Below are 60,535 nucleotides of genomic sequence, written 5' to 3'. Positions count from 1 at the left end.
TTTAAACCTGAATCAGTGAGATTGGCTATAGAACAGAATATACTACAGCCAAGCATTCCATGGGTCATTGAGAAGTTACTCACTTGGTTTTCACAGACCAAACAGAAGGGTCCTCATTTTTTCTTGGAGCTGAGATTTTTGAAACCTACCTCTTCTACCACCTCTTACACAACGTATTCCATTTATAGTGACCAAACTCAATCCTGTGAAACAAGCCTGTTCGACCCAATCTTGGGTGCAAGGTTCCCCGGAGATGAAGCCACCAGCTCCTTGCCCTGTCTCCAGACTATGTAAAGATGCACATCATCCTCACAAAGATAACGATAACTGGGTTCAATCTAGCAATTGTTTTATATATATATATATATATATATATATATATATATAGTTCCATCCAATACAGCCTCCTGCGTGTGTAAATGTATAACATCTACAGCTTTTAAAACTGAAGTTATCATTGTATATACATTGTAGCTTTCCGGCTACTGAAATAATACCCAAAAAGTTTAATATTAAATGTCAATCATAAATGGAAACTTTTGAGATTTGCTCCCCAAGAAGCTTCTCCTTCCCACTCCATATAAGACAGAGCTGCACAACTCCAACGCTCAGGGCTGCAAACAGGCCAAGAATTGTGTAGCCTTGCCTGAAGACAGGTAGTCTTCATTGGAGCTGTGCCCCTGGTAAAGCTATTCATAGAGGATGGGGCCAGGCCAGAAAAAAAGCTGATTGCACTGAATGAGCATGGCTTTCTATGCATGAGCAATAGGCAGCAGAACTGAACAGGGCATACTGAAGCTAAACACACGCACACCACACCTGGAGATCCAAAGCTACCCCGACACCTGGCAGGTACGGGCATAATAGTTGTATGGCGAATGTATCTGCAAGCATTTGCCCTTTGATGATATGTAAGTATCTGCTGAATGGCTCCTTACAAAATATTTGGTCCCACTGGTGTTCTTAAATATAGGTAACCAATCAATGCCTGCAGCAGATTAAGCACTGAGGATTGGAGGTGATCCAACTACCCTGTCCAGTGGTCCCAGTACCCAGTATGTGGCATCGAGCTTCACTGTCCTAAGTAACCAAAGCAAAGTGGAACTGTCCGAGAAAGCGGGGATCTCAAACATGTTCTCCGATGCCTTCCATATTTGCAAGCAGATATTACGCTGGTGGTTTGAAGGCAAAGGCTTGTTAACAGCATAGTAATGGGTGAACCCCCTATGTGATGTCTATTCCTTCTACAGCCTCCTGCGTGGCCATCTAAATTCTTCCTTGTTGTATAAATTAGAAGTGGGGCAGCCCATGTTTCCCAAGTCAGCTGTGGGTTCCAGTGTTAAGTCAATCATCAAATAATTCCTCTCTCTAAAAGCACTTTGGTGTTTCAAACGTGTAAATAGACTGGGCTTTTTCTTCTCTTCAAACATGTCTTCTATAAATAACTAAGCAGGGACTGATTACCTGACGCACTAATGAGTGTTTGACTGATTCATTAATCAGAAGACCTTTCGCAGCTCGATTCTTTCAGGAAAAATGACATTTGAATTTTAGGAATGAATCATACCATAAAGATAAGGCAGCATTCTGAAATATTTGTTAATTTGAAATGTTCATTCAGCTATTCAACAAATCTCATCTTTTGGGTAGAGAAGGTAAAGTATTTTTCTTTAATACCTTATCAACCAAAGTTCTCGTTGACTCTCTTTTATAATACAACTGATGTAGATTAGCATACCTTCCAATAGCCCTGATTTGTGGGTACAGTCTCGGGTAATGGCCCCATAGTGGGGATCATGGATTGGTTGGGGAGATTATATAAAAGAAGATTTTATCACTGCAGTGTTACAAAGTTTATATGCCTTGTTACTAGTGGTGTATTTAGGTTTTGTGCCACTCCCCCCCCCCCCCGGCCTGACTAAATCCACATGCCCCTAATCATGGCATGGTATAGGAACGTCCTAAAGGGCATCCATTCATCTCTTTTCATGGATGTACCTGTCCATCTATAGGGACATTACAGGGTTAAATTCCCATGGGGGAGGCATTTAGCTATCCTGAATCTAAGCTGAGACCAAGGACTGATTAAAGTCTTAGTCCGTCAAGAAAAACAAAGAGACTATATAGGCCGAATGGTTCTTATCTGCCATTAAATTCTCTTTTTCTAGACATGGAAACGATACTGGAAACAACTCCAGGTGTAAACCTTTTAAGGCATAATCTCCGTATTAATGGAGTTCATTTTGCTAACATTCATTTCTTATGATTTATTACAAACATTTGTCTTTGTAATTCTGAAAAGACAATTCCAAAATAATGCCCCAGCGGGGACAAGGGTAAGTTACAACTAAAAGCAACCAATCCCGTTCCCGGGATCAAAAATACCCTTATTATTACCCCGCCCTAAAGCATCACTTTTATTAACGTGTTTGTTAAAAGGTATAACCAAAAAAGATGTTTAAAAACACCAGTGTCACCAGTCCTACCGTAAAAGGTATACGTCACTGTGACATGAGGGCATATGCCCACAGTCGTATAACACTGATAGTATCACATCATATATACTGTTGATGGCTGCAGTCCTAACAACAAGAATAATTGACTTATGACCAGTGACACGGGCTTATTAAAAATAATATCCCCCCCTGACATGTTTCACACCTCAGAGGAGGTCTGGGCTAATGGCTTCCAAAATGAAGACTGTTTGGCCTTATATCTCCTTTGTTAATGACATCACGGATTAGGGGAGGGAACAATCATATCCAATGGTTACCGATATATTAGATGTGTTGCCAAACCCAGCCAATTGCTTTAAAGGTAACTAAGCATGACATCACCTACATAGTCCAATAGAATTCCATGCTCATGATGGGCAGCGGTTCTCTCCAATTCCCAAAGGTGAACGATCAAAGAAATTGACTGACAGTTATTCTCACCAATCATTGATGTTCCTTGCCGCTCAGAACCACTCCTATTACTGGATCTCCTACCCGTTGTAATTCTTATTACTCACATTACACCCAGTTCACCAATATAAATTGCTGGGCAGCACAGTGGCTTACACTGTTGTCCTGCAGCACTGGGGGTCCAGGGTTCAAATCCCACCAAGATTTATCAAGGCACCATATATAAAAATGCCAGTGCAAATTCACATAATTTTAGCATATTCGCCATACACAGTTATACGCATCACAATTGAATATTTCCCTTCCCAAATATCCCTATCACAATATAAGTCTCCATAATATAGTCATACCTCCCTATAAAGTAAGTAAATCATTATCAAATAATCAATATTACAAATCAAAGCGAGTCCTATTATTTTGAATCTACAAATAGGCTGAGAAGGAAAAACCTTCATTTAAGCCTAAAGGACTAAAGAATACCAGATGCTACAGTCACAAGCTAGAAGTAAACAGGAAGTTACAGAATGTTTTGTATTTTAGCATAGCGCCCTCTGCTGGTGTACAGAGACTGCATTCACCCCAAACAGAGATACCCCTGATCTGCATGCCATCATTACCAAGCCTTGCCTCAGCCTCTCCTCTAACAACACCCCTAAAACAAAAGTGCCCCTCTTTAACCATTTCAAGTGTTACCCCAGACAGAAAGCATCACTCTTGGCCACACAGATCACACTCTACGGCACACCGCGCTCCTAGCCATGAAGATCACTCTGAACCACACAGAAAATACTCTCAAGCATAGACACTCTTTTCAGCTGCACAGATCACATGCAGCCACAAACACCATTCTCAGCCACACGTTACGCTAAAAATATTTAAAAAGCAGTGGTGTAATACAATGTTTATTACATAAATATCATACAATTACATGCATACTGTATATAAACTTTGGTATGCCGAATAATGCATGGTACATATTTACATATTATCCATATCCTTATTGTACATCACTGCAGAACCTAATTGCGATATATATATATATATGTATATATATATAACACGATCAGAAATATGCCTGATAGGCTGAGTTTAAATGTCATGTTTATGACTTTATAAATAGGAATGTAAATAAGATGCATAAAGATCTTCTTCAGTTATAAAAATGTTCTAAAGCCCTGCCAGCTGGCTGCTTTATCTACCGCAGAAAATGTGTTCCGAGAACAGGACAGTTGCCAGTTATGTATCAAACAAGGTGGGGTGGAGCATGAGCCTGTAGTATGTGGAATGTACGCGGGCCTCGTTACTTATTTTATATACGTTTTATTACCGGCTTTGAGTTAATTCACCTTCAATTGAGGTGGCAGCGGCCGTTTTAATACCATAAAATAATTGTGGAACCCGTTTACAGCATCTTCCAAACGTCCGCCCAAAACTAACATGGCGCTTCGTACTCAGCAGCCGTCACTATTTCAGGTCACACCCTCAGTCTGTGATTGGCTGAACATTTGGCCAATAGTTTGCGGTCTGGGTCTGGATTATTTCTACGGCTGCGTAGTGACAGCTCTCCGGGAACCGTCTCCCAGCTGTTCGGACCTGTTACCGGGGGCAGCGGCAGCATGTTCCGTAGGAAACTGCAGGCCTTGGATTACCACAACCCTAGCGGCTTTAACTGCAAAGGTGAGGTGCGAATGGGGCCTCCAGTTCCTGGTGTCTGCCTCACAGTCCGTGCTAACGTGTTACCCCGAGTACCCAGAGTGCTGTGCGCGGCTCCCGTTGTGAATGACTGCATGTGTCATGTGGCCTTCAGTGCGAATCATTGGCGAGCCTGTAACTACATGTTATATACAAATAATGTATCTTTTAATATAGCAATTTTATTGGCTTCATTGTTATTTAAATAGTAACCGGGTATATGCAAACTATTCTCTATATAATCACTGTACAGCACTACAGCATATGTTGGCTTTAATATATTAACACATTCTAAAGCAGTGCTTACTCCCTTCTCACTTGTGGTAAAGAACCTTTAGTCATTATTATAATTGCTTTATATAGTGCCGTCATATTCTGTAGCGCTGTACAGTGGTGCAGTTGCATATAAACACTGAAACATAGGATTGGATACATTAAATAACAATGTTTCATGGTGTAGTAGAATACAATAACATCTGGCCATTCATATAGCACAAAGTGATAAAATCGGGCTGGGTTTAGTGTCCTGATCCATATGTGTATATATATGTTCTACTGACTTCAGAATGTAGCATTGTTTTTGTATTAACTGTTTAAACCCTTTCTTTTGCAGATGAAACAGAGTTTCGAAACTTCATTGTCTGGTTAGAAGATCAAAAAATCAGACATTACAAAATTGAAGACAGAGGAAATTTAAGAAATATACATAGCAGTGAATGGCCTGCCCAGTATGAACAGGTATATTCTGTACTTTATACAGAATAGATTAAAGTGACCGAACAATAAAACAAATGAATCTCTTACATCTGCCCATAACAGTATATAGTGCTGTCCGTACCACGTGTAAACGTGAACAGAACTATATCGAGGTGAATGTGATCGTTCCTGTGTGCGACTTGTAGGTTCCTCGTTTATTGTGAGGGTAGTAGAGTAGTAGAAAAGCCTCCCGGTATAGGAAGAGGCTGTTACAGGAAGGGAATTTAAACGCGCATAGGATAGGCATATGTCTATCCTGAATCTAAGACAAGACCAAGGTTTTAAATTCGGAGAAATGGGCAGACTAGATGGCCGTTAAATTCTGTTTCTATGTTTTCAGTATTTGAAGGACGTCAGTTGTCCTTTCAAAGCAGAGGAACGCCAGGAATCGATCGACTGGCTTTTGGGTCTGGCCGTGCGTCTGGAGTACGGAGACAATGGTATGTTGGGTTTTAGAGACATTTCAGAGCTGTCTGCTACGTAACGATGTTCATAATCTCACTTTTATCAGTCTCAATGATTAATTTTTTTTTCTTTATTAACTATGGCCACATGTTTTAAAACGTATTGCAACCTAAGAAAACTACCGTATTTGCTCGATTTATAAGACAATTTTTTCGGAGCAAATGCCCTGAAAAATACCCCTCGTTTTATAATCAGACCTCAACTAGCAGTCTGACTAAGATCAGACCCTGCCAGCACTTTCCATGGGGGGAGTGCCGGCACGGGAGGTTGTCTAAGCGCATCACGCAGACGTTCACCGACTGCGGCGATGCGCGCTTAAACAACCTCCGCTGCTGGCACGTCTGCACGATGTGCTTTAACAATCTCCCTTGCTGGGAATTCCCACGAGGGGAGTCCCGGCAAGGGAGATCGTTAAAGCACATTGTGCAGATGCGCCGGCAGCGGAGGTTGTTTACGCGCATCACCGCAGCCGGTGAACGTTCACATGATGCATTTTACCTCTGCCCCCAAGACTTACCAGAGCAGACTCCCTGGTGTCTTGCGGGGCCGGCGGGGGACATCTACACAATATGCATATACAACTTCCGGTGCCGGCACTTCCTCTGAGGAGGGGAGGACAGAGTGGCAGCATATCTCGAGGGGGGGGACAGGACAGAGTGGCAGCATATCTCGAGGGGGGGGGGGACAGAGTGGCAGCATATCTATTACAAAACCTTTTCTTTAAAAAAGCACCAAACTTTTAGGGTGCGGCCTATATCCGAGCCAATACGGTAAAAGGAAATAAAAACAAAAAATATTTTCTCAATCATAGTTTTTATTAAATATGAAAAAATAGTTTACATGAATTAACATTTTACTAGTAAAACTTAGTCTTATATTCAGGCTTTTTCTTTTTTTTCCTCAATTATTGTTCAGATTTTGGGGGGTCGTCTTATAACCGAGCAAATACAGTATTATAAATCTAAAGAATTATCGATTTAAATAAAATATTTGGAATTTTGGGTGTAAGACACTTGTGTAAACGGTTTGCTTTATTTCTGTTTATATGCAGCTGCTAAGTATCAGAATGCAAAGCCACTCAACACAGACATTTCAAAGGCGTCTGAACCACTAATAAATTTGGATGGTAAGATCTTCAAATCGATATTTTATCTATTACTCTGCAGAAAGTAATCCATCTTGAGTAGTATCTTGAATCACTTGTAGCTATAAGTATTGCTCAGACCTTTAGTGTAGCCATCTGTCTCACATGCTGTGAATTATTTTCCGTAAGAATCTGGAAGTGTTGTTATCCACACCTGCTGTATATATCTGTCCAATGTTATGCTGTATAGCTACCAGTAGGTGGCATCGTAGTCCATTATGTAGAGCATCCTTTTCCCAAAGCTTACGCTTTTAAAGTTTAATAAAATAAACACGTGTAAAAACCTACCTTCTCGTGAACTGTTTTTTTTTTTTTTGTTTTTTTTTTTCTCTTTTGTATCCCCATTATCTATATACTGTCGTAAATTTGGTTCAGACCTTCGTAAGGTTGGGATGGGTAGCATGAATAGGACTTTTAGGACTGTAGTTTGAGATAATGCTAGTTGTGACACCTTTACCGATAAACCAAAATGTTACAAAGCACAAGCATTAGGTTTTACTACTAAATTGTTATGCTAAAATCTGTGATACAGATGTGACATACTGAATATGTTGCATAATATAAACATTCCTTGTTGCATGCAGTATGGTCCTTTTTGGTGCCATTTGAAACATACAATCAGATTCACATCTGCACCGAAGGGACCATAATCACACCTACATTCCTAGAACTTTCCTTTTTATAAGCTTTGACTAAGTATGTGAATCTCTTATCAGTCAGAAACCTTCCTGTGTATATAACTTTCTAAGTTTCTCTCTCTCGTTGTTTTTGCTAGTGACCAATCCAGACTTTAAGGCTGGGGTAATGGCTTTGGCAAATATTCTGCAGATACAGAGACATGATGACTACCTTGTGATGCTAAGAGTAAGCCTTCTCTATTTCATTCACACTGTTCATGGGCAATCATCTGTATGTGTAAAGGAGAGAGGGGGTACCAATGTATTGCTCCCTTTGATCAGTACATCTCAGCATGCATTAAGGTGTTACAAAAAATAATTTGGATTGAAGAAGTTTGTCATAAGATATATAGAATGCAAAATAGAAATAAAGTTTAAAAAAAAAAAAATAATTCTCTTAGTTGGCTGTTTTGATATTAGATAAAAAATATCTAAAAACTGTGTTGAATTAAAATAAAATGTGTGACGAGTTCCTCAATCCCTTCAGTTGTGCATCTTTATCTATAAAAATTATATACAGCAATAATGAAGTAATTGTGCGCTTAAATTGTAGGCTATTCGGATCTTGGTGCAGGAACGTTTGTCTTCGGAAGCTATAGCCAGATCCAACAGCTCTAAAGAGGTACGTTTTGTGTAAACTTGTCCACCTTTAACCCCTCCAATCCCAGGGGATCCCCTGCAGGGGATATCCTGTCCACCAATGAACTTCCGGGTTATGTCAGCAGTGACGCAACCTGGATGGGAATGCCCGATCAGTTTAAAATGTAACCGCTTTCATGCAGCGGCAGGGATGTACGTACAGCAAGAAGGGCAGGACGTACCAGTACGTCCATAGGGGATTCTTGGGATGCGTTTTTTGGACGCACCAGTATGTCCATAGGGGATTGAAGGGGTTAAATGCTCCTGTACTCTTGTTTTCTGCATATTTCAGATTAATTTGAAGAATTTAGGTGCCAGACACGCACATTCTGGGAGCCAAGATATGTCCCTTAACTCTTTAAGGAGCAGGTCTTCTTTACACTACAAGACCAAAGCGGTTTATTTTTTTTTTATTTTTTTTATTTCATGTCTTTCTTTAATCTGTGTGTGTGTGTGTGTATGTATGTATGTATATATATATATATATATATATATATATATATATATATATATATATATAGTTTTTGGGGACAAATAGTGTATTTTTTAAATGTATATAATATTTGTTGTGATTGAAAGAAATTGGATGTAAAAAATACATTGTTTTACAGGTATATAAATTGTACACCATATAAATGGGGGAGGGGATGTCAACAATATATAAATCCTATACAATTCTCATTCATTTTAAGGGTTTTTTGTCTTTTTTTTTTTTCAAAACTTTTTTTTTTGTGTGTTGGATTATAAAACCAGGGTTTAAACAATATTGAGGATTTCCTCTTGTTGTGTAATTCTGTAAAGCCTCACTACAGTATGGCCCCATTGCTAAAAAGAAAAACTTTCAAAAGTTAAATGTTGATGGGGCTAATCCCAACAATTTTTTTGCCGTTGAAACAGAAAGCACCTTAAGGGCCATGTTGATTAGAAAGTGACAAAATATTACTACTTTAGGTTACCGTATTTGCTCGAAAAACACCCTTCGTCTTATAATCGGGGTCGTCTCATAATCAGACCTCAACTAGGTCTGACTATGAGACTAAGATCCAGATCCCTCGCAGCGATGCAGGGGACCTGGATCCTCCTGTCACCCCCCCCCCCCACCACCACCACCACTTACCGGTACTTCTGAGTCCCCGGTGCGTAGTCCGGGCAGCATGTAGAGCTCTACACGATTCGCCTCAGTATAAAGCGAGGTGTTACAGCATAACTGCTATCATTATATACTGAGGCAAACATGACGGTGGTGCAGCATAACTGCTATCATATAGTGAGGCAAACACTGACAGTGGTACAGCATAACTGCTAACATTATATAGTGAGGCACGCACTGACAGTGGTACAGCAGAACATCTATCACTATATACAGAGGCACACGTTTACCGTGGTACAACATAACACCTATCGCTATACATTGAGCCAGACATTGACAAAATTCTGGACCAGAAAACTTAGCATACACTTGACTGAAACCGAAAATGACCCCCCCACACACACACCTTGAAAGAAAAAAAAAAAAAAACGCTTATTAAAAGTAACACACCAAAATTAGACAAAAAAAATCAATAACAATATAATATATATAGTTAGTGTTTATTTATTTTTTTTGTTTTTTTTTTTGTCTAATTTTGGTGTTACTTTTAATAAAGGTGTGGTTAACATGCCAAAATTGAACAAAAAAATATATAACAGCAATCTCACTCCTATCATGCTCAGGCAACCAGTACATGCTGGAACCTGAGCATGATAGGAATATGATTACAGCCTCCCTATGCCATGCTATCCCCCCCACTTACACATCCATGCTATCACACACACTCATTCACAAACATTCAGCATAAACTACAGCATAACAGCCATCACTCTCTCACACATTCACTCTCACAGAATGTTTTCCTACCTTTTCTCTGTCACTGTCACTTTTCCTCCTCTTCGTTCTTCCTCTTCTGTGTCCTCTCCTTCCAGTGCAGTGGAGGCGGTGGGCATGGCTTCAGTGCCGTGCACCGGGATATGACGTCAAATCCCGACGCACAGCATCAGTTGCCGCGCGCATCGCAAGGGAGCAGGATCGGAGGTCTGCATTAACAGACCTCCCGCTCCCTTGATTCTTTTTTAAAGACAGTTAGAGGGAGATCCTTGATCTCCCCAACCGAGCTTGCTCCTCTAGCGGCGGACATTACCGTCCGTCTCTGGAGGGGTGCCGTGCGCACAACCAGTAGCAGACCGCCCCCCCCCCTTCGGTATGCTACTGGTTGTGCGCACAATTTTTGTTTGTGTGCGCTCCCTCTGAAAGCCATCTGCGCACACACAAGCGCACAGCTTTGAGGGAACACTGCTTTTAACCCCCTAAATGCCTGAGTGGCATATAGGGGCATAAGGCAATTCTGGAGGCAGAGTGGCACATAGGGGTCAAAAGGCATATCATGGGGCACAGTGGCATATAGGGGGTATAAGGCATTTCTGGGCCAGAGTGGCAAGCCAGGGGGCAGTTGTGCATTACTGGGGGGCGTCTTATAATCAGGGTCGTCCTTATAATCGTTCAAATACGGTATTTTTTGTTGCAGCAACCGCAACAGTTGGCAATTAAATCCCATAGATTTGGGTATTTTCTTTGAAAGCTGCGCCCGCCACTCTGCAAAGGTCGATTCGAATTGGCCAACGTGCCGGTTTATCTTGACCAATAAACAGAACATTCGGAACCATGTTTCCACTTATGTGATAGACCGTATTACCAATTAAAGCAACATGATTTTAGTTGATGTGTCTTAATGTTTAGTTAATGAAAATGTTCTGCTTTCCTTTCAAGGGTCTGCCTGTGGCACTCGATAAACATATCCTTGGCTTTGACACAGGAGGTAAGATTCTGCTTTGCTATGTTCTGTTCTAGTACCTTAATATGCATTCTTTACCTGTGAAGAATAAAAACCCTTATACACTAGTTCTAGAGTGGCATTCTAATACCCCGTCTATGCTTTAATCCGCCAAATGCAAGAAATGCGTGGGGGGGGGTGCTGGCAGGCAAGGGGCAAACACCGTTCCTGGAAGTTGGTGGGCATGGCAAACCCGTTCAAATGCAAAGAACCGATTTGAAAGCAAACAAATTTATATACATTTGCATATGCTGGCTGGAGTGTCCCATTTTAATTGTTTTATATGGTGTCATCATATTCTACAGCGCTAGAATGGGTTTAGTTTGGTTTTTACGTTTTTTTTATTGTTTTTATCATGCTTTCCAAAAGGCATTGGGTTATAAAATAAGTTAGTAAAAAAAAATAATAGTGACGTTAATGTGTTTAACAGAGGTTACCAATCTCATTATAAATATGGTTGTTTTGTTAATCACTAGACAATTTGTCAAAGAAATCATGTGGCAAAGTTTCTTTTTTTTTTGAGAAAGCAGCTTGTGTTTTATAAGCTGCTTCCTCCTGTATGATTTTCTCTGATTCAGTCACTCGGTTCCTGCTGAGAATAACTCGCGTTTCGGATATATCAGTGGAAATAGACCTTAACTAGTCCTAGTCTTCCAACCTCTGGAGCATGGTGTATCCGAGAACATACACGGGTTTATGTTCAAAGAAAAAATGTTTTTATTACTATTAACCAAATACCAAAAGTATTTTTTTTTGTTTGTTTTTTTATAAAAAAATCTCCTGCAGGCTTGGGATGCTGTAATTCTGTCTATTCTGTCTTATCAGATGCCGTTTTAAATGATGCAGCCAGGATACTGAGATTACTGCACATCGAAGAGCTACGGGCATTGCAGACAAAGATTAATGAAGCCATCGTAGCTGTGCAGGCAATAATTGCTGATCCAAAAACCGACCACAGACTGGGAAAAGTTGGTAGATGAAAGCCCCCAACTGCTTCGAATCTGGTAATGTGAGACAACCTCTGTCGCCTCAGCTGCGGCTGGCTACACATCTCAGTGTCCACATGCCAGCCGGCGGCTCTGCTTTGAGCGAGAAGTTGTCAAAACAATCACTGGGTGAATAGACCTATTTTTTTTTTTTTCTTACGTAGTTTGCGTATTGTAAAATAAAACTACTTAACCTGATTTGCCAGGGCCACCTTCCAAGCCGGTTTCTTTTATTTGGGCGATTTGCGTACGTTTAATTCTTAGACTTGGATATTTTGGAAGTGGAATACAAACTATTCTGTTAAATGTTTGCACTTAAAGGGATGGATAGGTTTGCATACATTGATCACGTTGGAGAAGACTGCCAATGGAGGAATGTGGAGAAACGCTTTTTTTTATTTTATTTATTTCGATATGTGGAAAAATATTGTGGATAACGCTGATTAATGAACATTTCCATAAAGTAGTCTAATTCTGTGTTTCACATAATTGAAATTATATTGCGCAATTCTGCTCTGAGACACAGATTTTTCTGTATCTCTAAAACAATTGCTATTATCGATAAACACGAGCCAGAGCTAGTTTTAATTAACTTGGTTGTGATAACAGCTGTGATGGTGATTCTGTGAGAGCATGCGTTTTTTTTGTGAAAGAACAGCAAATGCGATGCATGTTCTCCGTTCGCTGCGCGGGAGTTAAGGTTCTTAGTGTGTACGTGTGCTGGGAAGTTTGCATACATAGTGTATATACAAAGTGTCATGCTTACCTGCAGTGGACTTTTGTCATCCATGTGTTGCCCATTTTAAACACTTAATAGGTATGTGGTAACAAAGGCTCGTCCAAGGGGCAAGGCAGGTGCCCCAAATGCATGGCACCCAGGTGCCTGTTTCCGTGAGGTAAGAGGGAGGGCGGTATAGTAGTGTGTACTGTGTGGATGATGGGAGAGGGACTGTGGGGTAGTGCGTGAGCGTATGATGTTACTGTATAGTGTTAGTATGGGTTGTTGTGTCGGCATGCGTTAGAATGAGTGTGTGATACTATTACTATATGGTACCATTGGATGGGTTGGAATGTCCGAGGTTAGCCTAGGGTTGGGGATACCTGGAAGAGGAGGAGTAGGAGAAAGTACGTATGTGTAAGTGTTCAATGTAAAAGCTAGTTTGCCAAAGAAATATTGTACCGATGAGACTAGGATTGTCTCCAACAGTCTTGATTTGTTTAATTGTAGGGGATGCTGTTTGTAGGGCAAGGAAGACATATATATATATATATATACACACACACGCTTATTTATTGAATTACTGGAGTAGAGTCATGTCACTGGGGTATTTTACGTGATTTATTTGAAAATCTTGCATTTTTGGTACAAATAAGGGCAGGGCAATATACACTTAACTGTTTAACAGTAGACACGGCTTGATTTTCTATAAACGTGAAAAAAACTACATACTTTGGGTACAAAAAGGGTATAAAATCCTTTAAAATAAAGTTAAAAAAGTAAACTGTTACAAATAAAAATTAACCACTTTAGTGCTGGAGGGTCCCACACGGCATTCTCTGTGACCATTCATTAAACCTCCTATCTTTGATGCCACATTGATAATACTCTATCCTACTTATTCATTTTTACAGGTAAAACACTTTAAAAACAGAAAATACAGTAGTAAAAAATTGAGGTAAAAAAAGCTTTACAAATGATATCGGTTTTGGTTTTTCTCCCTCTGTTTCTCTCCACTTGGTGTCTTATCTTTTGCAGCTTTTTAATAGATCTAGAGGCACTGAGAGATACTGTTTTCTTATAGGACTTTTTGTTCTTTATATTATCTTTTTTCTTGTGTTTATTTTCTCCCTAAAATGCACAAGTTAAAAAGTTAGATAGAAGTCAAGTTTAATAAAGACTGATTACTACAGAGTGTTGCTGGAGAGGGCAGTCTTCCTCATTCTATATTAGCAGATAGTATATGCTGTTGTGAATAGATCTTCCAGCTTTGTGTATCACACACTTAAGCAGGATATCAAGGATCAATAGACAATATAACAAATATTTCTTGGTAGGGGGCATTTTCATTACAGTGAAATGTACGAATATGTATTGCATGAGTTGGGGCTTCTATTTGTTTTACCCACCTGAAGGACAGTAAGGGTACACGGCCGTTATTCCATAAAGATGTGACCTCTGCTCAGGCAGATACTCATCTGTTACCTGTCCGCTCTCTCGGTTTACAGATATCACTCCATCCCTGCCCATAGATAATGGGGTATTGGTTAGAAAGTAATTCAAAAGAAATACGAAGTTAACCTAAACACAATCCTTAACCAAAAAAAATCCTTAATACCCCAAAGTGATGCTCTCACCTTCGCCAGTCTGTATGGTAGAAATGATTTGCATACGCGACGACACTGAATGGGTAATTGAGATTATTCTGTATGACTCGTCTCCCGGTTCCGTTCGATAAGATGCATTCTAACTTCTTGGTTCCTTTTAATCATATGGAAAATAAACAAGTTCACAGATATTCCTAAACTAAGAAAAGGATGACAACCTTAGCTAAAAGCCATTACAGGAGTGTATTATTTATCCTAAGGTTTGTTACAGTAGGAAATATTCACTTCCTATACCAATTTTAATTAGAAGGCCTAACTCAATGCATTTTACAGTCTTACTGGGTCTATATAGAAGATGTCACATAAGCTTTCTAGCCCATAGAAGTCTCTTCCATCTGAGGAATACTGAGGGGTTGGTGTAGTGTTCGTATTACCTCCAGGTCCAGAAAACCAATCCATTAAAATTGGTTTATTGTGTTTTTGCACATGATAAATTAATGTGCCGTGTATTCTGATGTGCTAAATCATTACAGAAATAAAATGTTTGTGGCTCCCTAAGCCAGAAGATAGGGATGAGGGATTCAGTAGCTGGAAGGAGCATCTTAATCATTGGCATAGGAAGTTGCTATATAATTCTGTTGAAAACACAAATACCATTTAAATGAACACTCTCTGGTCACTTTGCAATTCGGAGTTTCGAATGCTTTTAATAAATATCCTGTAACAGAATGACATACCTGCATCTGACCAGCAAATCTGTTTGGTGAATGGATCAAAAGTCAGACCGTTGGGTAGCCCAATGTCGTCATTCACCAGAATCCTTCTGTTTGAACCATCTACAAAAGACGTTTCAATCTTAGGGGCCTCTCTGTTCCAGTCCGTCCAATAAAGATTCCTTTGATGTAAAAAAGTGCAATCGATTTCATGTAACCAAGATTCAGAGGATTTCATGACACTCATTATCAGTTCAAATGATCTCTTTCGAGGTGAGTTACAAGCATTTAAACAATAGTAGAAATAATTAAACAATCAGCTGTTCCCTATTTACATATTTGTAGGAACTGAAACTAATCCATAGCCCCAACATTTTATGGGATATGGTTAGAGACGAGGGACCATCCACCTCACTACGTATTGAAGAAGAATCCCAGGATATGATGTCATGATTTTAAGTTTGCCACATGGGAGCTGCAAATGAGGTCAATGCTGCAAAAGCACAATCTCATTCAGCTTCACAAGAGGCTGCTGGGCTGACCAGCGCCCAAGAATCACCAGTGTCCTGCACAAAACGGGACACTTGAGCTTGACCCGATAACACTTATTCATTACACTGCAGCCAATAAAAAGAAAAGCTAGAGTACGATGGGTAAGGTGTTTAATAACAAAAGTTATGGTGGGTAAGGGTAATGGAAAACCCTTCCACTTTAAGTTATGGGGGTAGTAGAAGTATTATTAAACACTCATCTACAGACACCAAACTAGAAGGCTTGTTTTTCCATCAGAAATCTCATGTTGCTGCCACAACCACAAGGGATTTTGGGTAGAGGCTTCTCTGGTGTCTGTAGATGGGTGTTTAATTATGCTTCTACTGCCCCCTTAATTTTTAAGGTATTTAATGCAGGGAAGTCCAACTTTGACTTGCTTTCCTAGTAATAACCTCTAGGTGGCGCACTCTACAGCTCAGCTCTACAGGAGTCACCCAGCCTGCATATAAGGTAGGACCGGTCCTGATTCTACGCTGTACAATGACAATGATGCTATTCCGTCGCTCCACTGGTCTTCTTACAGAAGAGAACTTTAGTTCTGTCTCATGTCACAATGATTTAGATTTATGTCCTATCCATATGGTAACGGATTAGTAAAAACTAACGTTTTAGAATTTTGTTTGTTAGAGCTGCAAATGAGAATGATGAGTTTCACTGACCCTCTTATGGGATCCACGGTGATAGCGCGAGGATTAACCAGCTGTGTGTCAAACAGGACCTTCCTCTCAGACCCGTCCAGCCGAGAACTCTCAATTTTATCAAGGCCACTGTCTGTCCAAAACATCATTCTTCTAAGGTAGTCAATAGCAAGACCCTCGGTGCTCATCAAACCTTAAGGGAAAAGAGAGAGAGAACATCATTATAGCATTATGTGTAATGATCACCAACAAAATATATATTACAATGTGGCAAAAAAAAAACACAAAGGTTTGGAAATATTGTTTTTATACAAAAAGGGTAACTATTTGTGCAATTATTTTTTTAAGATGCTGTTCAACCATGGATTGCACTGTCTTAGCAGATCTGGCATCTCATTATTTTCTATGCGTGCTCAATTGCATGAAAGAAAAAACGTTTTTAGCATTTCACACGTTCTATGGCAATAACCCATTAGTGCCTCCTTTTGTGTCACATGGCAATTGTATGAATGAAGCTAAGTTTGATACGAATAAGCAATTATTTCTGGGAAAGGTTTGGGCATTGAGGAACAAAAGTGTTAAATTCAGCAGAGTGGATGAAACAATACTTTTTAATCACAAATACATATGTTATAGCATGCCTTGCAATCAGATTTAATGATCATTAAATAAACTCCTTTTCGCAGATTCCTGGTCACTCTCTGTTTAATTTGGCAAAACTTTTAGGCAACAAGGTTCTAACGACTTAATATGACTAAAGCAATAAAAGGAAGGACTTTGGAATTCAGCCGTCCTGAGATAACAGGGCTCTGCGAATTAGTATAGTATGGTCTGTGTCTCCTCTTTCATTTCTCAGGAAAGAACAGTAATTTACCTGTGCTAATGATAGTCTCTGGTTCGGCTCCTGGCTCCAAACTTGCACGGTTGATTGTGCGCCCGGCCACATCTGTCCAATACACCATCTTCTCCTGACAGTCATAATCAATTCCCACGACTATGGAACCCTGCAGCAAAGAGAAAGAGAGAGAGAGAAGGTTGTGACTCTGTCATGATGTTATGCTAAGCATTTTTTCAATAGGGCACAGCTGACAAAGATTTTTCCATGATTACATTTATTTACCAAAAATGACCTATCTAGAGGTTAAGACGACTGCTTCCACTGCATAGGCATAAGGTGGGTTTCTAGTACATATATTGTTTACTGTAAATGCCCCTATATTGGTTTATTTGGGAAGCAAAGTGTGATATCTGGGAACAGTGACATCTGCTTTAAGTAAATGGATATTCTATCTGGATGAAAGAGTCCGGCCTGAAAAAGAATCTATACCGTCAATCCTACAACTAAGAGGATACGGACGTCTTTATGGGAACGTAATTAGCATCAGACATAAAAATGTAATTTCCTTTGAGTTTGACTTAATACACGTTCACTTATAGAGCTTATGGGCCTTTAAAAAAAAAAAAAAAAATCTTGTTCTTGAGAATCCTGCTTTGCTATAATCTAAACATTGTGGTCGTTTATCATTGCAAATATTTAGCGAAAATTATATACTTAAAAAAAAAAAAAATGACCCGAATCCAAAAGCCTTGGCTCGTGCTTTAGCCCATAGACCCAAAGGATGGTTATGCATGATGGGAGCTACAGTTCGCAGATGCCAAGCTAAATTAGCAACAGATTTCAAATGATTTGGTGGGAATGGATACTTTTTCAAAGTCATGACTTGGAAAATGATGAGAGCTTTAGTTAAAAACAGCTGTCCAGCCACGGGTTATTTTCTTCCATGTGTATAAAACTTTAATTGACTTCCTGCAGGAATGGACGGACTTCTGAGAGCATTAACACCTCAGTGCTGTTTCTGTAATTATCCCTAATATGTGATGCCCTGAGCTAATGATTTTCAGCAAAACAGACAATACAGTTAAAAGAAAACATTCAAAATGTACTACAGCACAATGCAGCACACAAGACCTCAGATGTTTGTTACACATTAGTATTGGCCATAAAATACACAATAAATCCTGCTCCAGAACCAGCTGTATGTCCAGTCCCCCCCCTAGAGATGCAGATACATTACATGAAGTGACAGCAGAGTCCTGGCTTTCTGTTTGTTCATTCTTGTGCCATTAAGAGGTAAGTATCCGATCTGTTGGCCCTGTGCATACAGGAGGTAAGTGCCGGTCGCAGGAACAGTTACATCAGGGCGAGGTGTTGGCCGCACAGTCGGCGGGGCAACAGTGGGAATACCTGTTTAAACATACAAGACACGAAAGCAAAGACATTTTTAGTTATATACTATAAACATGAGCTCAGAGCTCTGTTATGATGAAACCGAGCTGTAGGTGATCCAGTTGTCATGCCTTTATATTAACCTATTAAGGACAATAGTTCACTTTCTAGTATGTATTGTGGGTTAGTTATGTGATAAATTATCGTTTAGGGTCAGGGCGAGGTCTATAATTCTGTCACTAATGGTTTCTGATGTGCCCAACCTGTAAAGTCATGAAGCCCGACGTTATTTCTGCAGAACGTCAGGATATCGCATGCCCCTTGGTAGTCCTATGGTGACGTACTACAATGATTTTTTGCCTGCAGGCACAGGATCTGACCTAATGACGTCCAGGGGATAATAATTATACTTACATGCAGGGGTCATTCCAGGCTCCGTTCTAGATCCAGGAATTTCTCTACCATCTTTATCCACACACCAGCAGTAGCCGCTGGTGCCATGACACTGCAGAGGGCTGAAGTCACCATACGGGTCGCACTGAGGAACATACTGCTGCTCGGTGGGGTTCCCTCCATAGTGGTCCAAAAGGCTCTGCTTCCAACGTTCGCATACGGTCTGCGGTCTCTGGGTGGGCTCTGTATAAAATAAATCAATATTCAATAGTCGTACGAGGTGCCCCACTCTCCTATCATGGGTGGTAACAAGGTCTGCAATAATCCAACAGACTATTCTGAGATCGTTAAGGGTTTAATTCTAATGGAAAATACATAGTAGAGGCTAGGTAGAGTTGATTTGTTCATCTTAGGGAACCTTTTTCAAATAGCTTTTGTCAATCTAAAAGTAGAAGGATATACCTGGAATGCCACACTGAGGGGGTGCTCTGCCAGGGGGGGTTCTTGTTCCAGTGATTTCTTCACCATGACTATTAACACACCAACAGTAGCCCGTGCTTCCATGGCACTGCAGCGGGACGTAGTTACCCTCCTCATCACACTCGGGTGCAAAACTGCCCACCAGTGGACGGGCGCCTCTGGGTCTCAGCTCTTCAAGCAGACGCCGACGATCTGCTAAGCAAGGTGTGTTCTTTATCTCGGCTACAAGAAAAATAGGACATTAACTAACCTTAAAATGCAGGCGTGGGATTATTTTCTACCCAGATTTACTCAAAAATATAGCAACATTTCCTGTTTCATAGTTTGGGGTTATAATGCAGGTTAAAGTTTTTGCAATATTATTTCTAATCTTTCTTGTAAGTGTATGGTGTTAGTGTGTTAGTGTGTATGGTGTTAGCATGTGTGTGTGAGTGTGTGAGTGTATGCTGTTTATGTGTGTGTGTTTTTAGTGTTAGTGACACCTGGTAGTGAAGAGGGAGAGAAAACATGACAAAATTTCAGCAAACCTGGTTCTGAGTCACGTCAAAACTAAAATATAGAATATAGCAAGCGCTCTGTCCCTTCCAGGCTAAGCTTATAGGCTAAACACGGGGCACCAAGCTCAGTATATACAGACTTACCCGGAGTGCTGCATTGTGGGGCTGATCCACCAGGGGGCGATCTCGTGCCTTCGATTTCTTCGCCCTTTTTGTTAACGCACCAGCAGTAACCCGTGCTTCCATGGCACTGCAATGGGCTGTAGTTTCCTTCATCATCACACTGAGGTACAAAACTGCCAACCAAAGGACGTGCGCCATGGAGTCCTTGTTCGTTTAGCAACAGGCGTCGCTTCTCTGAGCAGGAGATGTCAGAATTGGCTAAAACAGCGAAATGGAATGTTAAATTAGTATACTTTCAAACGTGAAACATGCAAATCATTATTTGTTTTTCAATTGAGTTGTTTTGGAGATATTTTGTTTAACAGTAAGGGACTATTTTCCTGCAGGGAAGCCAAGTCCTGTGGCTAAAGGTGGTAAATGCATATTTTTACTCATAAAACAGATATTCTGACAATCTGCCCCTTCTTTCTATTTTTCCACAAGCATCAATTGTCAAAAGCTGAACAAAGTACAATAAAATACAATCTGCACGCCCGAGCGCATGTCACCGATCCCTCTGGAATTGTTTGGCTACCCGTGTCGACACGATACTCGTAGTATCAGCTATAGTTATAGCCCACATTGCCGTTCCCCTGTACTTTGTGTTCAGGCTCCATGTCAGGCATCCAGAGCCGGCCCATACATGGGACTTGGTGGGTCCATGGGACGCAGGTGGCACTTTGACAAGGTGGCACTTTGCCGCCCCAAGGCATTTTCTTTCAGGATAGATTCACGGAGAAAGAGTACCGTTTGGTACCTGCCTTTCTCTGTGAGTCTATATGCAATATTCTGGCCTCTCTATGCACTTCCACAAAAAGTCGGAGCCATGGGAACAGACTTTCTTCCTCCAATCAGGGAAAGGCTGCGCCGAGAAGCTCCGTCCTTTTCTACAGAAGACAGGTTCACAGAGAAGTGGACGAAGAAAGAAGACCAAGAAAAGAATGCAGAAGGAGACAGGGACATGGAAGCGGTCGGCAAGACATTGCAAGAGCATGTGAGTGAGCATAAGAGAGTGAATTTGTTAACCATAACATAATGGATGTGGGCATGATTTTAGTTGGTGGCGAAGGCAGCATTTCACCCTTGGACTTAAGGCAGCACAGTGTGTTGGGCCAGCCCCACAGGCATCCCTTTCATATAATTATTACAGGAGATACATTAGTATAAAAATAACTCATCTGGACCACATCTGCTCATCCTACAGTCGCCAACATCTGTTCAAGGAAGATACAAAGCGGGATTTACAACTAGCTGCATGCTGGTATCATTAGTATTTGACTTTAAAGTGAAATCACTCCCTAAAATTAGGTTCAGATCTTTTTTATATGAGAAAAAACTTCAGCTTTTCCTGCTGTCCTGTTTGATGTGTATGTGCTGCCATCTGACAGCACGTATGTCTAAATAGTTATTACAAGCAGCCTTTTTACTCCCTGAGCAGGGGAGGTTAACCCCGCAGTTATAAATGATGTCATTATTTTCTTAGCTATTAAGATGCTTTCCGGTGAAGGTTTAATCACACAAGTTTTGCACAGCTAAATTATTTCTGGGAAAGGTTTGTACATATTCAACACTAGGAATGATGACACTGATTCTGTATTTAGTTACAGATTTGTTACATTTCGGTGAGTAAGTGGAAAAGCACCTTTAATTCCAGCTTATGCGTCACCCAAAATGCAAAGCCAGACTCCAGTTTACTTAGTCCAGGCTTTTCCAGCTTTATATTCTTAGACAAGGTATAACATCGCATACGGCATTACACAAATACCTGCAGATAACACAAAAAGGACACCAAAGCAAATCATTCTAGCAAAACGCTCTTCTTTGTGTCTGTTCAAGCTGCAAATTGAGATCATAGTCGTTACTTTAAAGTGACAATTTTACGCTTACAGACACTTTTTTCCAAGTTATAAAGTGGACTTGTGAAAAACCCTCTTTAATTAGAAGAAACCACAGACTGAAAGCATGGCTCTGTTTGATGTCCAAACTTTGATGATCTGTGAGATTGCATTATCTGATCTGGCATTTTAAAAGGGGTTTTATCTTTTTTTTATTATTATTTTTGGTCATTTTACTCTGCCTCTGAAAAACAAATATTGTATCCTGGGGGAAAATGGTGGACTTTGTTAAAATTAAATTATGATTATTTGTTTTAGAATATTCGGTTTAAAGGCTAGAGATTATTTACCTTTATAAGATGAATTCAGCTGGAACCTCCATAAATAAATACCTTGATGCCCTGAGCTCTATGTCTCATGTTTTTAGACGTAACCCCTAGGCATCGTATTCCACCAAAGGTGATAAAGTACTAGAGGGATGGAATGCCTTAGAAGTGCTGCTCCATGTAGACAAAACATTAATTGCATTCTCCGTTACAATAAACCTTAGCAGATATTTTATTTTATAATCACAAATACAATAAGGTTTTTCTCAAGCAATTGCCCCCGTTACAAAAGTGTAAAATTAAGCAGAATACCCTACTTTTAGTATAGCTAAATGAATTGAGAAACCTTTTTTCTGTGTATTTACCAAATTTATATTTTGGGGACATTGTTTCTTTTTGGTCAAATAGGTTTACATTGCTTTCCTGCTGATCCCCTCCCCCTCTGACCATCCTTAAAAATGTCCTCTCTCTTTTTCCTCTTGTATCTTCCTTGTAAAACCACAAGCGCTCCGCTAGTCACCATATTGACACAAGCACTAGGAACTCAAACCTCACAACACAACAGATTGAGCTTGGAAATGCTTGGTGAGCACAACCTTGGCTGTCTCGAGTCCCCCCTTTTCTGTACTTTTTTGGGGGAGTATGGAATAAATCCCATAATGTGTCCTCATATATGAAGAGAATAAGCACTTGTTGAATGTAGAAGTCCTCTCTTCTATCATCCACAATGTCATGCATGTTAGGGCTTTAACAATGGCATAGGACTAGCGCATATAAACCAAATGGGCATGATTTATGAGTGAGCATCTTAACAGACGGGCAAATCAACACAAGAAAGTCACAAACATCAAAGAGCCTTTGACGTCTTCAGGTCAGTGAGTTATGTAATGGGCTTGTAAAGTGATCATACATAGCATCACACCTTGACAGACATATACAACATGTACAAGCATATGTGCCGGTCATTAACACAAAAACGTTTCCTACCATTCCCTGGTATGTCTCTCTTTTCAAATACACATGGCTCCCCTCTTATGCGCCCTGTCTCGCCTATGCTTCAATACACATGGTAGCCTTCCCACATGCCCAATGGACACCAAAGACTGCTCTTCACGCTGCTCCCTCAACTTCATTTCTCCTACTAACAAAGGCATCACACGCCAACCACAGCAACATAAAACAGCTCACTCGAGTGTGTGCTCAGCAGCGGGGGAACAGGAACATGTTTATTTTAAGTCTTACATTTTTAAGTCAGTGACAATTCTCACAATGACAAGATTTTTATATACAAAGATTTAGTCTAGAAGTATCATAATCAAACGTGTCAACTGAAGGGGTTAAGAATTACGCTCGCTAATAGAACAATGAACCGTTTCCATCATGAAGAAAAATCTCGGGATCTTACCGATGCAGTTCTCTCCACTTTTGATAAAGCCAGGGAAACATTCACATGTAAAAACCCCGTCTCCACGAGGAACGCAGCGAGACGAAGCTCTGTTACACGTGTGGCTGCCATCTTCACAAGGGTTGGCTGGCGGTCTCGTCACTAAAACAGAATTTAATGAAAGTGTTAAACATAGCATCTGTTTTAAAGGGAAATTGGCTTAGGTAATTATCTAATTATATCAGAATGCCTTGACTATACAGACGTAGCTTGAGACGTCCAAATATTACTAGTGATTTTAAACAAGCATTAAAGTAACTGAGCTCCAAAAGGCCATTTCAAAGTTCAGGGATAAAGCAGTTCATCATTACTAGAGATGGTGAGCTAACTCACTGTGAAGTTCAGTGGCACTTAAAGTATTAACTCTTTCATTCTCCACCGGGTGTAATTCTCATAGCTGGACAGACGCTCCCTAAAGACACAGTTCTGTACTCTAAAACACCCACTATGTTCTAGAGAGCTCCATGATTGTTCCTTCACCTTATGTTTTCTCTCTCCTTTTGTTAATCTGCTTTGTTTTGTTGATTGGTTCAGGCTACCTTTGCACGGACGAGGTGAAATAAATATGGGTTGCGAAACAGAAAGTTATATGAATTCAGCCATGCCAAAGGTTGTGTTGGTGACAGCTCCCGAATAAGAGCATAGATTGACCACTGATGGTCTGAAATGTGTCACAAACCTTACAGAGGACATTACCTACCGGATGGTCATCTCTTTTGTATATCTAAGAAACATGTTTTATGGAAGGTCTACAATAGAATTGTCTGTATGGTCATACAACAGAAGTGATTGTATGGCCGTAGAGTGCTATGGGAAATCAGTTTGTTAGGAGACCTGTCTGTTGATATCAAGGAAAGAACATATTTAACTGGAATAATTGAGAACATTCAGGAATGTGGGAGGACAAAAGAAGAGATTACTATTTTTCCTCATATTAGAATACAATAATGACACCAGGTAAAGTAGGAGAAGACACCAAAGTCATTCGGTGAGATTAAATACTTTTTTTTGCCAATTTAAATGTTTCATCAATGGTAATCCCTTTGTGAGCTTCTCCTGCCAGGGCTGAGTTGCTCTTGCATAATGCACAGTGAAAAGCCACCAGTTTAACTATACATTATACAGAGCTAACTCAGTTCCTCCCGTAGGAGAAATTCACTCTAATTAAGTCAGAAGTGTCATTTTTTAGTGAATACCCCTCCTATTCTTCGCCTGAGAGGCAGAGAGCCTTGGGGCAGTGCTGGAAGCCAGTGAAGGCACTTACACACACAGTTGTGGCCGTCTTCAGAAAATGAGTACTCATTCAGACATTCGCACTTGTAGCTTCCTGGAAGGTTGATGCACATAGTATTCTGTCCACATCGGGGTATTCCAACTTCACACTCGTCAACATCTGACAAAAATAACACACAACAGAAAGTAGATAAAAAAATAAATTAAAGTAATTAATACACAAAAAATCATTAATTTTAGCTTTGAATTCTAAAGTAACATGGTAATAAACAAAGTTAATTTTCTTTCTTCCATTAGAGTATTATTAGATGTATTGTGGAATTGGACATAGGCTCATTCTATATCACATCACCTGTTCATTCTTGAAATCAAGGAGACCAAAAGATGTGAATGAACAGGACAATAAGAATAGGCAATTAGATTAAAATGTCTAACCAATAAGTATCACAATGGTGTTATGTGTGGTGAGATTTTTTAAGTCAGTAGCCTTCCATTTAAATGCGGTGCTGTATACAGTAAAGTAGTTTAGCACTGAAGAAAATAGTAACATTTCTTCCAATAAACGCTTATTTAGAGACCTAGAGGCTGACATTGTGGTCAAACACCACACTGAGCTGGTGCTTTATGGCAATGCTAATGAAGTCCTTTTCTCCACAGACGATAAGGAGTCAGGGTGTGCTAAGATAGCAGAAAGAAAACACATATATGTGACACACATGGGCTAGTTTAGTATATTATGTGAAAATTAATGTTGTTTTATAACCGAAAGCAGTAACATATTTAAAAAACATTGGTAGTCACTTTTAACTGAGCTATTTCTTTTAATACCAACATCTAACAATCAGACCATTAGAAGGGAAATATTCATGGTACGGATCCGCTTACCGGTGCACTCGCGGCCATCTCCCTGGAACCCGGATGCGCACACACAGGAGTAGTTGAGTCCTGAGGCAGGCTGGCAGCGGGCTTTTGTGTCACATAAATGGGTGCCATCATAGCAAGGGTTAACCTCTGTAGAATCCTGACCACCCATTTCTAAAATAAAAAATAAATACGTTTGTAATAAGTACTGTTAATCCAAATCAAAATGAAAACATATCACTATAGAATAGTTCTCGAATAACCCAAAAATCATCAGTTAACTATACGGGTCAACTGAGGGCAGCCATATTGTAAATTATTTTGCTTTATATTAAAAAAAAAAATTGCTATGTGATAAATTTGAGTAAAATATTTCAGTTAAGTCATACAATAAGTCAGTGTTAATTTGACTTGTTGCTGCAAGTTAGTACATAACAAATGATTGAAAATTATAGTAGATTTTCATTGGACCATTCCCACCCCTTGGCCAAACTGTTACATGCTGAAGGATCGATGGACGTTTCCCCCACCTGGTAAGTTTGGGATGGAGGGTGGACAGAAAGCAAAACAAATATGCATTTTTTATTTCAGAGATGATCCAGCCCTTTCAGGGGATAGTAACCCCAAATAAATTCTTATCTGGGACAGGAGACACTGAATGCACACACACACACACACACGTGTGTAATGCACACGCACACACACACACACACGTGTGTAATGCACACACACACACACGTGTGTATCTGACCGGGAATCAGTCCTCCTCACTGTGGGGTAGAAACAGAGGGGGCAAAACTGTCCAACATTGTAAAAAATTCTTTACATTTTACTGTGCACACTGTGTGGGGGATGGGAATCCCCTGGGAACTGTGATCCTCCATTTTTGGGGGGCTGGATCTGCTTTTTTTTATTATGTCTTCACAGTTTATGAAGGGGAAGGGCTGTTGGGATGAGCAGAACTGTAAGTGTCTGTTATCTCTTTACGGCCCCTGCTCTAAGTACCTATTTGACCTTAGGGGAAAGTGCTGGATCAGGCCCCCCCAGGCCACAAATACCTGCAGGATTCATTGTAGTTTTCTACATGTATATTTACACGAGATATTTACTAATTATATGCTGGTAATTTTTTATTAGTGTTGAATCGGTGGTAAGAAGATGTGAGGGGATGGAGAGAAAAAGTTTAAGAAACTCTGAATTCAGGCAAAAAAAATCTTGCAATATAAAGAAAAAAGCACACATCTTCCCAATGCAATTCTGGATGAAAGGACGGCTCATTAAGTTTTTCACACCCCATTCAGGGGCTCCTGATGAGAGCCCATTCTTTAAGTGCTCGGACAATTTACGGCTCAGCAAGATTCCCCTTTACATCAGTTTGTTAATCCAGACAACTAAAGACACCATTTGCTTTTCACAAGCATGTAATCCGCCCTCACACATCCAGCTCGCTTTGTTCCTCTGACATTCTCATAGGGATCTTTATCTCCTGCTCTTTGTGTCTAGCTAATGAATAGTATTTCCCTTCTTCGGGATATTTTATGGTAGACATTATATTCCTTGACTTCCTGACCCAAAAGGCTGAGCCAAATTACTCAGGCTATTAAAGAACAGAAGAGGGACATTGTTACACGAGAAATCAGACAAGTAGACCCTGCCTGCCCTCAGCCAGCATATGAACACACATAATAAAACCAGCTGAAAGAATAAAAAGAGAAAAGAAATGGGGAAATCCTACTTTATTGTTAAATGATGAAGTAGACACCCTACCGAGTGTACTACAACTCCCAATATGTTCCACAAGACAGAGGTATCCTGTGTCCCGTAATTGGGCTATCATCTACAACAGGAATTATAGGCCACGGCTGCCATCATTTAATATCTTTATCTAGTATCTATGTCATGGCGTTGAGTATGAATTGAACAACCTAGGCAAAGAATGTAAAACAAAGCAGAGGACACTTTATGATTCCATGATGACAGCCCTTACTGCCAGAAGTCTTTGTTTTTTAAATAAGATGTACTATTTAATTTCACTTAGTGAAAGTCTATGGCTTAGGTTGAGGCTTAGATGTAATTTTAGGAATTTTTACATCACTGAGAGGTGCTAGATAAATGGTAGCATTCAAATATGCATACGATAGGCACCCGGCTATCCTGAAAATCACAATCAAGGATCAAAATATGTTTGCATCTTTTACAACAGAAAGAAAATGGGCAGACTAGATGGGTTGAGTCTTATCTGCCATCAAATTCTATGTTTCTAAAATGCTTTGGGTTTCCCCAAGCTGAGCTCCAAATAAATCAGTAAGTCTCTGGACAACTTCTGGAAGCCTGGAGATGCAGGAGATGTTCCAATTGTCCATGTATGAGTTTCCATATATAAAAGACTCTAAAATTAGTGAGTTCCTCCTCACTTTATAGATGATGGGTCTCCTACTTTCCTGACTTGTAATGGGACAGATTATTGTCAACCGGTCGGGGTCAAATCAAAATTAACTAAAGTCTCTGTTCATAAATGAGAAGCTCTGTCATAAAAATTTGTACAACACTGGTCCACAGGCTTATCGCTCCACACATAATAAACAATGTCTCACAGCTTACCATGAACCGATCCAATGTGGTTGGTGATCGCAAAGCGCACAACTTTCTCATCCTTGTTGTAGAGAGCAAACACTCGATCCACACTCAGCTTCTGTGCGTTAGGAGGAAATCTTTGTGAGTGGCTGCAGTCATAGTATGTAATATTTTGGCGAATGCGATAAGAGTATCTTTGAACTTCATTAGATTCCAGAGTCACTGAGTATTCTCTCGTTGCAGTGGAAGTCACCACTAAATATAAAGAGAGATATTTATTAGAAGCAGACACCTCGTGAAATTTTATATAGCAAAATACATAAATATCTTTTTTCCAGGTAAGGCAAGTCTAGAATTCAATGTGGCGGTAATCTTTGTAAGTAGTCTTTAATACTTTAATTTATTCTATAGTGCACTGTTGTATTTTGATTAGTCTCAAAAGAGGAACCATTACAGCACCGTGGAATAAGATGGTGCTGTAAAAATGAATTAATAATAATTATCCTGTTGAGTTAGCCACAGTGCAAACAGTGGTGGACCAAGAGGTTGGTCACTGGGTCTAGAGCTGGAGAGGGACCTGGGCTTTTCTGGACCATAAAGTTCCCAGGTTTGGTCATCAGAAACACTTGGTGATAGTTTTTCGATATACAGCTGTCCCCACAATGTAAAATTAACCAAGTGTGTGGAAGATGGTTTCCTGCCCATGCATAAGTATCCTTCGTGAATCATATACGTTTAGAAATGCATTGCGTATGGAGATGGGAGGCAAGTGAGAGGACCATGGCATGGGGCCCTGGATGGTCTTGGCCCACCTGTGTGTTTGTTTATTGGTTAGGGTGTCTTACAAATTATTTTGAAATTGGCATTTAAAGAGATGAACCTGATCTAACCCAGTTCTAGCAAATAATATCAGTTGTGTACATTAGAAGAGTCCACCGTATTACCCTCCATTGGAAAGCTTTAAACCGCTGCATCACATTCTCAGCATGTCTGCCCACATGGGTTTGCATCACCCTTAAAATCCTCAGCGCTATGGACAAGCCTGGACACTTACCTGACCCCGAGTAATGGTACAGTTCACTGTAAGGGTGGATCTGGATGGTTGAGGTCTGTGAAATATAAGGAATTTTCCCCTGAATTTTAGTTTTCAGATTGATATAATTCTCGGAATCAAAGCCATCAGCAGTCTGTACGACATGAACAACCTCTTCACCGGGGTAAAATGTAACTTCAATATTGTGAACAAATTTAGCACCTTCAAAAACAAACAAAATAGTTTAATACCTAAAACAACTACAGATTGACTCACTCTTTGACACATACCTGGGACATGTCAGTTACATAGATATTGAAGGTATGATCTCTTGTTTCTAAACATTTATAAAATAATTATATTCTCTCTAAAATAAAAAATTATTTAAATATTGCCAGAACCATATGATGCAACTGTCCCTGCAGGATCATTGTGACATTTTGCAATGCTAGATTTCAACATTCTTAAATGGAACTCTGGCCATCATCCTCTACTCTCAGGACCCTCGACACTCATTGCTTAATCATTTCATGAAATCTACCACTGAGATATCCCAATATTGTTATTTTTGGCCATGACAATAATATCACAAACATAAACATCTGCTGTGCGACATCCATTAAAAACGAACAACAGATGGAGAGACCATCCTTGACCATTAGTATCTCCATCTATAGATATATTATTTACTTACCTGTAACACTGAAGCCATTTAGGTGGCCGGGTCTTTCCAGGGCAAAAAGCCAACCAAAGAGGCCTCCGATGGGCGTTAATGGTGCTAAAGACCAAGACGCTGGCTCGGGGACTTGGCTAATGGCTGTATAAGCTCTTCCATCATTTACCACGACATACGCATGCAAGTCTGCACCTTCAAAAGTAACCGGCGTTTGCCCCACGAGGATGCGTCCGCTCACTTTTCCATTAACACGGTGTGGAGCACCTGATAAGGGACACGAGTTGTTTAGATATTAACGGTTTAAATACATCAGAGCAAACACCATGGTTCTATGTGGGATATCCACTTCATAACTTTGGAAGCCTAAGGTTAAAGGTTACAATCTTTTTAGCTTTAAAATTAAGATGTGGCATTAAGAACTTCATTATGAGCTTCATTATGAGTTTGTGACCAAAGTAAGAGAAGGCCTGGGGTGAGATGAGGGGGAGGAGAACTGAGATAAAGATTTGGATGGACAGAGATTAAAAGAGGAAAAGAAATAAAAAAGACATAAAAGGCAGTTTGAAAGAACGCTAGAAATGTGCTGAAATATTCTGTTATCTGCTTCTCAAAAGCCTTATTTTACAAAAAATGGATATGCTTCTCTTCTATAACTCCTGCTAATAGTGTCAATACACACACATACACACACACACACACACACACACAGAGTATATGTATGTTTATCTTAAAATGATGAAGTACCTTTTGGTAAACAATGTATCCCATTTCCATAGTACGTGTCATGACAATGACAACAGTATCCGGTGGAATAATCGGCACAGAAAGCATGTTGGGAACAGTGTCCGTGTTTGCGATCACAAGTTTCTTTGTTCACAGGATTGTAAGTTAAAACTGGGTAACAAATAAATAAATAAAAGAATATACAGTAATTAAAATCATATGGTAGTTTAAAGGGGCATTGTCATCAACATAGAATAGAGTCACATACTCAGATTAATCTATTTAAAGATACATATAGCGTGTATGCTTTCGAATCAGTCTAATTGTATATTGGGTTGGAAAGACGGCTGCTACCATCGTATAGAGATAACTTGGGTTTCCGATACACATGCTTTACTTATTTTAATAAAATAATGCATATTATTGGATTGTAAAATGTAGGAATTTGGAAATATGACAGATTGTTATTTGTGATTATCATAACATGAAAGAAAATAAGCGTTCAGAAAAAGCAGTGCACTATTCTGCATAGTGTCCAGGGTACTTGGTTATGGTTAGAAAACATTTTAAAAATGACCATTTTACCGCAAATACTTTGGGAGAAACTAAAACTAGGAGTAGTTACATTTTGCTGAGATGACACGATGAATGGATAAATAAATAGAATTAAACATTCAACGGTTCTGTTTAGATTGTAAGCTCGTTTGAGCAGGGCCCTCCTCACCTGTTGTCTCTGTAAGTAAAATTGTTATGTTACATGCTACTTGTTATGTCCTGTCTACTCATTGCACAGCGCTACGGAATTTGATGGTGCTATATAAAACAATAATAATATATCTATTTTTTTTTAAAGATGTAGTACGTCTATGTACCGGACATATAACAAATTGGAACATTTTGTCTGCCATCAGCAGACACATTATCTCAGTAGGCAGCTATTGCTATGGGGGGGGGGAGGCATATTGGCTGCCGGTACGGGTTATTTCACTGATATAAAAAGATACAAAAGGAGCAGCCAATCAGAATGACGTAAATGGATGATGGGAATTACTGAACTCCGAGCACACTCATTAGATACTGGAAGCCAAAACCCAAATTATCTAAAACTAAATATCTAAATTTGTAAAAACACGTTATATGGCGTGGACTAAATTTAATCACAGCAAAACCAGAGGAAATAGAATTTGTCTACTGATACCATTTACGCTTGATTAATATGGTCCTATAAGTCATTTTTCATACATATAAGACAAAAATACATAATTATATATATATAATAACTAGACTATCAATACAGATTTATTAACACTACCGTATCTAATATTTTCTCATTCATACCACAAAATTATCCATATAAATATTGTAGGTGGATCCAACACACTCCACGCCACAAGTAATCCAAGGCAGAGCTAAAAGGTATATATAATAATTATGACGCTTCTATTACCGTCCGCGTCCAATCCAACATCCCCATGAATGCGACTCCTCCCGAAACTGGTTTCAGGAAGGGGTTGACCAAATGAATCCAGTTCACCATCTGGGTACCCTGTGAGAACATCAGGATTTGCAGGCGTAGCACCAATTTCCGGATCAAGGCTGAGATTTTTATTAAGGGAGGACTCATCAGTCACAGAGTTCTCTCCCGGATGGACTTGAGGTTCCACAAGAGGCTCCGTCACCTCTCTGTCTGACTCGGTAGGTTGGTATGGGATGTTTGCCTCTGGATAATAAGGTGATATGGGCTCATTTACTGGTGAATAATGTAAGTCAGACTCAACTTCTGAGCTGGATGTTTTTGAATCAGTGTCCTCGATGTCTAGGGGGCCTTGAGATCCAGTGTTATGGTCACGTTCCGTGTATGGATCGTGTGTTTCCAGTTCTGTGATTTCACTGGTAGGGTACTCCAAGTCATCCCCGTTCTCATCATAGAAAGACTCTGGGTAGTCGATGCCTTCTTCAGTGTCTAGGTTTTCATTTGGCTGAATTTCAGTGTGGCCGGTGTGCAAATTGTCCAGTGGTACCATCCATTCGCTAGTGGGAGGCTTCTCAAATTTGGCTGGGATTACATTATCGAGCTCAGAAATGCTACCAATGTGAAAGATCCACACGCCAGGAATTCCAACGTTCCCTGACCTATTTAAACAAAAAACATTTACAGGCATTTAAACAGTTGGAGTACAAGACCAAATACACAGAATGAACATAAATGTTAGAACAAAAGGCCATAATCTAAAACTAGCGGGTCAGAGGCTTCGATATAACGTAAAGAAGTTTTACTTTACTAAGAGGGTCGTAGATAAGTAGAACAGCCACCTAACAGAAGTGGTTAACAAAATGAGGGAAATTAAGCATGCATTGGAGAGGTATATCTAGATGTGATCAAGCATTAGATCTAAAAATAGGCGAATAGGCAAAATAGTTATTATCCGTAGACAAATTCTATGTTTCTAAATAATAAAAACAGACAGGGAAGTAATTGTATATCCCGTTGGTGAGTAGCAACATTTTAGTCGTTCAGCAAACATTATGTAGTAAATGCTTTTGATCTATACATTGTATAGCAATACATAAAGCAAGATCAATGCTTTCTTGTTGCCTAGTCTCAAAGTGTAGCTAATATGCAGAATACCCGATGGCCTGGTCTCTAACAGGCTGTCAGTATGCTCTGAAACCAACATACTCTATTGTAGAGCTGACAAATGTCCTGGAAAGCGGGCTGACATATTAAATCTACAGGAAATTCCTGGACAATGCAAGACAAAAGTCTCTCCGTATTCAGAGCAACACGTCGCGCATCCGCTACGGCGCCCCGGCCGGATTATTGGGAATGCTGCACCACTTACTGATAAAGGTTTTTCACAGACTGTTCATTGCTGGTCACGCTGTAAAAAGGAGCCTCCCTTTTCATTGATTCAGACTCTCCTCGACTAAAACCCACGCGGGCCGGGAGCTCAAGGTTCACGTTGTAGGATTCCTTGGGACGTGTCCCGAAAAACTGAAGCCCATCTTCAGGATAAAGGAATATAGCGTAGGCATCCGACTCATCGTAAGCCAGAACCGCTTGGAATGTATTGAACTGGAAGAAGAAAGAACATATTAACATGGAAATATGTGAAGTGTGCAGGAATATATTTTTAAGTCTAATTACATTTACCTTTCCTGTAGTTATTTCTGCTTGTAGCATATATGGTACGTTCACTGTTATTATTTATTTGTTTATATAGCACCATCAATTGGTCACTTTTTTCGTGATGCCCCCTTGCAAATGCATAGGGGGGATTCTTTCTGTAGAGCATTTTAATTCGTGTTAACTGTTGGGACAGAACTCGCCTATACAATCCATCTTTACACCGGATGGCCCTCAGGGATGGCCCTGCTTAATGCGACACTTTAAACACCAAAGTATCTTATCAGAATGAACACAAACAGGCAACAAGATGTAAAATGAAACAATTTCTAAACAAAACAATAAGGCTACATTTTTTGTAACTAATGCTGTTTATGATTCTCCATATAGAGCAGGTAGGGTATGCAAAAACAAAAGGGTTTCTCTACGATAATGTCTGGTGAGGCACACTGTCGTCACAATTTGACAAAATATATTGAATACGAATGATAATTAAATTTCAGAGTAATCTGGAGTTTTGCAGGGTGGTAAATTCACTATTTCTCATTAAAATAAAGCATTCTTTGGCAAAAAAAAAATCTAAAATTACTATTTTTATAAAGTAAGTGGCCTTTGCTGTATGTTTAACCCCTTTAGTGCCAGAAAAGGTTAATAAAACATAATCACATCCTCTGGTGCTAAACAAAAAAAGCCACTCATTCAAGGGCTTACTTCATTATTTCTGAGATGTCACACTGAGTCTGCAATGTGTCTATAGAGAGGGAATCCAATGAATAAGGTCTCAGGGCTTTTGTCTCTTGACACTTTAGAAGGATTTCGGGGACCTCTGCGCCCATACTGTGCCACCTCCTAGGGAGCCAACGATCACTTTATATTAGACTGCAGAGTCTTCCCCCTGGCAATGGGCAGCTGACTAACTGCTGCAGTGTCGGCCTGCTATCCATGGCTATAAGCCTCTGTTATACAAGCTAGTTATGTTTAATTGAAATAACTTAATACAAATATTATAGGTCAGTTTTATAATCCAAGATTTTGCTGCCGTGCTACTCCCATCACTATTAATAGAAGACAGACTTAGGAGTTGAAGCTGCGAGGGAATGAAAGGTTATCTGGGGTTGTTGTGAACAATAACAATATGTCTTTAATTGGCAATCTTAGGATTTAGTGGTCCGGTGCCAGGAATATTTTCTGCCAAATTCTTCTTAGGACTGTCCAACGATATCAAACAGAACAGTGCAAGGAGTGCATTGTAGCTTATTATGGTCTTAGCCTTAAAAGTTTAGACCACCGTGGGCATGAGGGCCTCAATCAAATGGCACCCCAGGCAAGAAGTATCTTGGTCGCCCCACATCAGGGACGTATCCAGGTCTTGGCCGACTAAACCTAGGGCTGCAGGCCTTCTACTCCAAAAACGAGGTGAGCAGATCGCCCAAGCCCCCCCGTTTTCCCGCTGGACAATGGGCCAATTCCTTTGATCTTCCCAACTGGCCTACTTGCACTATGGAGGCTGCGCTGGCTTAGCACAGACTGCATTAAAAAGCACTTCATGCCTTTAAGACATGGGGCGTTGGGTTATGACATCATATCCTGCACACCGTGTCTTATAGGTAGCAGCGTCTTTTAATGCATTTAGGATGCCAACTGCAGAGGAGGCGACTAGGGATGCTGCCCTGGGTCGGGCCTAGAGAGGCAACCAGGCTGAATATACCACCGCCCCACACACGGGCATGAGTACGTCTTTTTGATACATTTGCCATTTGCTTGTAAACACATCCTCCTGATTTCTACACATTGGGGGTATTTTCTCGGATGACTGTAGGTGCCCCCCTGGCCCAGTCACCCCAAGCAGCTGCCCGACTCACCTGGCACTATGACTGGCCCTGATGGTCACTAAAACAAAGAATCCCAAACATGCATATTTACCTGAATGATGCCCTCATAAATGTGATATTAGCTAGAATATCTAAGAACCCACAGTCCAGTTCCTTGTTTTACTGTATAATTCATTCTAAATATGACACTGGTGTAGAAACGACAGTTACAAAGGGGAAAAAAAGGATTCCATTAGAACCCGGTGCCAACTGCTCATGACGGGGCATTTCACTGAAACTTCCCTGGCTTGCAGTCACAAAATTTAAACCAAGTCTGCCAACAACATCCTTTCTGTAATATCCTGAGCTCAGGACTGCGGAAAACAAATCAGGTTCTATGCTTAAAATAAAAAAAAAATTCTCTGCTGCTGTGGAACGCAAAGGTCCCAAAAAAATGTGCACGGGAAAAATTATTACAGGATTAGTATTTAACCAACTTAGAGGCCAAACGTGTTCTGGTTACCCATTTAAAAGGTGCTGTTCAACCTACGCAGCTGTATTTAACCTTTATAACTACCGGTAAATCTAGAATTAGAAAGATTCTTCCTATTACTGTAATACCCGGACTCTTCCCAGAAATACTTCTTCATGCAACTAAAACTTTGCTTCTTTTTTTTCGTTTTTCAGGAAATGCTTCATTGCCATAAGAAGCAAAAGCATTGATGGGTTGCAGCCATAGAAAAGTATTCTCATGATGTTTTATGTGGTTAAACCTTCAGAGGAAAGAATAAAATAAGAGATCATTTAACGTTTACTTACATCCTGACAATTAAAAGGGACACTCCACTTCTGTTACTGATTGGCTGCTCCAAACATAAAATCAGTAGTAACAAATGTGGGACAAGGGAGAAGGATGGCAGCTGCAGCAGCAGGGTTGAAAGTTCTATGACAAGTAAGGTTTTTTTTAAAAAAAAAAAGCATATTAAAGTACTCACAGAGGGTTAGGGTTACCCACAGAGTACAGAAGCTTGTAAGAACTTACTGAACTCTCTGAACTGAAGGAAGAAAACCCAGGATCCAATAAGGCTAGTGCAAGAAGATTTACTAATTATAAGTAACTTAGAAAATTGGAAACCGTAAAATGCTTAATCATAAGCTGATTTTTACAATAAAAAAAAATCTACAGTTCTATAGATGCTGATGCACACAATGCATACAAATCTCTAAGCTAATGCTGGAGGGAAAAGGCAGTTAGTTTGCCTACAACTGGCTGAAAACCCATTTAAAAAAAAATAGGTGGTCAAAATTAGCTAGTTTTCCCCTGGAATATAAATAAACAAATTGAAAAAATATATACAATCTTCCATATGTGCAGCTGCCTCGCATTTGGTTTTTCTATTTTCTCAAAGATTGTATATTCTAGAAACAAATATAACAAATATGTGTGTGTTTCCCAAATAATAAATGAGGGTTGCTTTTTGTTTATTTAGCTTTACAAAACTTAAATAAATGCCTGCTCTAAAAAGCATTGCAAAATCTGTTCATTATCATCTACATTTACCCCCCACTTCAAGATGTGGATTTAATCCAAGTAGAAGCGTGAGTGAATGCAGAAAGGACACATATGTGCCAATGCGCGTCCTCGTGATGGGATACACTTTTCAAACATGTCCTTCAAGCTGTTGGCTTTTGGTGAATATCATGAGAACTCATTAGGGATGGAGCCTCATCCAAGTATTTAACATGAAAGGGTTAAACATCAGGGTGCTGTACCTCTCTATTGTGATGGGGGTTTACTATACAAACACAAACTTTTAAGATGGGAAACAAGATCTTTGCTTGGAGATGAGCCACGAACAGCTGAGTCAACAAGTTGGGAAAATATTTCTTTAAGGGTCATTACAAAAATAAGATTTGAATTCCCGGGAGTATGAAAGTAAAGGAGGAAAAGCAACAGAGATACTAAAGGAAAAGAATCAGAAAAAAAAATACATTCAGGGATTGTATCTCAAAATCTAACCAGATCTAATTCAGCTTCCACTTGCAGCTAACAAGAGAAGTATTATGGCTTCAACACATCTATAACTTATAACAAATAAAACCCATGGGGAACATCTACTAGACTTGTCCAAATGGACCAAATACATTTTTTTTCCTTTTTGGACGGTTCTGACGAAATTCAGGGGCTTTTTCCATTCAGAAATTAGTCATCACTCACCCTCCCCAACACTCTTTCACACGTCTCATTCACCTTCTCTCACACTCTCATTCACTTTCTCAATGTCTCCCTATGTTCTCTGCCGACGTCTTTCTTGTCCCCGTTTTCTTTCTTTGCAGCTCAGTTTTCTTTTCTTGTTGTCCCACTTTCTTCTGTCTTTTTTCTCTTAGTCTGCTTCTCCTAGATATCAGCTCCCTTAATCAGGCTCCTGGAGCACTTCCGCAAAAAGGTGGAGCCTCCGCGTACACTCTCTTCCCTGATTGGAGGAAGAAGCTGTTCCTGTGGTGCGTACCGTGGCTCCGCCGGACGTACTTCAAGAAGCCAGATTATTGCAGATGAATTCACAGAGAAAGAGAAGCACTTCTGCATTATTCTGGCCTCTCACCATACTTCCGCGAGGTTGGGACAGCCTCTTCACCCGTTCCAATTGGGGTGAGGGTGTGCACGGGGCCTTCTCTCTATTGTGGAAGCGCTCCAAAGGGCTAACACAGCTGATAACGGGGAGCAACAGGCGAAGAAAGAAGAAAGAGCCTGTCGGCAGAGAGGGTAGGGAGACATTGAGAGAGAGCATGAGAAAGCAACAAAATGCAAATGAAAATTTGTAATTCTCTGCTTCATTTTCATTTGTTTCTTTGGGTCCATCCTCATTTTTTGGAAATTCATACAAATTAATGAAATTGGCAAATTTCATTAAAATTTGTACAAATCAGAATGCACAAGTCCAACATGTAGTGTGTCCAGCAGCTGAATGTACTATTTTTACATTCCCATAAATCAATAGGCATTAAGTCTATTGATCTAAAACAAATATATTTTAAAAGCCTCGACATTAGCAATAAACGGTAAATTGTGTTTACTAAAAAATTTTTAACAAAAATCCACAAATTGACCTGTTAATTTTATAGAATAATATTGCATTAAATTGGTGAAATATTTGTATAGACCTAAAAAGGTACCATTCTAACTGGCTTCTAACAAACGGCAATTGGCTTGTAAATTGATCTGGTTGCCTCTCAATCTCTACAGATATTTGTCAACGCCTTTTGCTAGGACAGTTGTGTCCCGTGTACAATAGAAAGGAAACAGATCTGTTTTCTTTTCAGATTGGCTCTTTGTCTAGTAGATTTCTAGGCAGCTGTCTTTAGTGTTACCTACACCTAAAGCCTCTACGGTACGGGAAACATAAATAACCGCCTGACCCGATGTCAAGTGATACACTTTACGTGCACTCAATGGATGACTAGGGACTAATTCTCTACAAAACTGGACTGTCCCATGTGGTATATATGTGTGTGTGTGTGTGTGTGTGTGTGTGTGTGTGTGTGTGTGTGTGTGTGTGTGTGTGTGTGTGTCGGGAAGGCCGCCTTTGTCCTAATTTTCTCAATAGGGACTAATTCTTCTATGGCCAACAAAGAAAAAAGCTAATTAACTGGAAATAACATTAACTGTATACTCCTGCCATGATTTGCATAGTAAGGTCCCTTTAAATTTATGTTTTGCAGATGTATGGGGGGGGTCTGCATTTTGCTATTTTACATTCCGGAGATGTGTCCAACCAAGCAAATCGCCTGGCATGTGATCTGTTACCCGACAGTCAGCTCCAGCTTGCTGGCTTGGCAAACACTTCAGGTAGGGGTCCATTTAGTCCCCCCCCCGTGCACAGTCAATCAGTGACAAGAATCATCAGACCATGGAGGGCAGCTGCAGCTTCTATCTCAGGTGAGTCGAATATTGAATTTCTCACAGTGTAAAGTAAAGTGTACAGTTAATATTAATATTAAGAGAACAATCAAACCTACAATCTGTCTAGATATTCTATACTCTGACACCCCAATTGACCCCTAATTTCATTTACTGTTATTATCTAACATGCAATCTGCTTCAACGTCTTCCTCACATCTTTGTGGATGAGATTCACGTTTGCCTCCCACATTTCTTACCCGATTAGAAGATGCAGAATGGCGTGTGACTTCTTCGTAAGGGCCAACATTCTCCCACGTGACAAGGAAAACGTTAGTAGGGGTGAAGGCGGCCTCCGGGAAACCTCTATCAATGTGGCGGGCTGCAATGTTGAAAATCTCCTCAGAAACATCCTGGCGGTAATAAATCTTCCCTCTGCTGTTACTTGTATCGATGTCAGACAGGAATGGGGCTATCAGTGGAAAATCTGTAGGAAAACCATCATCCACATATTGGGTTTCTCGGGGAAAGTCTTGGGTTGAGATGATGCCATTGGTTCCAACCTAAAGATCAAAGTAACAGAAGACTATATCACATACCATACAGGATCAATGTTACATCATGTGTTTGTTCTTGTGAGGTAGTAGCGAGTTCCCTAGTGTCGGTATTCAAGAAACAAGTCCTTCCTTCTTGGCAGATACTCTTATGTGGGCCACCTTCCCATGTCACCCATCTTCTCTAATACAATCTTAACTAGACTACTGCATAGAACAGACTAACGGGATAGTAGACAGATGATCTACTTAGCACTTATTTAGACTTCTTCATGCAAAGAAAGTCTATAGGAACGTCTCACCTCTTGCCTCTTAAGTCAATATGCCATCAGAAGTCATTGGGTGACCATCATGCGGTTAACAGGTATCTTCCATAAAAATAAAACATCTGAAACTTCTACAAGAACTTCCAACGTAATCCCTCAAACCTTTAAAGGCTAGGTTTTCGAGGCAGATCTAGGGATTTAGGTTACTTTTTGGGTCTTTAAGCCTGTATTGGTAGAGAGGCAAAATCTATGAGACAAAGCAGGAAAATTCTATCCCCTGTTCTTTATTAATATGGCCCAGTGAGCTGTATCTTCTAATATCTTGTGGCTTTTTCTTTGGTCTAGGGAACCCAGGAGGCCAGAGGACAACGTGAGTGTCAGAACTTAACTAAGTGGAACTAAACTCTAAAAGCAATCAGGACAAGGATGAATTTAGATGTGCCCCACGAAAGCTACCTCTCCCCCATATAGCGCACAACCTTAAATAAACTGCATAATTTGTACTTGGGTTTTCTTACCCCATCTGACATTATTACAGTACAATGGGTAAGTAGGACCTATCCTAGTACTCTTGTCATAGGGTGGCATGGCAGCCGTATTCTAATAAGAACGATAGACAGGCAACCATTTCCACTCCAGATGATGAAGATAAGGCTGGCTGAGAACTGTAGGAGTCATTGTGTGCAACAATTAGCGTGACAGCGGCTTTCTTATAACACTAATAGTTACTGCAATAGAAGATTCTGCTTGGGTTATTCGGATAACTGGCCAAATAATAATACATTAATACTTATATCGCACAACCACATTCCCCCAACTGTACAATATGGTTATAAACTACAAATAGTCATTGGCCAATGCACAGAATATGAAGGAAGTGTCTTCACCCCACCCTAACCCTGTAGCGGGGCAATCAATGAGCTCTGGCTGAGCTGCAGACAGCTGGTCCTCGTCCATAATGAACATTTATGGACAGCAGCTGAAGCCCCAATGTGCGTTGTACTGACAATGATTTCATGTAGCCCCTCCAGAATCAGACGGGGGTTTCATTGTTTTGCAAGCACCATTTTAATCACCAGCCTGCTGAATGTTAGAAATTAATTTCAAATATTAATACACAATTTTATTCCCCAAAGCATTTATTTTGTTAAAGAGAAATTATTGCACCCAGTTTTAAAACTTTGCACCAGAATTGCCCTTTATAACTAACTCCTTTGTTTCCATATGTTCATCAAGTATTCCTTTGTGTTGGAATTTTCAACACAGTTGGAAATCTATAAGATTCTTATGAATGATTAGGGTAATACATAGAGTTCCATTGTGTGTGCAGATGTCTGTTGGGGAGGAAATAATAACAACTCTGGAAAAAATGTACATGTTTCATTATTTCATGTCTTCCCTCTGTTTTTCCAATATATGAATTCATATCTAACCCTACAAAGGGCACGTACTGATTTTTCCATAAACACGTCATTTTGCTCTTAAAATACAATGACCACAGGGACAAAAGAGATCTAACATGATAAAGCGAATTGTTCAAATAGGATAAGTAGCAATGGGTCAAACAGGATCACTTCAGATGGTTGGATCAATACACATGTGTTGCGTGGTATAAATGCAAGCGATGCCAGTGGACTGAATGGTATCAGTGCAAATGAGTGGTGTGGGATCAGTACCAGTCGAATGAATGGGATCGGGGCCAGTGGACTGAATGAGAGCGGTGCCAGCGCAGTGAATGGATTTGGCGCTAGTGGACTAAATGGGATCAGCGCCAGTGGGCTGAATGAGAGCAGTGCCAGCACAGTGAATGGATTTGGCGCTAGTGGACCCAATGGGATCAGGGCCAGTGGACTTAATGAGAGAAGTGCCAGCACAGTGGGTGGAATTGGCGCTAGTGGAGTGAATGGGGTCAGTACCAATGGATTGCATGTGACTGGTGTCAGTGGACTGAGAGGGATCAGTGCAAATAGGTTGAATGGGATCAGTGGCAGTTGACTAAATAGGATCAGTGTTGGCGGAATGAATGGGATCAGTGCCAGTCACAGAGGTTAGATGAGTGCAATAAGCACAGTGGCAGTGTGTAAGTGGATCATTGCCAGTCTGAGTTGGCCCCAGCTGTCTAAGCAGTGGCACGTCTGCACAAATGCCAGTGTAAGGTATATCACCGCAGATCAATGTGATGAAGGAGGGCTGCACTTACATAGAGCTGGGTAAACTGGGCTTCATAGAAGAGCAGGGGCTGGCTGAGCGTCACCACATCGGAGGTCTCGTCGTCTCCTTCTGGCAGGAGCCGATCCCCTCTGTGCTCCCCGTAAGGGAAGAGCTCCTGTCGGGACAGAGCAGCGGCGAAGCCCAGCAGCAGGCAGTGCAAGAGGAGCGCATGCAGAACAGCCGCGTCCCGCATGGTGAGTGGCAGCCGGATCGGAGTGAGGGCAGGGGGATGAGCACCGCGCCCCGCACACAGCCAGTGGAATTCTGACCCAGGAGCTCCCACATCCGACCCCAGGCAGTTCGTTGGGTGGGCGGAACCCAGCTGCTTCCCAGACCACGGATTGGCCAGGAGATGATGCTGCCGGCCAGTGGGGAATGCGGGAGGATGTTCACTGCCCGGTGGGAAGCTTCCAGCTGGCTCATCGCCCCCTGCCCATGGGGTCTGCGGGGCTGGAGAGTGGGTGTGGAGGACATCGCGGAAGCTGAGCCGGCTCATATTTAACCCCTTCCTTGCATGTGACACGTAAAGGGTTAAGGAACCAATTGAAACAACTCAGACCAGTGCATTGACTGCTGCTGCTGCTGCAGAACATCTTTGGGAAACAGAATGTGAGGTTCCTTAGGAGGAAGATGTAGAGTCTTAAAAGACATGAAGACCACTTTATAGTTTATACCCACCCCCGGGCAATGACCTTTAGGGGCAGCCGGCGATGGGCTCCTGGTATGTGGCCACTTGGTACGAAAATGTGCCAGGCTGGCCAGGGGTGTTCCCAGGGAGGGCTCAGGGAAAGACTGTGTCACTAAACATGGCTGGTAACTTGGACTGAGAGGGGGAATAGCTTCAGATCTCCTGGAAACAGAGCTGGCATTCAGCGCAACGTGAACATAGCTCCCAATTGCCCCTCTTTAGGACAACAGTCCCTCTTTGCAACATACATCCTTCTTCCTTGGCTTTGATGTCCCTCTTCCCTAGCTGGTAATGATTGTGGGGTATGAGTGTAATACAATGTCCCACAGCCCTAAAAGCCATTAATGTGCACATAAACAGGAGAGAGTGTGTTTATAAACTAACTTGCATAACAAAAACATTATTATTATTATTCTAAACAACGTAAGATCCATTGATAGCTACAGAAAGGTCACATAAAAAGATTTTTACTTCATATATATCGGTTCGTCTTAGTCTGTCACTTCTAGTCTCGAATATATGTAGTGAGAGAAGCGATGTGTCTATTGTTGGCGCTATATAAATAAACCATAATAAAGCTGAATACCTACCGCTCTCTGTATTCATTACTGTCACCAGGTCCAGGAAAGCAGATTGAAAGGGAACCGTCATCTTCACAGCTTTCTGATACATATTCATTACATCTCTTATTTTGATCTTTCAATACCATGAAAAGGAGCCTCTAGAGTCCCGGCGACCCCCTAAAAAACAATGCATATGAAAAGTACTTTGTAGGAACTTCAAATAGGAAAAAAGGTAGTTATAAAAAGTAAGAGCCTAGAGGGAGACCAACCAGACCCCACTGACGAGGACCATGAAGGCCAAAACATACGTCTGAGATTGTTGGTTCCCGTGTGCAGAGGAAATTTACCCAGCATTTTGGCATGTGGCAGCACTGGCGTAACTACAGGGATCGCAGCTGTGGCGGGGTCCGTGCCTCTATGAGGCTCGTGAGACCCCTGCTTCGTGTCTCCTCGTACCGATTCAAAATAGTTAACAAAGGGCCCTTCCGACCTGTGTGTGTGAACATGGATGTGTAATTGCGTGTGCGAGCATGGATGTGTAATTGTGTGTGCGAGCATGGATGTGTAATTGTGTGTGAGAGCATGGATGTGTAATTGTGTGAGAGCATGGAAGAGTAATTGTGTGTGTGAGAGAGCATGGATGTGTAATTGTGTGTGTGTGAGAGAGAGCATGGATGTGTAATTGTGTGTGTGTGAGAGAGAGCATGGATGTGTAATTGTATGAGGGAGCATGGGTGTGTAATTGTGTGTGAGAGAGAGCATGGATGTGTAATTGTGTGTGCGAGCATGGATGTGTAATTGTGTGTGTGTGAGAGAGCATGGATGTGCAATTGTGTGTGAGAGAGCATGGATGTGTAATTGTGTGTGTGTGAGAGAGCATGGATGTGTAATTGTGTGTGAGCATGGATGTGTAATTGTGAGAGAGAGCATGGATGTGTAATTGTGTGAGAGAGCATGGATGTGTAATTGTGTGAGGGAGCATGGATGTGTAATTGTGTGTGTGTGAGAGAGCATGGATGTGTAATTGTGTGTGTGTGAGAGAGAGCATGGATGTGTAATTGTATGAGGGAGCATGGGTGTGTAATTGTGTGTGAGAGAGCATGGATGTGTAATTGTGTGTGCGAGCATGGATGTGTAATTGTGTGTGTGTGAGAGAGCATGGATGTGTAATTGGGTGTGTGTGAGCATGGATGTGTAATTGTGAGAGAGAGCATGGATGTGTAATTGTGTGAGGGAGCATGGGTGTGTAATTGTGTGTGCGAGCATGGATATGTAATTGTGTGTGTGTGTGTGTGTGAGAGCATGGATGTGGAATTGTGTGAGAGAGCATGGATGTGTAATTGGGTGTGTGTGAGCATGGATGTGTAATTGTGAGAGACAGCATGGATGTGTAATTGTGTGTGTGAGAGAGCATGGATGTGTAATTGTGTGTGTGAGAGAGCATGGATGTGTAATTGTGTGTGTGAGAGAGCATGGATGTGTAATTGTGTGTGTGAGCATGGATGTGAAATTGTGTGAGAGAGCATGGATGTGTAATTGTGTGAGAGAGCATGGATGTGTAATTGTGTGAGAGCATGGATGTGTAATTGTGTGAGAGCATGGATGTGTAATTGTGTGAGAGCATGGATGTGTAATTGTGTGAGAGCATGGATGTGTAATTGTGTGTGTGTGTGTGAGAGAGAATGAATGTGTAATTGTGTGAGGGAGCATGGATGTGTAATTGTGTGTGTGTGAGAGAGCACGGATGTGTAATTGTGTGTGCGAGCATGGATGTGTAATTGTGTGTGTGTGTGAGAGCATGGATGTGTAAGTGTGTGTGAGAGCATGGATGTGTAATTGTGTGTGAGAGCATGGATGTGTAATTGTGCGTGTGTGAGAGAGCATGGATGTGTAATTGTGCGTGTGTGAGAGAGCATGGATGTGTAATTGTGTGTGTGTGTGTGAGAGCATGGATGTGTAAGTGTGTGTGAGAGCATGGATGTGTAATTGTGTGTGAGAGCATGGATGTGTAATTGTGCGTGTGTGAGAGAGCATGGATGTGTAATTGTGCGTGTGTGAGAGAGCATGGATGTGTAATTGTGTGTGTGTGTGAGAGAATCGATGTGTAATAGTGTATGTCAGAGCATGGATGTGTAATTGTGTGTGTGTGAGAGAGCATGGATGTGTAATTGTGTGTGAGAGAGCATGGGGGGCAAGTGGCAAAGAAGGCTCAGACCAACTGTGGGGGGGCCCTGGGGCAATTTTCGCATCAGGGCCCTGTGGTTTCTTTTTTTCTGTACAGTGGCAGAATCGGACTGATATGTCAATGGAGATTTTCTCCACTGTAATGGCACAAAAGAGCTAACATTGGAGTTCATCTCAATCCTTTTTTAGTATGTAATTACCTGAAGTAGAAGCTGCATCAAAAGCCCTTCCACCGACCGGCGGTTAGTATATATCAGAGGGCCAACATCTCCTGCAAGGAAAATACCTGGGGCTCGGGGGCAAATGCCTATGGGGGATTCTGCAGGGTAACCATGTAAATTTAAAGGCACTTCTCCATGCATTAAAGTGCATGTGGCTGGAGTGTCCCCTTTAATTAGGTTTCTTTCATGTATAGAGCTGCGTGCCTGTGCCTGCCCTGTGCCTGTGCCTGTGCCTGCCCTGTGTGCTGCTCTAAGTTTAAGCTTTTGGCCACTACTTGAACCCTTTTTTGTTTTAATTGCATTTTCATAAAGAGCAAACAGAGTAACTAGAGTGAAAATCTATCACATGCTATTGAATATTAATTCTTCCATATAATGCCAAGGAAAAAATAATCCAATATATTTCATTTGCTAATTTTTTAATTATCTATTTTTTTGAAGCTATACAGTTTAGTATGTGTTGTCTTTGTTAATGGCTTCCTTGTGTTGCACTCGTGACATGTAATGTTCCCTCATAAGCTCCGACATACTTTAAAACATTACTGGATGCCCACCTTATTCTATAAATCACTCCACCGATACCCCGCTCCCCCCACCAGCTTCTCTTCAAATAACTATCTACCCTAAAATAGGGTAACCCGACAGCCCCTTACGTCCTACACAGCAGCCATGGGTTTAATTCGCCATGCGATGTATACTTTTCATTTACATTCTTGGTTAAAAGGTAAATTATTCACCCCCGCCTGAGGCCAGCTGGGACCAATCTATAGCTTGTTTAAATGTACACAGCCTATAATTCCCCCGACGTGATCCTCTCACGGTTTTTGCCTCCTGCGTGTGATTCTGTTTGTAATTAATAATCTCCATTTTTAGTATGTCTGGATATCTTGTCACTGGATTCATTACTGGAGTAATTTTGTTCTCTAAGGTTTCGCTGACACTCTTCATATGCCGCTTTCTTTCTTGAGTTATCTTATGCTGCCGAGATCTGAGAAAAGTTCATTTAAAAAGAATATACAGTAAAGTCCTTGGGACCGGGGCAAAAACTCTAAAACTCATGGTCAAGCCTTAAGAGTCCCCGGAATGGTTATTTCTCATAACATAACTGTTAAATGAAGGAAACGAAGAGCAAGAGGAGCAGCGTATTGGGTTCATTGCTGTCCTTTATGTCCTGTCCATCGTGTCTGTCCTCTGCAATTTGTGCCACAAAGATACTGCACCTCATTAACCATTTTCCAAGGATAACGCCTTAATCCCTTATAGATTGTAGGCAAAAAGTAGCTTGAGTAGAGTAGGTAAAGGTCTCAACAGAAATACATAAAATCTGCAAAAAAAGTATAAAATTGATAATAAAAATGTGCGAGGCTGTTTCTGAATATACATTGATTTTCTTTAAAACTATCATCATCAGGAAGGTATAAAAGTGATGAGACGTGACAGTTCTGTTGTTTATCACCACCAAAAGGGTTTGCAGTCTGGAAAAACCAGGAAACGAGAGTGGCAAAAAACTCAGAAGAAACAAATACTGTTACTAGAACGATATCTTTATATCTGAATTTAACCTTCCACTTCAAGGAACCTGTGTAATGATTCATCTTTGAGGGTATCCGTAAAACCAGCATTGTCTGGGGACCCGGACAACAATCATTCAGATTCTAGGATAACAGTGATGTCTCAGACAGGGGCACAAAGCGTTAAATGAGCATCAGTAGTCATAACTATCCTGCAGTACTAATATCTTCTTAAACCGGTAATCTTTATTAGGGTCTCTTGAATGAGTACACATGAGAATGAGCACAAAATCCCACACCAAAGGACCCAGGACAGCCATTATTTGTTATTTTTGTATTATTTAGTAGTGATCTCTATGGATTCTTGAGATGAATACGCATAGTCTAAGGCTCTGCCCTTCATAATCGGAATTTGTTCTCCAATAACAATAAAGCTCAGTGTAAAAAGTGGCCCCTTCTCCTAATTGAACTTGCATATTTCCGAAGGTTACGGACTAGTCATATCTGCTAATTTCCCTTACAACCGCTTGGCTTTCACACATGACTAGGCCTTAATGCCGTGTAGTAAATATCACCGGAATGGTTGAAGATTGTAGATGTTGAATCTGGAATCAGTTGTTTCACTGCTGAGCAGCCTTACTTGATTATAGCAAATCCTGACAGTACAAACCAGATGTTTCACCACATTTTTCCCGGTGTCCACAGCTGTTGTGGGAAATCTTGTTACAAGTTACAACCTTATCTGCCCCCCATTCTATCCTGCTAAAATCAAGCATCTCAACTAGAAGAACACTAGGGTGGTAATTGTGAACAATGTGATCCAATTCGTGAGAAAGAGTACTTCGATATCTCACAATCCTACACTAGTATATGCTATTCACTTCGTGGATTCAGAAACAGTTCCTATACACAATTTGCAAATGTCTATGGCATTCCCCATACAGCTGGAGGAAATGCGAGCATTGAAAAAAATCTATCCAAAATTGCATTTTTAAGTAATAAACCCCATTATCGGCAGACCTGGAGGCCACCATTGTTGTCAGGCATGCGATTTTTGGGTTTCCCTGCTCTGTCACCACACTTAGCTTGGCAATGCTTATAAAGTCCATTCTTCCATACACTTTCATTAGTCAGAGTGTCTACAGGGTGATTATGACTAAGCCATTCTATTGTTTACTACAAGGCAGTTTGATAAGGTGTCATGGTGTTCGTCCAGTAAATTGAGCATTAAACATAACACATAAAAATGGCTAATATACAGCTGCAAGAAAACATTATATTGTGCAAAAATGGGTACTGTTTTAAAAAATAGAAGCTGAAAAGTTTTTTTTTTATCTGATATTAGTAATACAAAATTTGTTGTTAGAAGCTGAAAAGTTTTTTTTTATCTGATATTAGTAATACAAAATTTATTGTTAACCTTTGGGAGATGTATTGGAAGAAGTTGAGTAGCCTTCTTTTGATCCAAGAGCTAGTAGTGTGTGATTGTGCTCTGGTATGAGTGGAAAATTGGCATTTGGTGAAAACATATATTTAGGAAAATACAGACAAAACAATACAGCCAGCATGAAAAGATATAACCTGATATTTAATCCAAAACAACAGATATCATGTCTTTTAGATGCCTTCTGTTCCCTTGATGTCCTGCTTTTTCTCATCCCACATACACAATTGACATGAACATAGAAGATAAGGACTCTTCATCATGACATCTGGAAGGAAACCAAGCTCATAGTTTTCCAAAAGACTTCCTGCTCCTGTTTCACTACACTTTAAAGTATATATATTTAAAGAAAATTAATCTTTTTGTCAGAATCCCCAATATTTACACTTGGGATAGGTGTTTTTATGTATTTGCAGGATGTGTGCTTAATTCTTGCTTTGGTGTACACATAGGCGAGAACTTCCTAGGACAGCCTGCATGGAGCTCTCCCAAGTGATGGCTTTGTGAGGGAGCAGAGCTAAAGACAACGTCAAGGGGTGGTTAGCCGTGGTCTTGTGCAGAAGCCCCAGATAGTATAGAAAAGGCTAACTGGATGGGGAATGGACATGGCTGAAAGTGAAGGGTGACCCAGAGACTCAGGGAAGCAGCTCCTCACTCGGAGACCCTGAGTCAAACCTGAAGAGTTCAAGGTGACACTTTATTGACTAACTGATTAGAATTAGAGTTCAGGATTTCAAGACAACTCACCTTCTGGCATGTTTTAAATTACAGTGGAGGAGAGAAGGCACCATAGCTCAGTATGAGCAGAGACAGACCGAACAAAGTTTGTTCAATGGGAAATCCAGATACATTTTAGTGGCTAGTGAGCATCCACAAATAATCAAATCCCAGATTCTCCCTCAAAGGCCATATTAAGTTATTAGGTATGAGATAGAATGTCACCATCAATAAATTATCTCATTATTATTAAAAGATGAATTCTAATATTATGAGGACGTCTCTAGACAGACGGACACTTGATACTTGATACTTTCCAAAGTTTAGTTCATTTAACCGTGAGAACATTTTGTTTCAATATATAAGTGAAACATATGCTTCTTGTCATGTATACTTACATGGAAACAATTGCCAAGGACTGAGTTTCCATAATATTGATATTAACGTGAATACGTGATACGGCATTAGTATTGCCAAGCAGACGGTTGGACCCTGCTGCTACACGTTGATATGATGCCCCTGCGCAGTAACAATAGCTTCTGCTGTTCCAGATAAAATGTGGGATTTGTTAAATGCATGGCACTTTTTTTTGTAATGTTTCCAATACATTTGCGAATAAAACAAGGAGGGGCGGCATTGGAATGTTGGCTGAAGAATTTAAATTCCAGTAGGATTGAGGCAGCTGTCCCCCCCTTATGACATAACCGTGGATTCTCTCCATACTCCAGAATGCTAATGGAAGCAATATCTGTGCATTAGCAGATTGATGTTAAACTGTAGCCTTGCAAGCAATTTTTTATATATATATATTATGATGTACTTATGGAATTCTTGTGGAAAGAAGTATGCACCTCTCAAAGCTATGTCTGATTTAGTCATATCATATCTTACAATACAAATTGGGAATTATGACATATTTGTACAGTTAGTTGTAGAGGTCCATTTATTACGGCACTTTGAAGATCCGATATGTTAAATCATTATCTACAGGATCATGACAGTGGAGTAGAGGCTGGATGAATGGGAAACGGGACCAGCCATATTAAAACCAAAACCCAACATATCCTGACATGCTGTACAATGTAATGATGCTTCATTAAGAGCATCAGGTTAAGATATCCAGATGCCACTTGCATGGGTTTCGCAAATTTAAGCAGGGTTCTTTGATATATGAATGTTGCCGAATCCATATTGTATGGTCTTGCCACTGGATACAACATATGAGTACTTGATGTCATTGCAAGTCTATCCAACAGAAGTTTAGGAGTGAGGGCGAGTGTGTATATGTGTGTGTGTTTATTTGCTCTCTTGTCAGGGGTGTTTCATACATCACGTGTCTAGTCACCCCAGAGGGTCGATATCAGACTTTGAGGGGCACAAACTGTATATCTCTACTTTAAAACAAGTGATTAAATCAATGTTGGCCATCTTGACTCGCTTGGATATTAAAAAATCCTGACTCCTAAGACCCGCAGCTCAAACTCCCCCAGTCCAAATAAAATGTTCAAGTCTGTTGGAAAAATTGAGGGCTCTTCTGTCATAGGTTTGTTACTTTATTCTTCGAATGAGATTATGTTCACAATTATAATAGGGTTGAACGCAGAACTGGCTGATGGCCGCCCATTACGTTTTTATGCTGACCTAGTGTGAGGCTGGGCATATCCTGCTGGAGCGGCAGAGTGGGAGAATATGTGGCTCTGTTGGTTAGTGGCCCACCGGGCATTTCCCCAACGTGTATATCAAGACTGAACAAGTTTGTCCCTCACAGGTACCCTGAAAACCAGTGTCACAGCTTAGTCTTCCCAGTCTGCCTCTGGTTGATATAATTCAGCACATGTAAGCCTTCCTTTTAAATGTATTTGCCACAAGGTATCACTATTCCTTTAAACACTATTTAAAAAATATTTATAAATAATATTTGACCTTGATTATTGTTATTTATTGACTTATAAATCACCATCATATTTCGCAGCTTTGTTCAATGGGTAGACATAATAATGATTTTCCCACAGAGAAAAGGTAAGGAGGGCCCTGTTTAAGTGAGTCACCGTAACCAGCATTTTGATGAATGACTCGATTTAAAAAAAAAAAAGCACACAGACTTTCAACAAAAAATAATTAACATTACATCACACATTCCTGTGTAATGGGTGCTTTGTACATGTACACCCCACAGCTGGGCAACTCAGGGGGCAGTATGTGTGTTATTCAAAGTGCTATCAGTAACGTGCCTGCTCTATAGACATCCCCCACTCAGCCCCTGGCTGTGACGAAATCCCTTACAGCTGTCGGTTATCTTAGTGAAGTGTGAAGTGCCCTTTGTTTATTTTATTACAAGATAAAGATTACAAAGGGAGAAATATTTATAGATTTTACAGCAAATGTGCCCTCATCTGTCACCAGCCAGAACCCCCCCATATTAATATAAAATGTTTCTGTACCACGCTGCACCACTGTAAAAGAAATTTATGAAATACTGGGGTACATGTTGCAATGTATAAATGACTCTAGCAGAGGTGCTACCCCATCGCTAAAGTATAAGGCTTGCAATGCGAATGAATCCCACTTCCCAAAACCTGCATGCGGCTTCCTTCCACCCAGGGGCGATGTAGGCTATCCTCATCCATAGTGGAGTATCTAATCGAATTTGGGGCAATTGCTTACTTGGGGGCAATTGCTTACTTGGGGGCAATTGCTTACTTTTATTTTAGCTATGTCTGTCTGAAGGAAGCTCAGTGCTAATATCTTACCAGAGATATGTGTTACTTAAGCTGTGTTGCCTCCTTCTGCGATGAAGGTCCTTCTGCCACCTTCCAACCTACAGACTATTGTAAAAGCAAACTAGCAAAAAATGACTTTAGGTATTGTATTATATCTGAAGAGACTTCTGAGGTTCCAAAAGTATATTTAACATTACATCTTTTTCTGTGTCTGCCCAATAAATTGAATCGACTAAAAAAACTAAAGGCTTTTTGTTTTTGCTTGAGCTAAAATGGCTTTATGCATTTTGTTAATCTAAGAAACACCAAAGTAACATTTCACCAAAGCATAGTAATGGAAAGTGTAATGGTTACAATTAATGTGCCTCGGTATTAACCACGCCTGACAGATAATAGTGGCACCCACTTCATAGCCTCCTTGCATTCCAGCAGACAGAAGCCACTGTTTAGCAAAAAGACGTAAAGAGTTAATTAGTGGACCCTTATCTGTTGTCCTGGACCCCTGAGGGTAAGCAACACAACACCAAATGTAGTCTCTGACAAAGAGACACTTTTGGATAGAAGATGTTGTCCTGTTTGTATACCGGCCCTGCACCCAGCAGCTGTTAAGACACATCCTTGATGTTTTATTTAAACAAGTTGCTTTAGGAATGTATCCTGACAGATTGCTTCATGTCCCGATGGTGAGACTGCCTCTATTGTGCAGAATACGTTTGGAATTGTAGTTTAATAACTGCATGATGGGCAGGGGCGCAACTAGAAAAACTACAACGGGGCTCCCCAACTTTGCCAAGCAACATGTCCCACAGTGCCACCCTTGCTCTTTAACAGTTTATGAGTGTCATCCTAACCCCCAAACACTCTGTGTCATAATTTCCCTCAAACAGCATGTATGTGTCACCATTGCCCCAAAACAAGTTGTTTGTACCACCATCTATACTAACACACAAACCCTTACACATTCATGCTTGTACATACAAACGCTTTCACATACACATTCATGCTCGCACTCACTTATACATTGACATTCATGCTCACATACACTTATACAATACTCTTATACATACCCATTCATGCTCACATACACTTATACATAGACATTCATGCTCACATACACTTATACAATACTCTTATACATACCCATTCATGCTCACATACACTCCTACATAGACATTCATGTTCATATACACTTATTCATAGACATTTGAGCTCACATACACTTATACATAGACATCCATGCTCACACACACACTAATGCACTCATACATACAAATATACATACCTCCTCCCTCCCGCCGCAGCCTCTTGCCTCTCCTGCAACTTTCCCACCATTGCTTATACACTGTTTTACCACGGGGTCACGTGATGTAACGCAACATGACCCTGCTGCATTCCTGTGTCCTTCTTTAATTTTATGAGCAAGTCCTAAAATTAGCACTTTATCTTTACACAATTCCTTGTCACGAAGGGTACAAAAAATTGCTCTGTCCTTAAGGGGTTAAGGGACAAAACAAACTTTTCAAGGTTACTGGTTTGCATTTCCAAAACAAAATCACAAGCTATAGGCAGTCTAAATAAAGTAATTTAATTGTGCTAAAGCTCATGAAGTAGACTTCCGTATTGTGTTTTCAAATACATTAGACCCGGCAAATACAATAGCTGTTCTTTGAAAAGGTAAAATATCCAGCCATACTGGGTTATTTCTGGACAGGAAGGAAAGCTCTGTAATTGAGTTACTTCTAGTTGACAGGATGGTCGGTCCCAGGGCTGCAGTGGCCACAGGTCACAAGTTTCCTTCCTGTTTTTGATTCCAAATAGAATCATGAGGAAAGTTAGCACCTGACCTGTGGGTGACACTAGTGACACTCTGTGATGTGATAGACAGGGATATTCTGCAGACCAATAGTCAAAATAAATAAATAAAAAAAAAAAAAAATATATATATATATATATATATATATACACACATACATACATACATACATACACACACACACCGGTATATATATATATATATATATATATATATATATATATATATATATATATACGGGAGAGGGAGTGTGTCAGATATCACATTAGATGCCAAATGAAGGCGCTTTAAGTCTGCCTGATGATCTTTTTCATGCTCATATGCGGACGCTGGCTGCACACTACAGTACCCAATATGTTGCTGGAGCAGCAGATCTGGTGAATATGTGGCTTTTTTGGCAAGTAGCCTGCTGGTATTTGTCCAGTGTGCCAGATCACCAGTCCAGGCTGCTGCGAGGGACACTTTTTCCTACCTTGGTGGTTACTTGTACAGCGGGATAGTTAATTCTCATATAATGTCTGCTCCTAATAACACTATTTAGTCAAGCAAGATTTCTGCTTGTAACATGAATTTTATTATTGAACTGTATTTATCAGATAGTTGTTCATTGGAACCAACTACTCTTTCATTTTAATGAAATGTGAATCCATACATACAATCCATAACAAACTGAGTAAGTAGTTTCAAACAATATATAATATTTGGAAATAGTCAGAGGGAAATCATAGGCTCAGATTAGCACGCAGATACATGATTGCTGCAGTTGGTGACACTGAAAGTGTAAAAGTCTCAAATTCTTTGGCCAGCTGCTTGTCCTGAATTCTACCCTTAGCCCTTCCAGTGCTTTGGGAGCAGTAATAGTAAACATTAATATTTTATCTCTGCTTGAAACAATGGAATATTTTTAGAATTTCATTTTTCGTATTGTAAGCACAGACAAAGGTATTTTTTAAAATAAACATTCCAGGATTATTATGAAATATAATTGAATTAATATTTGAAAATAATTAAGTATTCATAGATGCCTCTATGTCTGGCTTTCAGCTCACTACCTTCCCAGAGCTGGCCCTTACATGGGTCATGTGACTCAGGAGGCACTTTGACTGTGGTGGCAATTTGACTTCCCAAGGCATATTCTTTCAAGATAGATTCATGGAGAAAGAGAATAGTTTTGTACCTCTCTGTGAATCTATCTGCAAAATTCTGGCCTCTCTGTGGACTTGGTACGCAAAAAGGCGGTGCCACGAGAACAACCTCTCACCAGTTCCTCCAATCGTGAGAGAGGATGTGCCCAGAGAAGAAGAAGAAGGTGAATGTGGAAAGACATTGAGAGAGATAGCGTGAATGAGAGTGTGAGAGGACATAGTGAGAGTGATAGTGCGAGAGAGTGAATTTATAATATAACATAATGGATGTGGCTATGGTTTTGGTAGGCATGGTTTTGGTGGGGGAAGGCAGCATTTCATACTTGGCCTCAGGCAATCTTGGGCTGAACCTATACCCTCCATACGCATCATGAAGGGTCAACACCATTTTTTTTTCCAATGGATAACTATGCATAAAACATACTTGATGGTGTGGAGTAACGATCAATAATTATTATAGATTCAACTATTCACTACTGCCTGGAACAGAGGCATGATGGGAGTGGGAGCGCAGATGCCCTGTTGGTGACAAATCACGCCAGGATCGACATCAGGCTGCTGCATACATCCAAGGTTGAGAGGAGTTGCCTGTGCCAATCACCAGGTAGGTGCTTCTCTGGTTGGTCACCTTCCTCAAGGAGAGGAGAGCCGATCCTGCCATGAGCCACCTTATACCCATCCTGAGGGTATGCAGTAATCTGCCTCACCTGATTGGTTCATTTGTTTAAATGTCTCTGTTTATTGGTTCTAAAGCCTAACTTGATTTGTGATCTATTTTATCACCTTCCAAACTGTTCCGCTGTGCATAAAAGACCAGTTCCTAATCGATCAGTATTTGTTTAGCTAATAGTATTTAGTAGTAGTTGTGTACTTTATTGAGTGGGAAAAGCCAATATCAATTGTCCACAAAGGAGCTATATTGCTTTCCTTATTACTCCTCTGAGACTGTCTCTACTCCTAAAGATTGCGTTCTTCTCCCTAAGTAAGTAAACTGACAATTTATCTTACTTAAACTCATGGTTTGGTAAGTTCCTTACCAGAACACATCCATAACTCTATTCAATATTTATTCATGGGATTGGAGGGCAGCACCTGTACTACTGGTACCTTGGACTCTATCATAATCTAATCAGTCTAGTCTTTCCTCTCCTTTTTTTTTTTTTTTTTTTTTTTTTATAATTTCTCCATATAGTGCTGCAGAAAGCTGTAAGTGGATTTTTTGTCCACTGTCCACTTATATTGCCTTTAACATATGACCTATAGGATATAAGATACTAGACACATTTGCATGTCCAGTTGTATGGACAGGAAGACAACTATCAGCTAAACCGGGGGAATATGGCAAACATTCCTACACATTAATTAGCCTGGACAGTGACTGGTCAAGTTCAACAGATATACCCAAGCCAAATATATAATGCACACTAACTAAGAGCATTTTTCAACCCTTACCTATTTCTAGTAACAACAATAAAAAAAAAAGCAAAACAAGTGCTGTTAGTTTAAATTTCACCTAACACTAAATTGGAATGAACTTCATAAGAAGCGTTATTAAAAGAGGCCCACATTCATGTGCAATACTAGGTAGGAAAAGAGACTGCGCCTCCCTGCACCTGGAATTTTATCCTCAGCAATTTTGTGTATGCAGGCCTTCGTAAGCCCTTATATTACTTATGGTACAGGGAACCATGAACGTAAATCCAACCCTGGAATTATCCCTTGGATGCCTTTGCACCCACTAGGAAACATTTATGCAGGCCTCCATGGCAATGCCTCTTAAATATATGTGAGATATTTTGTGTATTTCCAACAGCTGCAAGACGCTGCAAGAGTTGGATTCATTATAACAATAATAGTAATATCATGTATCACTTTATAGACAAGTTAATCTTGGGTAAGGGTGGCTAGTTTTGCCCTCCAGGAAACTACACCAAAGGCATATCTGGTGATACCTCAAAATAATGCCACTTTCTTGGCGGTCAACGGTAAGTCCTCAGTACAGGTTCTAAAATAAACTGACCTGGACAGTAAAAACAATCCTTTTGTGCCCGAGGCAAGCAGAAAATTGTGCCCCCCACTATATCTATATGAGAAAAGCAGGTAAATAATGAAGAAATTAATGATATTAGAACTGCAGAGTTAAAAAAAAATAATAGTAAAACAAATTTCCCCAAACCCAGTGATTTATTCAGATTTTGACACTGAGGGTGGTACAGCATAACTCCCATCAATATATACTGAGCCTGATGGTGGTACAGTATCCATCAATATAAATCTATACTGAGCCTGACAGTGGTATACCACAACTTCCACCACCACAACAATATAACTCTTATCATTGTATAGTGATCCAGACACTGAGGGGGGTGCAGTATATATCTTATCATTACAGCACGATAGACACAAGTGGTGGTATGGCATATCTTCCATCACTATATACTGTGCTAGACATTGACGGTGATACACCCTAACTCCCATCACTATATACTGGGTCATTCACTGATGGTGGTACAGTATATCTCCCAATATCACACTGTTATATTAATATTACTTTTTAATTTTATCTGCTGGGCCATTGGTTTAAGCTTTCCTAGTTTTTACACCAAGTAGCTGTATTGTCTTCAATATTGATACATTAAGGGTCAGTTTAAGTATATAAAAGGACCAGCAAGAAGCAACTATGAAAGGTTAGCCCATCAGAAAGCAACAAATAGAATGCTCCACTGTTACCAGTTTAATTATATTTATTTTTTGATTGATACCTGTACAACTGATGTCTTTAGCAAAAGATATAATGGCCACACACTACCATTCATATTCTTATTGCCATTCATATATTTGTGAATGAGATGTCCACTTAAAATCAGTTTTCTAGAGAAACTGTAGAAAAATTGTAATCTGGAACCTGAAATAACAATATGTAACAATTCTACACAGTTTATAGAGCGATACCGGTAAAACTTTCTCCTTAAGGAAAGTGTTTTCTGGTAGCCTGGATAAAATTACTTTGCATATGTTATAAATGATGTGTGTAATGTTAAATTTACTGTACGCGCCACATCTTCAAACAATATGGTGAGTCTGACAGATGGTTCACTACCTTCCCAATATTGTATGTTTGTAAAACACGCCAGTCTTCTTTGCTTGGGATTTAAATGATGGCTTCCTCTTTTTACTCTTTGCATGCCATACTATACATTACTCACCTTTTTCATTTTACCCAGAATCTATTTTCTGAGTACAGAATTCAAGACACAGTACCACCAGGTGGGAATGGCCAACAAGGTAAAGACAGTTAATCTTTTGAATGTCGGGAAGATTAAGCATGATGCTGGAAGTATTACTTACCCTTCTGTTAAAATGTTTAACATTGTGCTTTAGGTCAACTTTTTATTTATCACTGTCTTTTTCGAGTGATCCTACAGAAAAAAAAAATCCCGCAATTTGCAATTGTGAGGCAAACTCACAAACTCCAACATCGTAATTTGATTTCTCACATAAACAAACCCTTTTAATTAAATGATTATTAACATTTAAAAGGAGTACTATCTATTTTTAAAGACACCCATTGAATTTAACAGCACAACCTAGGAAGCTGATGAGTTGCATATATAATATATACTGAGCCCTTTCCTCTGCATTAAAATGTAGAAGATTATACAAAATATAAACTAACTTTTATTATCAAATGATGCTTTAATAGTGGTAATTACTTGCTAATAAGGCTTTTTTAATTGAAGAGATTTTTCTCTAGGAAATCTTTTTTTGAGAATTGCTACCGCAGTGCCAAATGTTTACAGTTTATCTGTCAAAATTATTTTTAATGTATATGTTGGTTCACTTTCCGACTATTCATATTTGAAGTCAAACAAAGTTCTTGTATAATTTTCCAGCTAACTGATTCTCCGTGTAGACAGGAATATATACACGGCTTTGTGAAGTCATCTCCAAGTGCTACTGCTCTGAAGCTGGACTTGACATTGAAGTATTTTGAGAACATAGCCAGAATTCAGGAGAAAGGATGTCAGTGTTTCATTCGGAGCTAAGACTCCTAGAAAAGACGGAAACGGGTGGGGAGAAGGAACTTCCTGTTATATGGATGTTTGTAATTATGACAGTATTAATAGAGATTCCATATCGCACATTCCTAAGCTCGCTAAATCCCAGACACTATCCTCAGTCCTCCTTTATTTTATGATTGAGTTAAAAATATATATATTAAAAGTTGTGCTTAGTTATTCTTACATATCTATAATTTCTAAGAAAAAAAAATATTAAATGTGGATAAACTAAATTCCATGGTGGGTCCCCTACCTGACCCCGGGTAGACTTTGGTGAGCGGCAGAACAACATAACAATCTGCTCGATAAAGTACAGAGTTCAAAATTGTAGCACTCTTAGCTGAGAACTGATATAAAAACGTGAACGTGAAGTAGCGCCGGCCGGCAGCATCAGCACGCAGCGGCCGTTTAGATTAGATTTCGAGCGGCCTGGGGGGCAATTGTCCCCCTGCCCAGCCCGCCCCTGGTGCCGGAGGAGGCTTCCAATTCTGCTCGCAGCCACTCAGCGGCTGTTTTCAATGTTAGTTTGCCACTGATCTGCCGGCCCACCGGGAAATTTCCCGGTATCCCGGTGGGCCAGTCCGGCTCTGAGAGTAGCCAGTTGTGATAAATGTATCCATGCTACAAATACAACCTAAAGCCCAGACAGCTTCTTAAATTATCCTGGATGCCCCAAGTGGTCATTTGTGGAATTTCATAGTAAAACAATATTGACACTAAATTATTAAAGCGCATCTATCACCTTTACCAAATTCTACATTTTGGTGTTCTGCACAC

At 40.3% G+C, this 60,535-nt stretch overlaps 2 protein-coding genes across 2 annotated transcripts; one reads left to right on the top strand and one right to left on the bottom strand.

Annotated features, from left to right (window-relative positions):
* Window positions 1-4,414: 4,414 nt before the first annotated feature.
* On the top strand, window positions 4,415-12,330 carry RTRAF (RNA transcription, translation and transport factor). Its single transcript, XM_053474916.1, has 8 exons — window positions 4,415-4,583; window positions 5,212-5,336; window positions 5,695-5,794; window positions 6,871-6,945; window positions 7,739-7,827; window positions 8,194-8,262; window positions 11,083-11,131; window positions 11,972-12,330. The coding sequence occupies exons 1-8, from the start codon at window positions 4,523-4,525 to the stop codon at window positions 12,124-12,126; spliced, it is 723 nt and encodes a 240-aa protein (XP_053330891.1). The 5' UTR covers window positions 4,415-4,522; the 3' UTR covers window positions 12,127-12,330.
* A 1,119-nt stretch (window positions 12,331-13,449) lies between these two features.
* Window positions 13,450-43,033, bottom strand: NID2 (nidogen 2). The gene is made up of 21 exons (XM_053474306.1): window positions 42,681-43,033; window positions 39,921-40,223; window positions 33,668-33,900; window positions 32,272-32,957; window positions 30,846-30,995; window positions 30,120-30,365; window positions 29,447-29,647; window positions 28,420-28,647; window positions 25,843-25,992; window positions 24,989-25,117; window positions 23,686-23,826; window positions 20,102-20,338; window positions 19,443-19,682; window positions 19,002-19,223; window positions 18,436-18,605; window positions 17,235-17,364; window positions 16,382-16,553; window positions 15,195-15,352; window positions 14,488-14,611; window positions 14,260-14,372; window positions 13,450-13,981 (listed from the first exon to the last, which is right to left on the bottom strand). Exons 1-21 carry the CDS (start codon window positions 42,882-42,884, stop codon window positions 13,971-13,973), a joined length of 4,248 nt encoding a protein of 1,415 aa, XP_053330281.1. The 5' UTR covers window positions 42,885-43,033; the 3' UTR covers window positions 13,450-13,970.
* Between the last annotated feature and the right edge of the window lie 17,502 nt (window positions 43,034-60,535).

This window comes from Spea bombifrons, chromosome 9 (assembly GCF_027358695.1).
Source record: "Spea bombifrons isolate aSpeBom1 chromosome 9, aSpeBom1.2.pri, whole genome shotgun sequence".
In the NCBI taxonomy this organism is placed as follows: domain Eukaryota; kingdom Metazoa; phylum Chordata; class Amphibia; order Anura; family Pelobatidae; genus Spea; species Spea bombifrons.
Note: the sequence above shows the minus strand (reverse complement) of the source record. Positions and strands in the feature narration are given on the sequence as shown.

Coding starts and splice junctions, on each gene's coding strand:
- RTRAF (XM_053474916.1), top strand. CDS start 4,523: ATGTTCCGTAGGAAACTGCAGGCCTTGGATTACCACAACCCTAGCGGC. Junction 5,795..6,870: donor TCTGGAGTACGGAGACAATG/GTATGTTGGGTT, acceptor GTTTATATGCAG/CTGCTAAGTATCAGAATGCA. Junction 8,263..11,082: donor GATCCAACAGCTCTAAAGAG/GTACGTTTTGTG, acceptor TTTCCTTTCAAG/GGTCTGCCTGTGGCACTCGA.
- NID2 (XM_053474306.1), bottom strand. CDS start 42,884: ATGCGGGACGCGGCTGTTCTGCATGCGCTCCTCTTGCACTGCCTGCTG. Junction 28,648..29,446: donor GTACCATTACTCGGGGTCAG/GTAAGTGTCCAG, acceptor CTTTATATTTAG/TGGTGACTTCCACTGCAACG. Junction 20,339..23,685: donor AAGTGGAGAGAACTGCATCG/GTAAGATCCCGA, acceptor TCGCTGTTTTAG/CCAATTCTGACATCTCCTGC.